The sequence below is a fragment of the Staurois parvus genome, unplaced genomic scaffold (genome assembly GCF_062004578.1).
Source record: "Staurois parvus isolate SC_StPar_1 unplaced genomic scaffold, SC_StPar_1.0 ptg000371l, whole genome shotgun sequence".
Taxonomy (NCBI): Eukaryota; Metazoa; Chordata; class Amphibia; order Anura; family Ranidae; genus Staurois; species Staurois parvus.
In genome coordinates, this window is record NW_028318167.1 from 7348732 (window position 1) to 7420820 (window position 72089).

The window sequence follows — 72089 nt, forward strand, 5'->3', positions numbered from 1 at the left end:
TTCGTTTGGGTGCAGCATTGCATGACCGCGCAATTATCAGTTGAATTAGTGCAGCACGAGTAGCAAAAAGAGGCCTGGTCATTAAGGGGTGTAAATCCTCTGGAGAGCAATTGGTTAATATACAACCAACCTTCATAATACCCATTTAACTGGTATATTTATGAAGCAGTGAATGTGACATTCAGCAAACATTCACTGCAGGTGAATCATTGTGTTTTTAAACTACAGTAATTGATTCAGTAAATGTTTGATGAATTTCAAATTCACTGCTTCATAAATTTGCTCCAATAAGTGTGCATGATGTGATATGTTCATCCTTCCAAACGTGTGTCCATTTTTTTATGAGGCAAAAAAAGTGCATTTTTATTTTTCAAAATCCCCTATACACTGTTTATTATAAGTGGAAATTTGTTTTCTGCTCTATAGCTGACTCGGTGATCAATGTATATAAATTTTTTAACCTATTGTTTCCTAATGCAAGTGCAACAAGTAGAACAGCTATAGCAACTTTAATATTCATATCCCAGAATGCACTGTTTTAGTTAAACTGTTTGTAGCTTTAGTGGGTAAGGCTTTGAAATAATCTGTTGTAACACAACATATTTGTGAGTTGAGTACACACCCTTTTCTGGTGATTGTGACAGTCTAACCACCGCTCTGTACCTGAATCCGAATGTCCCACAGACATTGAAGGAACTCTTTACAGAACACTTGAAACCAAGAACCTTGTAAGTTTTATTTGTATATTTCCTTTGTTTCAATATAGAAATTCATTTCTATAATTTTTAACAAGCACGTTTCAATCTTTTTTTCTCTCCCTCTCACTCAGCAGACAGAATGACAGATGTACTAAAATATAAGAGTCTGCTAATTATGGTTACTCTATTTTGCCTTCTCTTAAGCCTAATTTACAATCAAAGACTGAAAAAGGTAACATTATGAAACTATGTTTTCTAAAAAAAAGTTATTATTATGCATTATTTGCTGTGTACATTATTATAGCCCTGATTTCACTAGATCATTCCTCCCACCGCAATTCATAAGATGCCAAGTTGTGTATAAATGTATATTAGGCATGTCTGTTAATTTTATATTTAAGGCACATGTACACAGGTGGATAACAGTGTGTTACAGGCACCACTGTCATTTGTTTGCTGGTGATATAATTGCAGAAGGAAACCAGCAGGCAGCAGATTCAGAACTGGTAGATAGCAGGTTTCACTGGTCAGGGCACTGGTCAAACTCAGTAGCAGATGAGCAGCTGATAAGCAAATTGGAGACTGGTGTGAAGTCACAGGACAAGCGAAAGTGCAGAATTAACTCCTTGCCCTCCAGAGGATTTACCCCCCTTCCTGGCCAGGCCATTTTTTGCGATACGGCACTGCATTATTTTAACTGACAATTGTGTGGTTATGCAACGCTGCACCCAAATGAACTTTACGCCATTTTTTCCCCACAAATAGAGCTTTATTTCAGTGGTATTTTGATCGCCTGTGCATTTTTTATGTTTTGCACTATAAACAAAAAAAGACCTACAATTTAAAAAAAAACTCTATGATTTTGACTTTTTGCTATTAAACAAGTCCAGTAAAAAAAATCTAAAAAATCAAATTGCATCATAAATGTAAGCCAAAATGTATTCTGTGACATGTCTTTGCTAAAAAAAATTCCAATATGTGTAAATTAATTGGTTTGCGTGAAAGTTATAGCGTTTACAAATGGCGGTATATGTACTGTAATTTTGGGGGGTTTTTTTACAAGTAATGACAGCAATCAGCGACTTATAGCGGTACTGTGGTGGGCATTCTGACCCTGGGGGGAACTGACTTGGTGTCACTGACAGTCCCAGTGACACCAAGACAGTGATCAGTGCTAATAAAAATTACTGACACTGTACTAATGGCACTAGGGAGGAAGGGGTTAACATCTGGGGCGATCACAAGTGTGTGTGGTTTTACTGTGTGATGTGTGTGTGCTTTACACTGTAAGCACACTGCTGCTTTGTATGGCTTTGCTATGCAGAGCCATACAAAACAGCGTGCAGAAGCTGACAGGAGAGAGAATGGTGGCGTGGGTAAGGCACGTGCGCCCCCTACCCGAAACTGCAAAATCACGTCATTTTGCACATCCATGCCACTCCGTAGCAGTATTTCTGCTATAGGGTAGCGCAGAAGCGGTTAACATGCACAGACATTGGGGCTGATTTACTAAAGGCAAATAGGCTGTGCACTGAAAGTGCAGTTGCTCTAGATCTGGGGGAACATGCATGGAAAATAAAAAATTGCATTTTTACTTATACATGATTGGATGAAAGAAAGGGACAGACAAAGTCCCAGGTAACAAGATGCATCTGAAGACCACTAAGCCCTGACTTTAAGCCTCACACTTGTACACGCATTGAAAATAACGGACGAATGATCGTGTTTGGGTTTTTTTTTTGCAAGCTAGTTTCATCCTATTGTAATGTATACTTTTGTTTCCAAGAATGCGTGGTCTTGGTCATTCAATTTTTTTATGATCGAATACTGTACTGATTAAAAAAAATTGCTCATTCTGGTATGGTACAAGAACACTTTTTGTGCTTGTCCCTTCGGATAATTTCCCATGAACGGTTGTAATCGGCTCTCAAAAGCTGTGTACTAATAATCAGATTATCGGGCGATCACTTCGGAAGCATTATTTTTCATCCGATTTTCTCATTGTGTATACTAGGCTTTAGGTAATGCATTTCCACTTTTTTCAGCCAAACTGGGATAACACCTACAGTACTTTATATTTGTTACATGTTTCCATTCACATAGTATAACTTAAAAAAAATAAAATTGCTGCTTGATCTTTTCTGAAAACTCCAAAACTGAAGTTTTCTTATGCTATGCAATGTTGAAGAGGAGGCTGGGGAATTTAATGTGTACCATCATTAACCCTGTCTGTATTGTTCTGGAAGATCTAATTAGCAGTTGTAAACTAGATTTGAAAACTGTGTGCAGCTCCCTTTTCAGCCCCCCAGAACCGATCTCAATCCAGCAATGTGCACAGGAGCAGCGGCTCTCCTGGGTCTCTCTCTCCCCTCATTGATTGAGACACAGCAGCGGTAGCCTTTGGGACCGAGCCACATTCTGTGTGTCCTATAGACACACAGAGGAGGCTCGGGAGCGAGCACATGCAAGTGTTCCCAGACCAAAAAGGTTGCTCTGGGGGCACTCTGCAAGGGGGAGGGGCCAGAAGAGCCAGCGAGGGACCCAAGAGGAGGAGGATTGGGGCTGCTCTCTGCATAACCGTTGTGCCCCCATTCCTTGTCTGAGACAGATTCACTTTGAAATTCTTCACAGTTGCTTGCAGTAAGTCTCCCCTGCAAGTTATCCTCTCCACACAACAGGTCCAATTAATAGTAATGGTAATATAAAACATACATTTTAATCATGCATGCATTAATCAAACTGAAACTGCATTTTTACATATTGTCAGCTTCTGAAAAGAAATCTGAGCTGGCTGTTCATTAAACTCTATGCCATTTGAAAGGCTTATGGGGGGATTTACTCAGACTGGTACACTCAGAAGCTGATTGGCTATCATGCACAACTGCACCAGATTCAAGCTTCAACTGGTTCAATTAAAGTGTTACTAAACCCACAATAGTAAAATCAGTCTGTATATGCAATAAAGTATGCATGTTATACTCCCTGTGGAACCTAAGGGGTTAATCCTCTGCATTGTTTAACCGCTTGCTCGCCACCCTATAGCAGAAATAGTGCTACAGGGCAGCAGGGCTGTGCAAAATCACATATATATTTCCAGGTAGGGGGCGCACACGCCATTGGCGGCCTCAGCTGTCAATCAACGGGTCCCGGCCAGTGATTCCCCACCGGCACTTGGCAATCGCCGAGTATCACTGACAGGGGAGAGGTCTGTATGTAAACAATACAGAACTCTTCCCTGACAGCTCATGCACACTGCTTTGTATTGCTCTGCATATCCATATTCTCATAGCTTCAATGATCAAGTGACAAGCCATTCTAAAGTGATGGTGCGGGCAGCACAAATGTTCTACTAACATTAAAGGGATATTAAACCCAAAACCAAGTATGTTATATTTTGCAGCTTACCAATCCTTAGATGTGGTGGCTGCATCAGTTTTATTTTTTTAGGCCTTTTTTTCTCTGTTTTCACCTGCTGAGCTGGCCAGTAGCACACCTCCTGTATCAGAGAGCCCGCACTCTGGATGAAGGAGCAACACAGACACCTTTGGCCTGCAGCATTGTCTGTAGCAGGCTCCTTGTACAAGAGGATTCAGAAGGAATCACATGTTCAGCAGTCAGTCCTTTCTCTCTCTCTTCTGTTTGTAAAACCTGGGCATTCTGCTAAGTTCATGACTCATCCACTACACAGCAAAGAACGCTGGGAGGGGGAGGAAGCAGGAAGTAAAGAACACAGAGACACGAGGCTGGAGAAAAGACAGGGACATGTGGAGCCCGTCCAAGCAGAGGAGGAGGCACTACAGCACCCAGCGCGGATAGAGGGACCCTGCTGTGTGTTCAGAGTCTGGTGAGCTGTCCCCCTGGAGAGAGTAAGACACACCATTTACACTTTGCATGTAGACAGGGACATCCGCACCCCACTGCTGGGATCTCACCCATCCGGGGCCCTGTGCAAGCCACAGATCCCTCTGCCTGCTTTGCCCCTCACCACCAGTGTAATTGAGACTGTCTGCCCTGGGGACTGACACATACTGGGAGATTGCATCCTGCGACTGCCCCTGGTCTTGGGGTGCTTTGTGTTGCGTTTAGACACTGAGGTTGGACCCTCTCAGCCCAGAAACCTAGTGAAATTGGATGTAACCCACACCAGCTGAAACTCCAAAGAAGCCTTCAGCTGCTATTTACTTCATTGTAAGGACTAAACGTGCACAAACTAGAGCTCCACCGTTACAAGGACTAGAGTGGGGGAATCTGGCTTAGTAGCCTTATTAGAGGTACCTCTTTATTGCATTCTGTTGTGACTCTGAGGTGATTTTTGGCTAACGCCCCTCAGAAGCAGAATCATACACCGGTGTGGGTAATACATTTCATTGATAGAGTATAAGTAAGTTTATTTGTTTGATATCAGTTGTATTCTGCTTAAAGTGCGACTCTGCCATCTGGAGACTCTTGGCTGTGAAGCCCTCTAGTGGCAGACCAAATTTACTGCATTGCATAAAAGAAGAAAAGTAAGTTTTGAAGTTGAAAGAGGAACCCCACCCCTCTACACTGCATTTCATTCTCCATAAAATTGTTCTCGTTTCATTTAACCCTGTGTCAGCAAATTTCTTGGCGGGGTATTTGCTATTCATTACCAGTTGTGCCAGAGGGATTGGGTTTGCTTAGGGTTGGATCTATTGAGTGCAGGACCCATAATATATTCCAGCTTGTCCCAAGGGGCAGTGCTACATCAGTCTGGGAGAGGGACTGTTAGACTTACTTACAGATTTGAATACAACAAACTGAAGCCAAACTGCAACTAACACTTCACTTTGTAAGCAGTTACAGCAAACAGTGTATTCCCTTTTTAGGATGAAGATTTTAGATAAACAAAAGCCGATTATTGCTCAAGATGTAAGGCGAGCACGGAGAGTAGAATATCTGCTAGCACAATATAGGCAAGGTAACAAAATCCACAATATATGAGTACAAATGTAAGTGCAGCGCTAGAAATAAGTGTCAAATGTAATCATAAGGTGCTTACGTGAATATAGTGATCATACAATATCAGTGTGACATAATCTAATAAATGATCAAATCTTACAAAATCTTATAACAAATGTCACCTTTTATGGATGTGCACTCACAAGAACGAGGTCGTGCGGCCTAGTTACTTTATCCAAGCAGCCACAGGAGCAGAGACAAACGTGAAGAGTGCCCCCTTGTCCACGGATGTCCTCAAGGTGAATAACTCGACACCGAGTTCACTATATGAACCACTGAGCTTCTCCCCTTAGGAGGATCCTTTCGCTGGTTTTGCATAGGCCTTATTCTGGAGAAGTCCGGTCCCTGCTTATGGCTTTCTGAGAACCCCCATAAGGATCAGCACAAAATGCTATTATAGCAGTGGCGTTCTGGTGAGTGCACATCCATATAAGGTGGTGGATTTCCGTATTGGATCATGAGCACTTTTGAATATCCCACTTGGTATCGCTGTACCTTGTAGTTCCACAGATTTCTTCACTAGCTGAAGAGCACACACGCATCACCTGGCATTTCTGTGACTTGTAGTGCCACGGGCAATTCATATTTACCATATAATTGTTGCTGAGATTTGAAGTGACACAGATGTTTTTGTTAAGATTTTATAAGATTTGATAATTTATTAGATTATGTCACACTGATATTGTATGATCACTATATTCACGTACGCACCTTATGATTGCATTTGACATTTATTTCTAGTGCTACACATACATATCTACTCAAAAGCTGATTATTGTAAGCACACCTGCTAGTGTTATATGGTTTGTCTCATCTCTGTAAGGCCCCGTTCACACTGGCATAAAAAAAAAGGTGCTTGAGTTGCATTTCGTATGCTTCTCAAACACCTAGTAAAGCAGTCTGTAAATGATAATATGGACAGAGGACAGAGCTGTTCATATTATCAAAACATGAAGTGTTTGTGTCACATTGCTGCGCTTAAAAAATGAAGCTACATGTTAAGTTTGGAAGGAATTGAAGCATCTTAAATTCTTCCATTCAAGCCTACGGTAATGCACTATGAAGGCACCATAAATACTCATTTACTGCATGTTAGACCTTGTCCACAAAATGAAAAAAAATGGCGCATTTGTTCAGCGTCAGTGTTTTCAGCAAATGTGAAAAACACCTAAGCAGTACATTATGCTGGAGAGCTTGTTCTTTTGAAAAACAACAGACTTACTGACTGGATCACCAAATAAAAATAGAGGGAAGAAAGCCTAAAAAGGAAATATGAATGCAGCCATTACATCTAAGTAATACATTTTTACTTGTGTGTTTAATAGCACTTTAAATCATCTTTTGAATGATGTGTGAGCTGTGGCAGGCGCAGCACCCTTTGGTGCCTTGTGTGCTGTGGCATTAGAAAAATTATGCAATTGCTGTTTCTTTGTTTGATTAGACTGACTTTACTCTGTAATTCCTCCAATGCCGCTCTATGGATGCAGTAGGTTTAAAGAGCACACCGAATACTTTAGTTAACTTCTTTAATAACTTCAATCTTCTTCATATAACACTGCTTACAATGGCTTATTTCTTTAATATTACAATGGTTTAATTCATATTACATTGGGTTGATTCGATAGCTTGATAAATTCGTTAGATTCGGTAAATTCGTTTGATTATGATTACTCTACAGTGACTTGATTCGTAAATTCGTAAATTCGATAAGTTCGGTGGAACTATTTGGCCTTCTCTGCTTCCATAAAGCTTTTCTGATTGGAACTTTGTCTGTTTCCTCTTCTGTCTGGTGAGCATGTGTCTCTAGAAAATCCTAGCAGGGAGTTTTACACAGGCATAAATGTGAAACTGGCTGGGATTGGTTAAGGCTCTGTACAGTGTGAGGCTGTCTGTGATTGGCTCACCTTATACTAACTCTTAAAGGCATATTTTCCTTTTCTGCTTGTGCTAACACAATTAATATAAAAATGTCATATAACAATCAAAGACATATATCACAGCAATGATTCTGCTTTTGGCTTTAACATATGCACATATATACTGTACTGAGGTTATTGGCAGGTTTGGTATACACATATATGTGAACCATATTAACAACCTAGGACTGGTCTTAGCTGGCCAGCTACATGAGCGGCTATCAACTTTACTATGCATAGCTGCCAGGGCTCACACCTGTGTATTGTGACCTTTATGTACAGCCTTCTGCCACTAAACAATAAGGTTGGTGTAAACATGAGGGCACTTAGCATGGAGTTATGTTTTTGGCTGGTTTGTAGTCGTTAGGTGGAAGATAGTTGTAGAACAGCAAACAATTCTCAGACCACACTCTAACTAAAGCTACAAAATGCATGAATAACATCCCCAATAATACCTGATAAAGGTAAAGAAAAGGAAATGTGGTCATATGTAACTGAAATTAGTAGGACAACAGTGGATGTGTTGTATTTTAGTATATGCCCCCACCTTTCCACCTTGTAAAATATATAAAATAATACAAAAAAATGTATATCACCAAACTTCCTAACAATGTTCTGTCTTAATGAAAAGGCTGTCACAAGGGGGAAACTGTCAGGTTACTGTAGTATAACACTACCCCCTTAGAAGTTGCTAGATTATTTTTGGGATCCCTGTTGCTTTGGCCCCGGACTGAAAGACCAACCCCTGCTGACACCACTGTACATTCTTAACCAGATTAGATTACCTCCAGGAAATGAACTCACACACTGATTGGAGTAAATTGATAAGAGGTTTATACCAGATTTAAATGTAGCTTGGTTACACAGCATAAAGAAAATTAGCCTATGCGGGATCAGCTGTTACTTGTGTTAACTTTAAACAAGGAAAAGACAAAACTTATCATAGAGCCACAAATATTGTTAGCAGGCCTGCTTTTCAGAAACTAACCCAATCCTTTCAACCTGAGATGGCCTTATAGTCCCCAGTGAGCAATGAGAACTATCAAACAGGCAAGACTAGCTCACTCTGGGCCCTCAGGACCTGATGGCAGGGATGTAGCTTGAAATGAAAGAGCTCTTTACCCCTAAAGCAACCAATGCCCCCTTTAAGTGCAGTGAAGATACTTCTGCACGTGTGATGGGGCCCAGTTGGTGCACAATGAGGAGAGGTGTGATTCCCTGAAGAACAATGCAATAAGGCAAAGGAGAAACAACACTCCCCTTGAAAGTGGCAATGAACAGGTATAATGTTCCTTTAAGTGCACAGGTCACTAGTAAGTAGATGTGAAGAAGAAAGACTGTTAGGCTGGCTGAAGTAGTTGTTGATACAAGGTAGCTCCTCTCTGGACTGTAAGACAATTAGCACAATAGGAAGAGATCGCTTTAAAAATGGTAAATTGATAATTATTGTGACACGGCCTCAGTTCGGTCTGCGGGATAGTTGTCCTGCTATCAGTGGTGGTGTTAAAGATGTCAAGTGTAGTTAAGCAACAGCGGCTGAAGGGACTAGGCTGCAACTTATAGTGACTGTATACGATGCCTGCTATTGTGCGGGAGAAATAGCAACTATGCAGAAAGTGTTCCTTTCCCTAGACAAGACTTGCCACTCTCATCCAAGGAATGGCATCTGGTGGATCCTTGCAGTTTTTCTTTCTTTTCTTTTTCTCTTTGCCTCCCTTCTCTCTCTTTCTGTGGCCTGGTCTGGCTCTCCAGCGATCAACACACTCCTTTCTCTAGATCTCTCCCCTCTCACTTCCTGTCCAATCTCCTGGTCTTTTACATATATATGCCCCTGCCCACATGCCAGCTCCTCTGGGAAATGTAGTGTCTAATTGCACTGCTCCTCAGTAGAGTCCTGAGATTCAGCATAAACGTTCCATAGAACAGTTCTTCAGCATGAGACTGTCACTGTTCTACAGGACACTGCCATCTTGTGTTGGCTTCAACATCCTGCATCAAACATTTATAGCAGGGTGTTAAAGAAGTAACCCAATACGTCTTTTATTCAGCAGAAGGAAATAAACATTTTTGTGCTGTAACAAACTGAACCAAAAAAGGCAGCTGTAAAATTCCAAGGATAAGTCAATTTAGGTAAATTATAAATATAATTCAAGCGCTTACTATGGTGAATACAAAATATAAATAAATAAATATGTTTAATAAGTGAAATACAATGCTGTAGCAGCCATTAGTGCACACAACCCATGTCTCTGTGTACCAGAAAAGGCAGCTGAACCAATAAAGGCAGCTGTAACATTCCAAGGATAAGTCAATTTAGGTAACCTAGACACAATTTAAACTGAGCATGTGAAAAAAATGCATCCTGTTCACCACAGCCCTTTATATCCGGTAAACCCAGAATCACTCATGTGATGTACTGCCTGACATGGATGCATCTCCACCAAACTACAGCTTCCTCTATTCTTGAACCAAAATATAGCAAATTTACACCAAGCACCAATGTTGAAGTAAAACAGGACTGACTTTATTAACACACAGCACAGCATTTACACATAAAAACCTCCCCATAGACAGGTATGGCACACATTACAAGTCCAAAGACAAATGACTATACATAAACAAAGAAACAATCAAACACAAGAAAACAATGGATTCCTTCCCAGCACCTAGTATTATGGACTCATCTAAACCTAATTACAGAAAACAATAGTTGATGCTAGGAAACCTGTAACAGAAAATAGAGTTTCTTAACTCCACTAAAGCTGGAATTCACCCCCTGCACATAACACATTGCTCCAGGATAATAGTTCCACTATGCACGGTATGCTAAGGGGTCTCAAAAGACATCCCTCCAGCCTTTATTGCATGGAAAGGGTAGCTGGTATAATTCACGGCCAGCCAGGTACCCAGGGAAGTGATCTAACCCTCTTCGGGGGGAAAAGGTTCCTTGTACCCCCAATAGGGGATCTCCATAGTCCTGGGTCCATAATCGGTGGGAAGGAGGATGGCCCCAGGCCCCTCCAGCAGCCCAAGTCATTGTGGTTTCTGTGACAGTTCATAACTCTCTATTTATTGTGTTTCATATTTGACCACTTCTTGTTTTCCTGAATGCTATTATAATTTACAATTTTGCTAAAATTCTGTCATTTGCATACACAGTTTTGATTCTGTAATGTCTAATTATTGGATGCTTTCTTGCTTTTATAGTGTGCTACTACAGAGACCCATACACCTACAGTCAGTAAAATAGAAAAAGAATCAGAAATTCAGAAGCGGGTCAATGAGATATTCAACCATATAGATCAGATGATGCCTAAAGTGACTTTTGACCATATTGACAGCACAACAAGTGCCACAAATAGCAAAATGTTCATACAAAACCCCAAAGAAAAATATTGTGTTGGAGACACATTAATAGTACAACTTGATGCATATGATTATACAGGCAAAAAGAAAACCTATGGAGGAGATTATCTGAGAGCAATGATTCACAATCCTGATATACAATCGGGAGCTTCTGGAAGAATTGAAGACTTTAAAAATGGGACATACCATGTACATTTTACCTTATTTTGGGAAGGTAAAGTAGTGGTAACATTGTTTCTAATGCACCCAAGTGAAGCAGTCTCAGCCCTGTGGAAGTCACGAAATAGCTGGTATGGTAATGTTGGCTACTTGTGCAAATTCACTAGTCCAGGCAAAGAAGTAGAAACCAAGTGTGGTTTCAATCTCAGTAAAGAAGAAGAACTGTGTGAGTATGTAGATGAGAGAGATGAGGAATACTTCTACGCTGTCAAACCTCAGAATTTCAGTTGTGATTCATTGACAGAATTCAAAAACTGGTTTACCTTGGCTACTCAACTATCTCCACTGGAAAACAGTCTGCTTGTCAGGTACGTTCCTTCTTTCTGGTTTTGGGAGGCAATATGCAGTAAGATTTTGTTTCAAGTGATGTAACTTAAAGTGGTTATAAACCTTAACACATAAGAAATACGAACAAAAAATATCCTTCTATAGAGTGTATTTGTCTCAATTAGGAGATCTTAGCCAGGCCATAGGCGGTGCAAATTTATTTCCTGTAAAAGGTTGCAGGAAAGAAATGTGCTTGATTCTCCCATCAGCAGAGACAGTTTTGACAGGGGAATCCCTCAAGCCGAGCCATTGTGTTCTCCCAATGGAGGGGGGAGCCGTCCCTGCCAGAAGAAGACAGTGATTATTGCTAACGGCTCTAATAGCCACTAGCAATAATCGAATGCAATATCCAGCAGGCTGGTTGTACCCAAGCTGATCGATCAACTTGTGTACACCCAGCCTGCCCATACATGGTAGGAATCTCGACTGGTTCAGCAGGAGATTCCAACTTTCTATGGCTAGCTTAAGTGTAATTTGTGTCTGTGGCTTCATTACTTTCCTATCAGCATGAATCACTTCTAACAAGTTTTCCTGACACCAAGATAAAAAAGGTGACAGCGGAGGAAGCTTCAACACAGTGACAGCCTCAGCTCTGTTCCAGTGTGCTCTGTGAAGGGGGGTGTGTTTCTTCCCTACAATTACCTCTCAGAGCTCTCCTCACTGAGCTCTGAAGATTGTAGTTTCGGCACTCCGCCCCCTTTTTTCTGAACTCTCAGACAAGCTTTATAAATCCAACACTTTGAATGGATGTAGAGAAGAGAAGACTGCAGATAGACAGGTAAAACTTATGTAGGAAGATTTGTTTCATCTCTTTGTATCACTTGTCACTTATCTGGATATATGTAAGCGTTAACGACCACTTTAATGGGGCATCACTTGTGAATATCCCAAATTGTATTGTGAACCTGTGCCAAAACTTTGTACCGCTTGAAGGCCAAGCATTTTCTGGCACTTTTTGTTTACAAGTTTCAATCAGTATTTTTTGCTAGAAAATTACTTATAACCCCAAACATTATATTTTTTGTTTTAACAAAGACTCTGAAGAATAAAATGACAATCATTGCAATTTTTTATTTCACATGGTATTTGCGCAGCGGTTAAAAAGAAACAAAACACAATATATACCCCAATTTTTTTGTAAAATATGAAAGACGATGTTACGCTGAGTAAACAGATACCTAACCTGTCACGCTTTAAAATTCACATGCTCATGTAATGGCGACAAACTACCGTACTTAAAATCTCCATAGGCGACACTTTAAAAATGTTTACAGGTTACTTGTATAGAGTTACAGAGGAGGTCTAGCACTAGACCTTACATGTGTGGTGCGAACACAGTTTACATATGCGTGCACGACTTACATACATAGTTACATAGTTAGTCTGGCTGAAGAAACACCATCTAGTTCAACCATAAAAGGGAAAAAAAATTTTTTATATGCTATACCCACAGTTTATCCAGAGAGAGGCAAAAATCCCCAGCAAAGCATGATCCAATTTGCTCCTGCAGGGGAAAACATTTCTTCCTGATCCCTTGAGAGGCAATTGGATATTCCCTGGATCAACTTTACCTATAAATGTTAGTATCCAGTTATATTATGTGTGTCTAGAAAAGGATCCAGGCCTCTTTTAACCACTTGCCTACCGGGTCACTTTTACCCCCTTCCTGCCCAGGCCAATTTCGAGCTTTCAGCACTGTTGCACTTTGAATGACAATTGCATGGCCACAGTTTTTTTATTTTTTGCACTATAAACAATAAAAGAGCCAAAAATGTGAAAAGAAAAAAATGTTTTCTTGGTTTTTACTATAAAATTTATCAGACAGGTACATTCTCTCCTTCATTGATGTGCATTGAGGCTGCACTGATAGGCAGCACTAATCGGCACTGATAGGCAGCACTGATAAGGCGCCACTGGTGGGAATTGATGAGGAGGCAATGATGATGCTGCACTGATGCAGCACTGATGGGCACTATTAGGCAGCACTGATGGGCAATGACTGGCAGCGCTGACTGACAGCACTGACTGGAGACACTGATGGGTTGCACTGCTGGGCACTGATAGGTGGCACTGCTGGGTGGCACTGAAGTGCACCGATGGGTGACACTGCTGGGCACTGATGGGTGGCACTGCTGGGCACCACTGCTGGGTACTTTTGGGGCTGCACTGATAATCAGGGCACTGACAATCAGTTCAGATGCCCTCTGTGATGCTTGCCGTTTACCAGCAGTATTTTCCTCACTCTGTGACAGCGTGAGGAAAGTGCTGCCGATAACCGGCAACTGTATTTACTTTGTGATCAGCTGTGTCATTAGAGACAGCTGATCACATGGTAAAAGACCGCTGTGATTGGCCTTTTTTTATATCTTTTGTTCATTTTGAAACATACATTATTTCATGTAATACAACAATACATTGTCAATATCCAATTTCTTACAAAAAACTCTCTCTCCCTCCCCCCTTCCCTTCTTCCACCCATACCCCCACCCCCAGGTCACCCTAGCCTTCTATTAACCTCTATCATCCATCCATCATTTCCTACCCCCTCCTCTCAAGTGTATTCAATAATGCAAGGGGGAAACTTCAATCTTCCCCCTCATAAATCTGTGAATACTGCATAACTCTTAGTTGCTTCATAACTTATCCATCTCTCCCAAGCTTTTCTAAGTTTTTTAATTTTATCCTCTCCAATATGGTAAGGTTCATCCATCCTGTATATGTACTCAACTTTGTTAATCCAGTCTTTTATTTTAGGAATTTCTTTGCTCTGCCAAATAATCGGGATCAGACCTTTGGCTGCATTTATTAAATGGAATATTACCATGTCTTATATTGCTTCACTGTAAAATCCACATTATGAAATACACAGGCCCAAGGGTTATTTGGTATTCCGGTTCCCATTATCCCCTGAACTTGTATTATTCCTTGCCAAAACTCTTGGATTTTAGGGCATTCCCACCATATATGTGCCATAGTTCCTTCAAACCCACACCCCCTCCAACATAAAAGTGGATTCTGTGGTCGTTGTTTCTGTGCTACACTAGGTGTGCAATACTATCTTACTAGACATTTATAGTTAATTTCTACTATATTCATATTTACAGCACTGTGTGCCAACCTGAATATTTTCTTTTTATCTTGCTCCTCCAATTTTGTTCCAAGCTCTTTTTCCCACTTCTCCAGGTAGGGTGGAGATACAGATCCCGATGTAATTGTAAAGATCTTATAAATACAAGAAGATACATGTTTACGTATTGTTTCTTGACTAAAAAAACAATCTAATGGGTACATGCTCTCCACCGCCCTCAATGGCTGCGGGAGAGTTGTTACAAAATCCCTCAGTTGGTGGTACCACCACTCATCTAATCTAAAAAACAAATCATTCCTATTTTTTAATTCCAAAAAAGAAAGTAACTCCCCATTTTCAGTGATATCCTTCAAACGTGCATTTTTATTTTTTATCCATCTACCTGCAATACCTTCTTTCCCTGGAGGAAAGAAATCTGTTCCTTCAACGGTATTAATAGTGAGTTGTATTCCCATCCCATTTGTTTATGAATTCTATTCTCTTATAACACTCCGTGTTAAAGTGCTTGTATTTTCCGAAAAGATTCAATATTGTTGTGGAAGCCATATTATTTTATCTAACTGTGACCTGCTTAGTGTATTTTCCATTTTAACCAAACTTTTCCCTTGTGTATTATGAATCCACTCTGCTATTTGTGAAATTAGCACAGCACGGTAGTGTCTCCTAAAATCCGGCATACCTAAACCTCCATTAACTGTATCTCTACATAATACTTCATAACTAACCTTTGGTTTTTTATTTACCTATATATATTTACTTATCATCCCTCTTATGCTCTTAAAAAAGGACTCTGGCAAATATATTGGAAGCATGTGGAACCTATACAGGATCTTCGGAACTATAACCATTTTTATGATATTTATACTGCCCATCCATGAGAGTGACCCTACAGATACTTTCTTCAATTCTTCCTTTAATTCATTTATTAATGAAATATAATTTATTTGATAGAGATTTTTCAAGGAAGGGGTAAGCTTTACTCCTAAAAAGCTTTGTTTTTCTAACTTTGAAACTGTAATATTTAATATCTCTGATTTTGAGGGGTTAATTTTCAAGTTTGATAATTCACCATAATATTTCAAAATCTTCATTAGGTTGGGCACTCTACTCTAGGGTTTGTAACATAAAATAACATATCATCTGCATAAGCCACGACTTAATGCTCTACAATCCCTATCGCGATTCCTTTTACACTATACACTTTTGTACAGTCGCTAGAAGTGGTTCCAGGGAGATAACAAAAAGCAGTGGAAATAGAGGGCATCCTTACCTTGTCCCGTTATACATTCAAAAAAATTGTGATATTGAGCCATTGATCTTCACCATTGCTGAAGACTATACTCTTTTTTTTATCCACTGAATCATCCTGTGTCTTATTCCTAATACTTCCAATGTGTCTATCATAAACCCCCAATCAACCCTATCAAAGGATTTTTTGGCGTTGATCGACACTACCAACGCCGAACCCTTTTCTCTCTTACTTTTTTGCAAAAGAAGTAATGATCTTATTCCATTATCTCTTTCCTCCCTCCCTGGCACAAATCCCACTTGATCTATATGTATCCAATTCAACATCATCTACTTCATCCTATTTGCTGAAACCTTTGCATAGAGTTTTGTATCGATATTTAGGAGTGATATTGGTCTATAGCTAGTACATTGGGATGGGTCCTTCCCCTCTTTCAGTATAATTGTAATATATGCCTGCAACGACTCCTCCCTCATATCCATCCCCTCTCCCAATGTATTCATATAACGGCACAACTTGGGCATAAGCTGTTTTTGAAACTTCATACAGTATCTCAACGTATAACCGTCTGGTCCCGGCCTCTTTCCTGATGCTGTACTTCTCAATGCCACATTGATGTCTTCCTGTGAGATTGTTTTTTCTAGGGCTAACAACCTCTCCTCCTCTAGCCTGGGCAATCCCGTCTCTTTTACATATAGCTGCATTTTCTTTTTCTTTCTCCCTCTGATTCTTTCTGGTTACTAGACTTTATATCATATAGCTTACTATAATATTTTTGGAATGTTTTAGCAGCATCAGTGGTTGAATATACCATTTCACCATTTTCATCTTTAATTTTCTCTATATAATTCCTTTGTTTCCTTTCTCTACCCTTCTCATTAAATATTTTCCTGGTTTATTCCCCCACAGATATCTTTCTTTATCCACCCTATTAAAAACTCTTCTAGTTTCCTGTTCTATATTATCCTTCAATTCTTCTCTTTTCAAATTTATCTTCTGTTGTGTCTCCTCAACTATTTGAATTTTATGTAGTTGATCTAAGTCATATAATTCCTTAGTTAATAGTTTTATTTTCTTCTCCCTTTCTTTCTTTTTTTTGGCTCCTATCGAGATCAGAATACATGCCTTATGTGCTTCCCATATTGTTGCTACAGTTACCTCTTCCATCTTGTTGAGCATAAAGTATTGCTTTATCTCATTCCCTTTTCTTATCTCCGTCTCTGGATCATGTATATGACATTAATTCAATATTAGACTTTAGCAAGGATTCCAGATGTCTATGTTCTATCATTATATAATCCAACCTTGAATACATCCCATGTTACAATGCTGTTATCAGTCCTCCCCCTCGTCACTTTAGACTATAATTCTAGCCCCTTGGTAGAATGCAATTTGTAGTCCGGTCTAGTGCTCAATTCCTTCTTCCTCCCATACAAGGTATAACACACCGGAAAGAAAATGTTTCAGATAAAATTCATCCGTTTATTCCTTTCATTCCTTTTTTACTCTTTTCACTCCTTTTCTTCAGTACCCACTAGGTGACCCTTTACCTTTCCTTTTACTGTCCTCGGGAGCCCCTTAGAGCCTCCAGTACACTTTAACATCCACTCCAGCGCTGGCACTGTGCCAAAAACATCATAGGATGAGGAAACAGGCTTACTACTAGTCACGGGCGTTCGCGCCCCACCGTCCATGTCCCACAAGGGGGGAGGGCAGCTCTTACTCACCCATTCTGTTCTCCCATTACAAGCGCGGGTGTCACACTCACTGAGGGGTCTTTGATCCAAGGTAACATGGAGGGGGTCACCTTCCATGAGTAGCGGGGCTGAGGGCATCCTGTGCTCAGTGTTGCTGGCTTCCTGCCATAACTCCTGGCGTGCTGCTTCAATGACCAGCACTCTCTCGTGCCTCACACCAATCTCCTTCCTTCTCACCGCACACCGCAGCCTCATGGATGCTCCTGCCCCATCACGTGGTTCTCCCCAGGTCCCAGTGTCCTGCAGTCTTATCTACTTTGTCCTCCCCATGGAACTCCGGCTCACTCTCTGGGGCAACGGTCCTCCCCCATGCGCCTGCAACACACCGCGCCGAGGGCTAAGCTGGAGTGGGAATGGTAAGGAGGGTTTTTTTTACGTTATCATTCTCCATTGGCATCGGGAGCTCCTGTTCTTAGTGTGCTTCTGGTGCCATGTTCTGGCCCCTCCCCTTCTGTGATTGGCCTTTTACCTTGTCATGTGATCTACTGTGACCGGCAATTTTGAGAAAAAAAAAACAATATTTTTGACTTATTGCTATTAAACATGTCCAGTAAAAAAATTTAAAAAATCAAATTTTGTCATAAATTTAAGCCAATCTCCACACAAGAAAATAACTTTAAAGTATACTCTAGATGGTATAGGATTCCATCCCTGCTTCACCGCTTCGACTCCAACATTCCTGATTTGTTTTGGAGATGCCATAAAACTACGGGTACACTCCTGCACATCTGGTGGGAATGCCCATTGTTGCAACCCTTCTGGGAGAAGGTTCAATCTACAATCGCACAAGTCACCACGTATGCCCTAGACTTTTCCCTCGCACAATTTTTGCTTCACCATACCGCACCTCCATTTCGGACATACCGTAAGTCACTCGCTATGCACAAGGTGAATGCTGCAAAGCAATGTATCCCAGTACACTGGCGCTCAACACATGTTCCCACTGTACGAGAATTGTATACTAGGATCAACAAAACTGAAGAAATGGAGGAATTGATTTCTATAGCTAAGGAACATCCGGAGAGATTTAGGAAAACATGGGCATGCTGGAGTCATTTCAAATCCACTCCTACCTATCACTTAATAGTAAATGATCAATCTATATCCCCGGACTACATGACCTAATACAATGCTGTATAGGGGAATACCCAGATCACCGGGGACACTTTTACCACACGTAAGGATGGGCTGTAGAGCTATATCATGACATGCCTTACGGGGTTTCTGACCCACGTGTTACCCCGCTGTCCGATCTTACATGTACCATAATCTAAGCTTTATAATTACCTTTCTGGCTTGGCTAATACTTGGGGAGGTGCTCCATTTTAACTCTTTAGTACCTATACACGCTACTGCCGCTTAACCTCTTACTTCCCCTCCCCCCCCCCATCTAATTTTTTTTTTTTTTTATTCCCTTCCCCCATATTCCCCCACCATCTCATCCTACATCTCTTTTTCTTTCTGTTCTTCTTTCCGACCTCTCTTTTTTCACACCTGTCATACCACCTTATCATTCATTCTTCACCAACCAAATAGAGCACCTACCTTTACACAGATATGACTCATCTCAGCTATATCATACACTCAAGTTATGAATACGTAAGCCATGACGCCTACAACATCTAGTGCCTTCCATACCCTAATTTTCATACCACTCTATCATAAATAAATGCTGAGATTCAAGACGTGATAACATACACCTACATTCCTGTATCCACTTTCCTCTGTGTATCCATTGGTTGTAGTGTATGCTTGATGTACTGTTCCACTCCACATGGCCTTGTATTACAGTTTACAATAAGTCCCGTCTGCGAAATGGGAGACAACATGTCATGTCTATGTTCTGATTGTGATCTATAGCTGTATATGCTCTATATGCTATCTTGTCTATTCTCATATTATTAAAGTATTTTTGGAATAAAAAAAAATAAATTTAAGCCAAAATGTGTTTTGCTACATGGCTTTGCTAAAAACAAATCTCAATATGTCTAAATTATTGGTTTACGTGAAAGTTATAGTGTTTACAAATGGCGGTATATATACTGGAATTTTTTATTTTACTAGTAACGGCGGTGATCAGTGACTTATAGCGGGACTGCGGTAATGCGGCAGGCATTCTGACACTGGGGGGAACTGACTTGGTGTCACTGACATCCCCATTGATACCAATACAGTGATTAGTGCTAATAAAAATCTCTGACACTGTACTAATGGCACTGGGTAGGAAGGGGTTAACACCTGAGGCTATCAAAGTGTTAACTGTGTGCTGTTTCACATGATGTGCTGTGTGTGTGCTTCACTGTAAGCACACTGCTTTGTATGGCTCTGCATAGCAGGAGCTGACAGGGGAGAGAACTTTATTGTTTATATACAGTTCTCTCCCTGCATCGGTAATACTCTGCGATCACTGGGTGCCGGCGAGTAATCACAGGCATGGGTGGGGTGCTATAGGGCGGATAGCAAGCCGGTAAAACAATCTACTGAGCTAGCCAGAACCAACTCTTGAGGGAGTGTATTCCAGATTTTCACAGCTCTTTCCATATTTGAAGATTAAATCTCTTTTCCTCCAGATGTAAAGAGTGCCCCCTTGCCCTCTGTGATGACCTTAATACAAGAATGGATTTTGCTTGCTTTGAAAACTGCAGTTTGGCATTACATGCCATTATTAAGCTTTTGATCTACCAGAACATCCAGTTCCTTCTCCACTATTGATTCTCCCAGTTGTACCCCCCTAGTATGTATGATGCATGTATATTCTTAACCCCTAAGTGCATAACTTTACATTTATCAACATTAAGCCTCATTTGCCACAGTTGCAAAATTAATATGTGTTCACTTCTGCGCATGAGCATGGAGGGATGGAAGAGCTTTAATTTTTTTTCTTATCTCTTTTATTTTCTATTTTTACATTGTCCCTTTATTTTTTTAACCCTTTTATTCCTATTAGAAGGAATGTAAACATCCCTTGTAATAGAAATAAGGATGACAGGTCAAAAAGACCTTTGTTGTCACTTAAATTATATATTGCTCACACATGCTATGGGTATATGTGGAATTACACCCCAAAATATATTCCGATACTTCTCCCAAGTATGGGGATACCACATGTGTGAGACTTTTTGGGAGCCTAACTGCCTACAGGAACCCAAAATCCAATGACCCTCTTGAAAGCCTGAAGGTGCGTAATTTCCTCCTGATTTCACTTCCTTAATACCTATCACAGTTTCAGAGGCTCTGAAATTCCAGGATAGCACAAACCTCCCCCCAATGACCTCCTTTTTGGAAAGTAGACACCCCAAGGAGGGGCATGGCGAGTATTTTGCAGATCTCATTTTTTGTCACAAGGTTTTGAAAAGTAAAACTTTCTTCTTTTTCCAAAAACTTGTGGCAACGAATGAGATCTGCAAAATACTCACCATGCCTCTTAGCAAATACCTTGGAGTGTCTACTATCCAAAAAGGGGTAATTTAAGGGGGGGGGGGGTTATGGCATTTCAGGGCCTCCGAAGCTGTGATAGGTAGTTAGGAAATTGTAATGCAATGTTGGACACAATAACCAAAAGCAAGTCATATACACACACATTACACAGGTAGTCCCATGGTCACACACACAATACATATGTAAGTTTAACCAGCATTCACACCATTATTCTAAGCATGTGAGAGACCCACTACCAAATGAACACCTGCCCTGGCACATCACAGCATTCACTCGGCACTCCAAGAAATAACAGAATTCAACTGCAATTTTCTTGCACTGTCAAAACCTCCACTTTTATTATCACACAACACACAGGCGATATATCACACAGATATATCTAATAGTCATCACAATCTGCATAATAACACACACCAATTATGTGAGCATTACAGCATGAAATAGACACATCTTTTGACAGCATCACAGCATAGAATTAACACATTACCAAAACTATGGTAAGACAGGAAGGAACACACCCCATCGGAACCATAATGCACAAGAGGTCGCGGAGAAGCCTTAAAACCTGAACAATTGATGAGCCCATATAGCCTTGACAAGAGTCCCAGTGTCAGAGCGTCACCTTTCGTATAGGAAGGCTCCCCACTGACAGGGTTCAGGCTCCCCGTTATAAGCCCTATTTCTAGCAACTTTCCCAAATTGGGCGGGCGCCACGCCCACTCCGGAAGGAGTTAGCAGAAAGGTTCAGTGAGGATAACAGTCACTCCCAGCCACTATATTGAATAAACAACATTATCTAGCAATATCATACTTTTGCTTCAAATCAGCTTCTTATCTACCCTAAACTCAAATATTTCTTTATTGTAAAAACTCCCCAAGAAACCAAGGGTCCAAGGCCAACACATTTCATAGGCATTACAGAAGTGTAATGAGGAAATAAAGCCCTTTAACCACATGCCGCCCAGCCACTGTAGAAATACGGCCGCAGGGTGGCACTGCTGGGCAAAAGCACGTTTTAAAACATGTGTTTTGAAACACGAAGCGTGCCGCCGCCCTACCTGTCCCGCCGATCACAGCCGCGGATTTCAGTCGCCAGGTCACAGCCGGTTGTTACCGGCTATGTCCCGGCAATCAGCGGCAATCGCTGACAGAGAGCACAGCTGAAGTAGCTGTGCTTTCTGTCAGTTCCCTGACAGCTCCAGGACACGCTGATCGGGACAGAAGAGTTTCTATCTCCCAATCAGCGGTGTTCCCTGCAGTACACCCCCCCCGCCCCCTAGTAAAACACTCCCCTCACACAGTTAACCCTTTCCATGAATAATAAACTTAACCCCTTCCTCCCCAGTGCTATTAGTACAGTGTCAGTGTTTTTTTTTTTTGCACTGATCACTATATTGGTGTCACTGGGGATGTCAGTGACCTCAAGTCAGAACCCCCCAATGTCAGAATGTCCGCCGCAGTCCTGCCATAAGTCGCTGATCGCCGCCATAAGTCGCTGGAAGATTTGTAAAGGGTGAAGTTCTGCAGAGATTTGGTTTCACACCACAGTCGTTCAAGAGCACGACAATGTCTTTTGAGATTTCTGGTGTTGTCAGTTTGCCAGGGTTGTAACGGTCGGGTATCTGTTTCTTTATGTAGTTAGAGGAGCAAGTGCGTCCAGTGAGGATGAGAGTGAACTGTTGTAGACAGAGGTGGCCAGGTTAGGATAGGAAAGGGGAGAGATTTTGTAATAGAGGGGGTCAGTAGCAGGATAAAGTGGTGAAGGTTTCCACAAGTAATCATTTGCTGCTTGGAGGGATAAGTGGTTGAAGACAAGGATACTATGAAAGTGGAAAGGGGGTGTTGGTAAGGTTGCCAAGAGTGCAGAGATAGGAGAATACAAGGTTAAGGGTATTACCATAGGAGTGAGTGGAAGTGTGTGTCGATTGTGTTAGGTCAAAAGACAAGGTTAAGTTGAGAAGTTGAGCAGTAGCTGGGCTGTTAACATTAACAGGGATGCTAAAGTCAGCAAGAATAATAGTGGGTATTTCAAAGAAAAGAAAGTAGGGTAGCCAGGCAGAGAAGTCATCAAAAAAGTGTGATACTGGTCCAGGAGGACGATAAATTACTGCAATCTTCAGAGAAATTGGAGAAAACAGAAGAATACAGTGCGTCTCAAAAGAAGGAAGAGATAGAGAGGGAGGGATAAGAAGGACTTGGAAGGTGCTCAATGGGAATCAAAGGAATCCAACTCCACCTCCTGTCTACTTGGTTTGGGTGAGCGAGTCCAGTGGAAGCCACCATGGGAAAGGGCAGCAGGAGAAGCTGAGTCAGAATCATGAAGCCAAGTTTCAGTTATGGCAAGTATGTTGAAGCAATGGGAGATAAAAAGGTCATGCACAGATGTGAGCTTGTCACAGACTGACCTGGCATTCCAGAGGGCAAATGAGATGGGGGGAGGCTATTTTTTGGGAGCAGGGGGATTGAAATTAAACTAGAGTAGAAAGCATACGATGCATACTTGCAATCTGGAGCTTCTAAACATGTGACCTCTGTCACAGCGGTCACATGATCAGAATGTCCAGCTCCACCTCCTGGAATCTAAATTCTCTCAAAGAGCTGGGGGCAATAATAGGGTTTTATATTTTTAATCTTTCAATTTAAGCATTACTAAAATCACTCCTAAAATGACAGCGGTGTGGGTGTTGGTGAACTCCCATGATTGCACACTGTCAGCGTTTGGGGCCGTTCACCCACACGGCTGTGTCTGCAAAGCATCTGGATCCTAACAAACACGAATGGGCTGCCCACATGGACCGCCTAGAGAGTAAACAAGGAGCTAATTCAGGAGCTATGGATTTCAGCACTCATCTGAATGAGGCTTAAGAGGTCACAGCTGTGGATGATCTATGTTAGACAATTGTGAGAACAACCAGGAACATAACAGACATCAGGATTTAAATGTCTGTATATACTCTGGGCCAGCAACTCAATCCGATAGGTTGATACTCCTGGATGATGCCTGAACAAGATGAAATGTCCATCAGGAGAGAAAAGTAGACAAAAGCATTCTTAGGATGGGGATTGTGATCTCTGTGAGAGGTAATACATTCCAACCCTTCCACTTTCCAGTTGCAAGTGGTGACTAGATGCATCTGTTTTGCAAAGATTTTTTTTTTAGATTTGTTCTGAAAATGTCTTCATATATCGGGTATTTCCTTTTATACATTCCACACACATGCTTTCCAATTGCTTTTGTTAGTTTTTCTTTTTTATGATCTCAAAAAGCAACGTGAAGAAAAAAAAAAGATGATAGTTGTAAGTTGAAAAAATGGCTACATAAGAACCTTTTGAACAGCTCCCGATGTACACAGTACGATGTCTTTTGGCACACTGACTTATCAAGGTCGGTGCTCCCTGTGAATGTGCGTTCAGCCTTTTTCTGCCATCTGTTGGCGTGTTACAACACTAGTCTATAAACTTTTTGACACCGCTTGCAGAATTGGTTGGATTTCTGAAAAAAAAAACCTATGAAAACATGCATGGGCACCATGATAACAGTTTCATGAATTCATTTAGGGTGTGTGCACTTTGTTACAGATCAGATATACTGTGCCTTGTCTGCCAAATGCCACAAAAGCTTAAAAAAACAGCAATGTCCTAAGCATACACAGATGTCCTTTGTTCATGACCATAATTAGGTAAAAAGTTTGGGTTTACCCAGCAGCAGGACAGGTTTGTCCAGCACCCAGGGCACTCCCTTGCTGCTAATGAGTGCCATAGTATAACTGCACCACCCTGCGCTCATTCTCTACCCCTTGCTCTGGCTGACCATAATTGTCATGGAGTGCGGACTGCACATGCACGACCAATTGCTTGTTTTATGGTTGCCTACTGCTAGAACATGCGTGTGGTGAGAGGGGCTGCCGCTTCTGCCCCCCTGTCCCCCCCCGTTCCGGCTCTGGGTTCACCTCTTCCATGGATTTGGCAAAAAAGTTCACAAGGTTGTCACCAAAAATATGAAACAACTTGTCATGTAAGGCAGACTTTTTTCCCAGGTCAGCAGTCACAGGAGCCCACTTTCTAAAAATAAAGGGAGGCTCCCATGTTCCATATTGTCAGTGTGTGTTGAAGTAAGGGAGAGCTGACCATTCTGTGAAGGGAGAGATATTTTTTGGGGCATTAGTACATGCCCCCTTCCCCTCATGGAAGTACCTGTCTTCCTATACCTTTTCTTTGAATAGCTTGTTTATTAGCACTACATATATGCAGAATTGAATAATAAGATTTACTCCCTATAGTCTTATATAAGGTTCGCTGAAAAGTTTGGAAACTTCAAAATTTCAAGCAAGATTCATGGAACTGTTCATGAACCAAATTCAGGCAGATTCACTCATCCTTAACCAGAAGATATTCACTTTATTTGCTTTTCTTTCACTTTGATATATTTTAAAGAAGTACCACAGTTTATGATACCATGTACAGTATATTTCTGAATTAAAATGCATTATATTTTGCTTCTTCTTTTCAAGGTCAAAAGCCAGATTGGACATTCCACGGCAAATTCCAGAGTTGAATGTATTTCTGTGTCAAAGTAAGTGTAATTCTCCTAGCATTATTAAACTGGTATCTATAATGTATACAAATTGAGTGCCTTTCAAGGATGTTGTCTTTGGACTCAGTACGCACCAAAAGAATTCCATTTTACAGTTGTAGGGAGCACAGTCTCCAAATTAAATAGTATCTTATTTTTGTGGAGATGTCCACCAAAAAAAAAAAAGGAAAAAAAAACATTATATGGGAGAGAGTATTTTTATGTGAGTCTTTTGCTGAGAAGGTGTTGTGTTTGTCGGCTTATCATGGAAAAATTGCAATGTCAAATAAGAAGACTGTCCCATGGTAAAATATCCATTTAACATCACCTGTAAGAAAGGGTCAATATTGCTCCAATGCTGCTGACACCACCTTAGTTAAGGAGTAAGTCAGTGAACTGCTGATTCAATCCAGGAAAAACTGTAATTATGTTAAACTCAGAAAGTCCATGACTGGTACACTGTTCACTTTTCCCTGAGATTGACTAAAATAACCCCACTGACAACAAAGATACTTTTACCTGTGTTGCTACTTTATTATTTAATTATCGGCCACAGCTTGATATCTATGAATAATGAACAATCAACCAATAAAACATATCTAACACAACATTCCTTTTTAGCAGTGCTGGGTGGTGCATCTCCACTTATTTTCCTTAGCAGGAGCCAATTCAGCTCTCAGCCATCCAGGTTAGGCTTAAGGGCTTACTTGGGCCTCCTGCTACCAATTCTACCGCCTCTACCAGCCACCTGCAACCTCAGCCCGCAAAAGGGATAAACGCCAGCTGTGACAAAAATATCACGTGACAACAAATATACTGGACTGGAACCAATAATAACAAGGTGTCATTGAATTAAGCACTTTGTAGTTATTTATTCATCGTCCTGCAAGAAAAAAACTGCACGTCCCTTTTATTTTTTTTATGTATGTATTCTTTGTTTTTTTGTTTTTCCTTTTAAATTATTTATTAATATATTAATTTTCTTATTTCCTTATAAAAGTCATAAGCAAAGCCATAACAACAAAAACTTGGGGAGGGTGGGGACTTCTTTCTTCATGGAAGGGGACCAACTGAGTGACTGGTATGTCACGAGGCTCAACGTGATGCAGGAGTCCCCTCCTTTTTCTTTCTCCTTCCAATAATCTGCCACCACAATCCAAATCATGCCCCTTCCCCATCCTGTCCCTCTGCCATCACTTAACCCCTTTTTTACCCTACAGACTAGTCCGAAAGGGCCATCCCCAGTCATGATGCCTGCTGTGTTTATAAACAGGGCATTGCTGGAAATTAACTTAAACTGAGATCTATATGAATTTTCCATTTCCCTTGCTATCCTGATCAGGATCTCTTGTAATGTGCCCCCTTTTAGATATTTTTTCTCTGTAATTTATATTTTCCAAAAAAAAACCATGATCTCACCTTCTATCTTAAATTTTCAGCTGAACAAGCTGACCTTAGATTCACACCTAAGCGGTTTCTGCAGCATTTTGTGTTTTGCAGAAATGCGCTACAGTCCATTTAACATGACATGTTCACATCTCCGCGTTTTCACCTGGAGCGTTTTTTGGAAAGGGTCAGGGACTTTTTTGAATGCAAAAAGTTGCGTTTTTGGTTTATAGACTTCAATGGAAACACTGCAGAAAATCATGTAGTGCGTTTTTGCTGCAATTTTGTTGCGTTGTGTTTTAAATCTGCCTAGCAACAAGAAAATAAAAACCCTGCAAAATGCATCAAAAACGTGTAAAACACACATGTGCAAAACGCAATGCAGAAATGGATAAAACTGCATAGGTGTGAACCTAGCCTGAAGATAGAAGCTGATTGGTTGTCATGTACAGCTGCTCCAGGCTTAAGGTTTGATGTAAACTAGAGTACTAAAGTATTAAAGCATTGGCAAGATATGTCTGTTGGTGTATAAGTAATTTTAATTTTATGTTATTCCATAAACATGTATGTCCACCCAAAACTGACATTTTCAACTTTGGTAAGATGTTTGACTGATACATCCCCCTCACAATTTTTAATATCACTTGAGAGCTCTAGTAGTGAGGCTACTGTGCTTGGATTCCTACATCTGCATATCTGCTGTAGTCATTATGAGGGGATCACATGCATACTGTTGGAATTTTGATTTATTTCGTAGTATAGAGCTGGGCTGTCCAACTGGCCTGCAATAGAATGCCAGATGCTGGACCAACTGACTAACAATATGGGGCCTATTTTATTCCTATTACTCTGATATGGGCCTTGCCACTGACATCAACAACATGGAGTTTTCTTAAAGTACACTAACACCAACCAAGGAACCTATTTATCCTATTGACACCGACAATGGGCTTTTTTTTAACTTCCATTGATACCAACAATGAGACCTATTTTACTATCCCTGATACAGTGGCAGTATTCCACTTGAATAGGGGTTATATCTGTTATATGCATGTCTTTTCCTGGTTTTATTATGGTGCATATGGCCATTGCCACCTTACACTCTGGGCTTTTCCTTCCATTCAACTTGGATAGGGTATAGCATAGGCATTAAGATGCAGCCCTCTACTCAAACTATGGATGCAAGTGTGGCCCTTGGGACCTTTTAGGTTGCACACCACTGTTGTAGAATATAAAGAAACAGGATAAGCTGGAATGTGCAAATGTACACTTGAAAATTCCAAGTGGACAGAACAATATGAAAAATTATGGATGGAAATTCTTGACCTTGGTGTATTCAGGATATATAAGAAGTCAATTTATATACTGATGTTTTATATCATGTTACTGTTATTTGCATATTGAATATTTACTTCATAGTGCATTAATGTTTGTGTGTGCAGAGCATGCTGGGCTTTCTAATAAGGTTGGCCAGCACTAACTATGCATGTCTTTGCTGCTGCTGTAGATTTAGAATCTAGGAGACTCTGGACTTTAACTGCTTTCTGTCCGTTCCCTCGCCCGCAATGTACTGCAAACGAGTGGCAGCTACAGGACCAGCAACATACCTGTACATCGCTGGTGTTGTAGCAACACGAGGGGGGCGCTGTGCTGCAGAGCGGGTGTGCAAGCCTACCCCCCACATCTGCTGTGTCCACTGGACACAGTGCAATGAAGATCCAGGTGAACAGAATCCAGTGGCCATGTGATCGCTATGCGATCACATGATCACAATGGCAACAAAGCTGTTGACAGCTCTGCTTCTCTTCCTGGTGAGTTGTGATTGGCCCACAGCTCTCACATAATACGTGGAGCCAATCACAGCACCCTGTATTATGTGACCAGCTGGAGCCAATCACAGATCATTGTATTTTGAACTGTCATGAACTTAACCCATTCATGACAGTTCAAAGCACACATTGCTTTGCATGAGCAATAAAGATTATTGCTCTGCAATGCACAGTGTAGAAAAAAAAAAAAGACAGAGAGATGCATTCTTCCAGCACTCACCTGCACCTCTCCAGAATGAAAGCAGCCAGCCATCCCCAGTGCCACCCTTGTGTGTGAACAATAGTCAGGCTCTTCTTACACCCTCCAGTAGGTTTATTCCAGTATAATAAAAAAAACAGTATTGTCATCCAATATCAAACCAGCAGTGTCAATTGTCCAACTTGTGGCCGTGGTGCAATATCTGCTCACCTTTGGCTGCACGAGAACCCCGAACCAGGCATTGGAGATGTGTGCTGAGCTAATCCCTTGACAGGTAGAAGCAGGTTGACAGGAATGGGGACCATGGTACATCGAAACTGATGTGGGAGGAGGTCCTGAGAGGCAGCAGAAATCGGCCACCAGGAATCAAGCTGAACCGCAAGCGTTCCAGTTGCCATGACGTGTTTCACGCGCATGCACTTTGTCAACTCCTGTATAACTGTGGCAACTGGCTGTCTTTTATAAAGGGACCATTATAATGGGCAGGCAAGGGGGTGGTACTTGATCGTGATAGTCCACCATTGCCATTGTGACAGATCCAACCCTAAAACTTACTATCAGAGCTAGTTCACACCACATGCATTCCAGTGCTTTTTATCTCTGCATCCAAAATATATAAAACGTAGGTTACACGGTTTTCAATGGCATAGTTCACACCAGTACTTGTAGTTCCAGTGTGTTCCAGTTCCAAAAAAAAAGAAAAAGATAGAACATGCTGCATTTTTTGCCGTAAAATGCATCAATAGAGCACCGGAATGCACCTACACATCAAAAACACCTAAAAAACGCACCGGACCCCAGTACAGTGAAAAAATCCAGGGAAGAAAAAAAAGCATCTGGAACACATTCTGAAACTTATCAAAAACACACCATAATGCAGCAAAAACGTGTCAAAAACATGCAGGTAGAAACACATCCAGAATGGATCTCGAGCATGTTTTTGTGGTGGCTGAAATCCAGCTTACCTAACTCAAAACTTCCTCCCTTGTGCCCCCCAATGTTTTAAATGTATTATTTAAATCCTGTAGCAAGTGGCTCCCCCTCCCCCCAAATAAAATAATTTAAAAAAAGGAGCGTAAGCAGCCAGCCAGCCATCCCCAGAGTCACAGACAGAGAGATGTATTCTTCCAGCACTCACCTGCACCTCTCCTGAATGAAAGCAGCCAGCCATCCACAGTGCCGCCCTTGTGCGTGAACAATAGTCAGGCTCTTCCTACACCCTCCAGAAGCCCACAGATCACATGGTGAAGCTCAGGCAATGCCTCACCTGGTCCCCATCTTCTGTCAACTGCCACGTGAGTCTCTTCTTCTGGGGGGGTGGTGCTGCCCCCCTGAAAAATGTCACATGTTTGCCTTGTGGTAAATACGCCCCGGCCTGTAGTCTTTTGGCCAACAAAGGGAAGAGTTTACTTCTGGACTGAGTCCTTTTTTCAGTAGTGCCCTGCAACCAGGCACATGTTCACAGTCACTCTTTGCCATAATGTACAGTCCAGGGGTATTCTTTTTGGTGTTTTTATTTTAAAGTAACTTGGATGGAGATGGGGGAATTAAGTGGGATAATCCAAAACTATGTACAAAAAGGAGGGCACATTCTCTTCTGTAGAACTATGAGCCAAGTTTTTGCAGAAGTAAAAGAGTGGACTAAGTGTTGTAGCAGTAACCTGAGGAGATTAATCTTCCTCACTGGACAGTGCAAGCAAAATCCTTTCACTAAGAATTACATAGACTGAGCTCTTCAGGACTTTGAACACTTTGTCCCCTTTAAACACACAGCTGACTCTCTAACACCAGAGGGGTGGCAACAGCACACAGTCTCTAGGATCTCTCACAACTGTCTGTAGTCACAAATGTCTTCAGATGATTGGCTGCCTCATTCCAATGCCTTCCAGACACTTTCTCCCTGTGATACCAGACTAGGTCCACAGACAACAGGCCTCCTCAGTCAGCTCCAACAGCTTCCAGTAAAACCTGGTCCCCTAGCTCACCCAGCTGGGACTTTGATGATCAGCAAACACATGGCACGTGGCCTGGGGGGTATAACAGCCCCCCCAGGCCGTGATCTCATCAGGGGCAAAACAATTCTGTTCCAAGTCTCAAACTATTTATACACTTCCCTAGCAGCCTTCTGTGCAACCTTACCACAGAGGTTGGCGGAGACAGTAAACGTATTCATGCTGCTCATTTGCGTTACTCCACACCCATGTTCCACAATAATCCGGTGAGTTTTAGAAGACAGGAGGAGTAATCAAACAGTGGGCCAGAAGTAAACTTACCTGATTCTAGCACCTATCTAGGAAGGTGCTACAAACCTGGTAGACTGATGGCCAGCTGCAGAGGAGGATGCAGAGGCTATTGCAAGTTGCCCTTTAAGCACTTTTTTCCTTAACACAAGATGTTGGGGGGGGGGGGGGTAGCTTAAAAAAAGGATGTGGGTGGATTTCTGCTTCAAGTGCACAAAAGAGTAAATTTAAATGCCATGGCTGTTTCTATTAGAGTTATTGTTTCAATAAAATTGCTAATGAATTATTGCTTTTGAGTAGTGATTAATCTCAAAACAAATGGACCAAATTTCTGTCTATAATATAAGCTACACAAGTATAGTGTAATAGCAACTAATTATGTACCATATGGTATGGGAGTGGTTATGCTTGAGTGCACATCACTCTAATATGTTGAATGATTAATCAGTACTAAATATTACTTGTGCCACTCTCACCATTGGGGGCCATTGGTTCTCTTATATTAGTGGTCATTTGTTCAGTGATTAACTGCTACTAACATTAGTACTATATTAAAACACCCTTCTGTAGCTTTGGCCTACAACCTAATACCCTAAGATCAAAATCATGTCAACTAAAATGCATGGTACATTTGCCAAGATGAAAAAAAAAAATCTGTACACTCCAAATGCAGGTTGCAAATGCAGCAGAAATACAATGTGATCCAGTTGCAGTGAATTTCCAAGTACTCCAAAGACATGCTGGTAGATTAATTGGCTCTTGTCTAAATTGGGCCTAGTACGTATATGTATGAATGTAGGTTAGGGCCTTTAGATTGTACGCCCCTTGAGGGTTAGGGACTGATGTGAATGTACAATATATATATATGTAAAGTGCTGTGTAAGTTGACGGTGCAATATAAGTACCTTATATAAATAAAATAATCCATGCACTACTTTTAGTGTGGTGCAATTTCAGCCCCTTCAAAATGAAAACACAGAAAGCATGTGACGCATAGATATGAATAGGCACTAATGTGGTGGAACCGTTCCGCCTGGGCTTCCTCGTGCGGAGCGATGCGTCTCATCCAATGGCCCCCTTGTCCTGCAAGTCTTCCAGCGGTCTGTCAAGGCAGGTATTAGAGCTCAAAACTAATCCTTCCCTGCTATGCCAAACGACGAGTCAGAACTTCCTGAAGGGTGAAATGAATCAGTCTTTATTAAACACAGCTCAGTATATACAGCTTCACCCCCACCAGACAGCCTGGCACCTGGTTTTCCCCACCCACAACAAAACCCTACAACCCAACAATACAGTATGAACTCTATAGAAATGAAAAACTACAAGGTCACATTTCCCTAAACAAACAGTGTAGAATGTCTGTCTTCATACCAGCTGCTAACATATACAGCTTTACAAAGGAGAGAAAATTGAAACAGAAAGGGCAAAATGCTATCACAAAGGGACGGTTCGTCACACTTTTGGATCCTGAGTTTGCAGTATTGATGGTCCTTTGGCAAGAGGACCAAAACAACCCCTAAAGCGCTGTGTGAACGTTAGTTTTATTAGCAATGGTCTATGGTATCCAGTAAGCTGCTGACTTTTCCTTCACTTTTCACTGTCACCAGATGTTTTTTTGTGAAGATTCTTCAGCACTGCACTTTTGGAGGATGCTTTGGACTTATATCATTTATTTAATGTTTTTTGAGAATATATATTTGTTGTGATAGCACTATATGACACTATAGATTAGTTATGAGATATTAAGATTTTCTCACAAACACAATTTTCTTCACTATTTTAGTTTTTGGATTTAGAGCCACACTATTATTTATTATTTACTGTTTGTTATTTTAGGCTTAGTATTACAAGTCTTCTGAGTGTTGGTAGCTTTACTAGGAGGTGGGCAGCATATCTTAAAGCGCAGAGGTTTCTTTTACAACATTAAAATACCTTGGACTGTCTAGTTTCTAAAAAGGGGTCATTGGGGGAGGTGTTATATATACTGTCCTGGCATTTTAGGGCCTCAAGAAATAGGCCGTCAATACATCAGGACTGATCAAATTTCAAATACACTGTATATACCATAGCTTGTAGACTCTATAACTTTCACACAGACAAAATAATACACACTGATCTGAGTTATTTTTTTTACCAAAGAAATCCAGCAGTCTACATTTTTTACCTAAATTTATGAAGAAATATTGTTTGTTTGCAAAAATTAAAAAAAAATTGAAGTGTTCTAAAAATGTGTTTGTTTGTTTTTTAATTCAGTAGTTTTACCGCCTTGAGGGCCGCCGGATTTAACTGGGTCCCCCTTAAGCTCTGCACAGCCAGGCAATGTGCATTTTCCACATTTTCTCTCTGAGACAGTAAAACAGTCCTTGAGCTTGTTTTTATTAAGGGATTAACAACTTGGATGGGGTCTAGGGATATATGGTATGCCCAATGAACTGTAGAGTAACTTAGTGGTATACCTCCTCAGACTCCAATTGAACCCTTCCTCTTTCACCCAGCTGTCCTGAGGGTATCCCTGGGCAAGGGATTCCAAGATGTGCAGTTAAGCAGTCCCAGAATAGAACTAGTTGGTTCTTGCACCTGACCGCCCTCTCCCTTTTATCTGGCCCAGGGGATGTAGAAGTACTCACACTCTCCTGTCAGCTTGATGGGTTATAGCTGCTTTCAGACTTTACACTGGGGCCGGTTTCTTTCCAGCTGACCGGTTGTCCTTCCTAGGAGACTTTAGCACAGTGGAGATTCTTCTATCCAGTAACCAACCTGGAGGTAGGCTCCCTCCCTGGGGCCCCCTCCCAAGCTTCACTCCAGCACCTTCTCTCAGTCCATCTTCCACCCAACTCCTCTGCTGCACAGGCTCTGCTATATTTAGGGTTACTCTTAGCCACCGTATCTGGCCTCCTGCCCGGGGATTGGCCAAGCTCTCTCAAACATGCAATTCTGGGCCTACTCTCCTTCTCTGCTCTTCTTCCATAAAATTCCAGCAGTTTCTGGAAGGGTGGTAGGGCTCCAGAAGCCCTGACCCGTAGAGCCTCCTAGCCGGTCCTAAGTTGATCTCATTCCCAGGCTGACCCATCCCAGGCTTCAAGCCTTTAACTTGCAAAAAAAACCCAAATCCTTATCTAGGTAAACCTAGAGGGTGCTACAATAGCAAAAATAAAAAACCCAGTGGTGATCAAATACTGCCAAAAGAAAGCTCTATTTGTGTGAGCAATTGCCAGTTAAAGTAGCACAGTGCTGAATAGCAAAAAAATGCTGTGGTCATGAAGGGGGTAAAAACTTCTGTAGGTCAAATGGTTAACAGATACAATATAATTTAACAAAAATATTTTCCCTAATCATGTTTGTATGAAAAAAGGCCATCTGAAGTGTATCGTTTCTGCACTAAACATCTCTGAATGCATGTCCCAAAAATCATTTAAGACACTAAGGGATACCAATCATTAACTGCCCATGCTATCCAGAATACATTGACTGTACTAGAATCAAAAATCAGTACCATTTACATTATTCTCAATTCAATGTGATGCACTACAACAAGACTCCAAGGAGCATCTCACAAGGTCCAGGACAGGGATTGTAGTCTGACGCCTGTGCTAAAAACCATGTTTATCTATCTGTATCACCAATCCCATCCAAATTTCAAGGAAGGTTTGATCTTGACAGGTGGGGAAACTACTTCTTAGTAAGTGACCCATTCCACTCTTTCCTTCTCACTTCAGATGGCTATTAACAGAGAGGCAATCAGAGGCTAGTCATCCAGCGTTTTTAGGGCTATTTTCTTTTCTGAATAAATGTTCTTTTATTATGACCAGTAGTAAAATACAACATTATAGTCTCTAGCTGGAGCTTAGGAGCATAGGACATATACTGTATTTAACAATTCTAGAGAGTGCTAGAGAGAATTGGCAAATAAATATAACCATTTACATGTATAGAATAAGGCCTGGAGCTAGATGAGCAGCATGGGCAGAAGGCCTGACATGACTAGGTTGGCAGGATAGGCCGGAGCAACGTAGGGTTAATAGAGGAGGTTTTGTTTAAGAAGGGGAAAAGTGTTAGCTGATTGGTGGGGACTCGAGTGTGGCTTAAGAGGGGCCAGGTGGCTCGGGTGGACAAAGTTGGGCGGTGCCAAAGTGGTCGGAGTCAGTCAGAGCTGGAACAGCGTAGAACAAGTTTCTCCTGCCCTCCCTCCTGGATGACTTGTTTGGCAGTGCTGTGTTCGCTTTCTTTTGTCCTTTCCGACGTTTTTGGTGGTGGTTCTCGGGCAGTTTACTGTATGGGTGATTGCTTGGTTGTGTTCCTGTGTTTTTGGGGGTTCGCTTGTTTTATGGGTTTCTGTTTATCATAGCAGTTGGCAGGGGCCTCAGGGTCTTGGAAGGCAATGACGGTTTAAAAATTTTAGAGAATGGGTGGTTGGGCCCATCACAGGTATGGGTGTACCTACGCTAGTAAATTTATGGCAATAATGGTTCAGGAGTAAGTTGGTTGTATCAAGGGTATTTTTTAGGAAATTGTCCCCGTACTTGCGGCTGGGGGCCTTGAAGTCTATGGTGGTGGTAGATATAGCTGGTTGGTCGATATACAAGTTGCCTTCTAAGACACTAGACTTTAATGAGGTAAAAAAGTGATACCAGGATGATGCCTGTAGGCATCATCCTGGTATAACCACTCAAAGTCCAGCGACGTACCAGTATGTTGCTGGTCCATGTTGGTCATATACTGACTATACCTTCCCACTGACTATGGACACGGGACTATGAAGACACCCCTCGGACCTTTTGAGGTTACAAAGAACATTTCTACTGCTTTCCCCTGGCATTATGTTTAAGTCACTCTGTGCCATTATCGATATAGTGTGTGAATCATGCATGAAGTAGTTAATTTTGGGACCTATTCCTGTTTTGAATAATGGGATTAACCTGGCTGACTCTAGGTGATCATCTCTAACTTCACTTAAGCTGACCATATATTATACAATTTTCTTGTTCAATTTCCTTTAGATTTATCTTCAACTATGTAGTACAATGGCCTGCCTGATTGCCTAAAAATGTAAAGTGTTCAGGTATGACCTCCTATTATATGGTTTTGGTAAATCTAAAGAAAAAATGTACAAGAAAATTGTATATTGTATGGCCAGCCTTCAACACCTCCAGAGTCCAGACTGTTAGGTGCCAGAAATGAACCCATTGTTCTTTTGAGTTTGTGTTTGTTTATGCGATTTAATTTTCTCCTGATGTGTGTCATACCTGAAGGTCTTTTGTGTATAAATATTCTGTGGTTTCTTAATAAAGTCAGTCCTGTTTTACTCTAACATCTTGTCTGATGCTTGGAGTAAATTTGCGTTCTAAAGTCTTAACCAAATATGCTGGTCCTGTCTGGTAATTAGTTAGGTTTGGACTAAAATTGCTATATTTTGGTTCCAGAGTGGAAGAAGCTCTAGTATGGCAGAGACACCCAGTTGGGGTGTCAGGCAGTCCATCACACAAATTATTATAAATAATGTCTGAAAGAAAACAGCTTATCCAGAGTTCTCTCTGGGAATCCTGCTTCATGTGTTCACTCTGTAATACATATTATTCATAAAGCAAATTATTATACATACATGGTAAAACATATGTAAACCCCCCCCCCCCCTCAAAAAAAAATTGTTATAGTTTCCTTGTCAGTCATCTGATGCTTTTGCAAACTATTACATCTACTTGTTACATATAAATGCCTGATATATCCATGATTTTTTCAAGTCACTTTTTGTTCAGATAAAAAAAAAATTATCAAATGGTCTGTGATGCAATTCAAAAGTAATGGTGATATTATTAATGCAAATACTTATATTATATTTTTTTCCAGATTCAAGTTTAGAGACAAAAGAGAAATGCAAAACTGGAGAGAAATTAGAATACCCCAGTGGATATGTTATGAACAATATCTGGTACCCAAAGACTTGCAAGATGCAGACCTACCATGAAGTAGAACAACTAAATGCTTGCATGAAGGGAAAGTTCTTCTATATGTTTGGGGACTCAACCACACATCAGTGGATGCATTATTTTGAAACAAAGTTGAAAAGTAAGTATTGCTAGTATGAAACTTTATTTATTTAAATCTTGCTCTCATGCTATAAATCTAGCTCACATGAATAAATGTTGAGGGTGTACCTAGACACATTTCCAGTTGAATTTGTAAATAGAAGAGAATGTTCCTTCTGGCTTTTTTTATTTAATATATTTTTTACATTCATTCATACTGTTGAGAGAGCAGACAAAAAACAGCAATAACAAAAACAAAAAACAAACAATCTCCCCAGAAAAGGACATATTGATTAACATTAAAGTATAAAACAATGATCAAAAAAGATATGACAGTTGTATGAGTTGATGTCATGCAAAAGAATTGGCTTGGATGGGTAGGATTCAGAACATCAAGTTAAGCATCAAAGCGGGTCTCAGCACCAGCTTCAATATAGAGAAGGGAAAGTGGACAATGGATGCCCCATAGTAAGGCCCCATGTACACGGGACACTTCTGAACGATGGAAACTGACTGCTGGAAAACGTAGGTTAAAAACCGTCTGTTTAGCCACGTTTGCATACTGCGTTTATGTGCGTTTATGTTTAGAAGCGTTTTTTAAAGATAACCTCAGGAGACCTTCCAAAATGCCCAGAATGCACTGAAAAACAGTACAAAATTAACTATTTCAGACATTGTGAGAGAAAGAGAGAGCAGAAGCAGAGAGCAGTATTTGTTGAGATTAGCTGTCTTTTTTTCTTGTGGTGTTTGGATGTGTTCCAGATCATTTCTGTGCAGAAATTATTGCAGCAGTGTCTAACATATTTTTTTTTCATGCAAAACCTCAAAGTATGGTTTGCTAAGTCCATTTAAGTACCGGGAAAACGCCTTGCATGCATTTTTCATGATGAAAAAAGGCTCTGGACAGCGTCTGGAAATGGAAGAGTTAAAAACAAATTTAAACCGCCTATAAACGTGTTTAGCCGCGTTTACAAGCGGTTTGAAATGCTGATAAAATCTACCGCTGAATCCAAGTTTTCTGCATTCAAAAAAATGACTGTAAACTCAACTGCCTGTAAACGACGATGTGTACATGGACACATAGGAAAACATTAGGGTGAGTTCAAGGGCTGCTGAAAAAAAGCGGAACAGCTCCTAAACATGAGTTTATCAGCTGCAGTGTACATGAGCGCTAAGTCTATGGGTGATGTTACTGCCCAGGCTCTGCAGCTGTTGTCCCTGCTATCTCTTCTCCCCTCAAAGTGGCTGCTGGAGAGATCATTTGACTGGACTGGATCCTTATATTAGGTAAGTATACACGCTTTTTCATCACAGACTAGTTTACATAGAGCTTAATATGTGGGCGAAAGTAGGTTTAAAATTACATTAAAGGCTAAATTTTGTTTAAAAAAATTAACAAACGTGTCATGCTTACCTGCTCTGTGCAAAGGCCCCTCCCCACTGCTCAATGCCCCATAGCAAGCCACTTGCTATGGGAGCACTGTTATGTGTTTGCTCCTCAGCCTGCTCTGTGTGTCTATGAGACCCACAGAGCCCGACTCAGCCCTGCCCCCGCTCTCTCCAGACTGGCTGTGATTGGCAGCAGTGGGAGCCAATGGCTTCTGCTGCTATGTTTTCAGCCAATGCGGATAGAGAGACCCTGAAGAGCTGAAGCTCACTTGCACAGCACTGGATAGAGAGGGCATTCAGGTGAGTATGGGGGGGGGGCTGTGTAGGGAGCAACACACAGAGGGTTTTTTACCTTCTTGCATAGAATGCATGAAGGTATAAAACCTTCAGCTGTTACAACTGCTTAATTAGGTTTTGATTCACATGTTCCTAATAAACAGTAAATGCACCAGTGCATTCTAATTACGTACCTTGGAATTCAATTACCTTCAAGGCTACTAGACCTTTACACCCTAAACTACTTACCAATTCTTAACAATATTAAACAAGATCTATAGAAGTGGACTTCAGGCTTTTTTTCTTGGCTTGGGAGAGCAGCCATTATTAAAATGAATATTCTACCTAGAATACTATATGTTATGCAGACAATCCCAATTAGACTTCCCGCTGCCTTCATCTCCTCATACCGGCAAGCATGAACAGACTTTATTTGGGGGTCGAAACACCTGAGAATGAGCTATGATAGACTCATAATCATCAAACTTAAGGGAGGGGTAGGCCTCCCGAATATTACTCAATATCAATGGGCTTGCCACCTAGCCAGAATAGTTGACTGAAACGTACACTCTGTTAAAGCTTGGGTCAGGCTTGAACATGATCTTCTATCATTACCTCTCCACCAACTACCATGGATAGCTCAATGCCATACACCTCGGGATTATAAGGCACACCCTCTATTTGGCCATACTCTACAGATTTTTCATATGACCTGTCGAAAGTATGGCCTCTCTTCATCTTCGGGTCCTCCAACACCTATTCGGCATAACCCAGCTTTTCCACCTGGCATGTCAGAAACGTTCCTGTCTGATAAATGGCCACACCCACATATCCAAGTTGAACACATCTTTGTCTTTTTAACCCAAGCTTCACTAGCTTCTCGCATGATAGGCCAATCGTTGCCCTTCTGGCATTATGAGCAACTGAGGTACTGTCTAGGCCACCCCTCTCACCTCCCTGAGTGGTCTCGACAATGCACACCCTTCGAGGCATTATGCATGCATAAAGAATCACAGAGACATTTAATCTCAGATATCTACTCTATATTATTTGCTTATTATCATCCCAAATCCCTTGATGATAACAGATTGGCTTCGCCATATTGACAGAATTGCACAAATGGAAGAACTTGTCCATCAAGTCAGGGAGACCACCCACACATTATACTTCCACGTGGGTGTGCTGGCACCAGTATGTGGATTTGCCAGACTATGCACAATACCCATCATGCCCACGTTCCACTCAGACTAACAAATAAAAATAGTAGAGGGGGGAACCCCCTTACCTCCCCCTCTTTCCCATACCTTCTTCCCCTCCCCTTTTTATCTCCCTCTCTCCTCTCTCTTTCCCTCCCCTCTTTTTCTCTTAATGCTCACTGACTGTCCGACTCTAATGTCATCTTGACAACACCCTCACCCAAAACCAGTAGGCGTGTGAGAAGCATCCTCTATGCCCATGACAAGGACCTAGCATGTATTGAAATATCCCGTTTCCTCATCTAGACTGACACTCCAGGTTAGGAGTGTAAAAATGTTGTTACTGATTTTGGTTTATATTGTTTTACAATAATTCAGGATACTGTTAATTTTTACACAGCTAATTTAACTTAATTCACTGTATTAGCGGAAAAGAGGAGAGAATGGTCCACTAACAATTCCATCATACAGCCAAACTCCTCTGGACAGGGAACCGTTCAAGCCCTAAACCCCATTTCTTGGAGGGAACAGGATCCCATTTGCCAGAATGTACATTTTTTTATATCACTGTCTACTGATCTGTTTATATGTGTCTTCTTAAAAACTTGAATAAAATCCTTGAAGAAAAAAAAAAACAAAACAGCAAGGCTAGGTTCACACCTATGCAGTTTGCATTTGATCGGTTTCAGCAGTGCTTTTTGTGGTGCATTTTTGACATGTTTTGTGTGTTTTTTTCCAACTTGTTGCTGGGCAGATTAAAAGGCAAAACTACATGCATTTCTGCTGCATCTCCATTGAAGGATATTGAACCAAAAATGCAACGATTTGCGTTCAAAAAAAGTCCCTGACCCTTTCAAAAAAAGCACCAGGTGAAAACAAAGCGATTTGAACATGTCCCATAGGAAATCATGTTACATGGACTGCTGTGCATTTCTTAAAAATGCAACAGAAAATGCATAGGTGTGAACCTAGACTAAATGCACTTTAAAACAAGGCCTCGCTGACCTCTGTAGCTGAAGGCACTGGGGAGTAATTAGTGATGAGCTTAACATACTGTACCTGGGGTTCATTTCAGGGTGGGTTTGCCAAACAGTATGATGCCGAATCCAAACCCTATTGAAGATGAATCTTAGAAATCAGTAATGTCCATTTTCTAAAAAAAAAAAATTTAAAGATCCTGTTTGGCAGGAGCAATGACTTTAATAATGGTTAAAGTGTTACTAAACCCAGGACCCTGCATTCACTATATCTGGTCTCCCACTGTACCAAGAAATTGGAAATGCATTTATTTTAGTAAATATAAACTGCCAAATACCTTTTCTCATCAGCAGTTAGAGCAGTCTTGTGACTTCTATCAGTGTCCAGCTGAGCACTGGTTAAAGCTTGTAGGAGGAGTTTTCAGCCTGCTCTGACTGTCATATGAGGCTGCATATCTCCCAACCCTCTTTCTGGACAGTGCTGATTTGTTCTGTGTTGATCACATGCTCTCTCCCAAAGGGGAAAAAAACTCTTTAGCAATACACACTAAACTGAGCATGTGCAGAGTGACTCCCAGAGCTCTCTACTATCAGCAAATGGATTGGGGACAGTAGAAGGGAGAATCAGAGAAGACAGGATCAAAAAGCCTTTTTACACAATGTGAAGGATTAACCCTCAGGTTCCACAGTGAGTATAGCAAGCTTGCTTTACTTAGCGGCATACTTACCATGAGGCAAACAAGGCATTTACCTAGGGTGGCAATTTTCAGGGGGGCAGCATCACCTCCCAGAAGAAGGGACACAAGTAGCCGGGATGGGGACCTGGTGAGGACCTGAGGAGGATGCGCAGTGCTGGAGGGTGCGGGGATGGCCAGATGTTTCTTTTATTCCAGAAGGTAAGGCTACCGGAATCGTGTGGTGGACTGTAGTGTGGTGTATTCTTTCCTCTACAAGTCCACCTCCTCCTTCCCGGTCCACACACTCACCAGCACCCCGGATAAAGCCGCCCCAGCTGCCATTCTCAGTGTGTAACTGCAGAATGACTTCTTGTTCCACCGCTCTGAAGGATCCTACCCGCCTGCAAGAGAATGGGCAAAACCTGAGCAACCAAACCATACAAGTCTACAGATCTTCTCCTCACCCCCCTCATAAAACTGACAGGAGACCCAACACTTATATAAATGGGTTTGAGAAGGACATAGGACTCAGCAGAGAAACTATGTATTAAGCTTTCCCTGGATTTTGCAAGTTTGGATTGGGGCTGTAAACTTGAAGGCTCCAAAGAATATTGGATGGGATGGAGTCTTCAGTCTTGTGTTCAGGTTTTTCAGAAGTTCTGCAGGGTGTGTGTGTCCAGATGCACATACTCGTTATACGGCAGATCTGAGCATAGCTCACAAGTGGTGTAGATGGAATAGGAGTTGCTATTGCTACAAGCCTGAAGACAGAGCCCTGTTAGGAGAGCTGGAAGCACCTGGTGGAGACTACAACACTTGTGAGGGGAATTCTGGGCCCAAGGACTGGGAAAGTCTGGTCAGCTATGAGAGTTTGGGAGACTAAGAGAGGGTCTGGGAGGCTGAAGAAGCTGCAGAGGCCAGTGAATCTGAGGGGCTGGAGAGAATCTGTGAGTCTCTGGAGGAAGCAAGCTGAGGTATAAGGAAAACTTTGTCAAGAGGCCATGTAGGGCCTGAACAGAAAGGAACTGTCACCTAGGCTGAGTGAGCCTGAATAGTCAGTGGTTTGGGAGACCAAACCAAAAGGTACTGCTAACCAGAGAGCCAGGTTGCTCGGCATTTTCATTGTGTATTATTTTGAGTGAAGTGGAAACCCTCTGCATGGGAAACCTTATGATGAAAGGACTTTTCAGTTACTATTTAATAAAAGTGGACTACCAGGCCCTTACGTTTAGTTCCTGTCTGGAGTGAACTCACTAAAAACGCATCTACCGTTGTGCTAAGCACACAATATAGAGAGAGAGAACCACACACTACTGGACTGATAGTACACTGTATACATGTCAGCACCTGTGATAGTGAGCTCTTAATCCACAGCTTGGGGTTCCCCAGGGCGCAGAGTCTAAGCCCCAGCCTGCTTGTTCACCAGAGCCCCTGATGGTGGGGATGGACTTGGAGCAGGCTGGAACCAGGTCGCAGCCCCCAGGTACACCCAGTTGAGGTAGAAGAGACCACTAGCAGGAGCAGGGTACAATGGGAGCAGACTCAGGAGATCCAGTAGGCAAGCCAAGGTCAGGACAGGCAGAAGACAAGCAATGTCAGGAACAAAGCCAGGGTTGGTACACGGAAGACAATATAGGAGGAATGTCAGGGACAAGCCAGGGTTGGTACAGCTATATACTTGAACAGATTCTCAGCAGCACACAGGGGAGCTCAGGCAAAGTGAGCCAGACTGAGCATATCTTAAATAGACAAGCCAGCTAGGAGGCGGGCCAGGAAATGATGAAAGGGAAGCACATAAATCCCAGGGAATAGCAGACGACGCCCATAGGTGAGCACAGAGAAACACACATGTGAAAGAATAGCAAGGAGATAAGACAAAACAAACAAGAGGCTGCAGGCTTACTTGTGACAATATGTATAGAACCATGCACACCACAACTACATCCCCTACGTGGTGTTGGTGGGGGATGGGAGGGTTGTATTGCAGTGATGGGGGGGGAGGGGGTTGGTTGAGTTGTGCCTGATTTTTACACTCTTGGCTTTACTACATATACAGACTGATTTTACTGTTATGGGTTTAATAACACTTTAACCACTTGCCCTCCTGCAGATTTACCCCCCTTCATGACCAGGCCATTTGTTTGCGTTACGGAGCTGTGTTACTCTGACAATTGTATGGTCATGCAACTCTGCACCCAAATGAAATTTACATCCTTTTTTTTCCCCCCACAAATTGAGCGTTCTTTCTGTGGTATTTGATCGGTTTTTATTTTTTGCGCTATAAGCAAAAAAAGGCTGACCATTTTGAGAAAAACTTTTTTGGACTTTTTGCTATTAAACATGGCCAGTAAAAATATTTCACATAAAACGTCGTTAAATTTGGGCCAAAATGTATTCTGCTCCATGTCTTTGCTAAAAAATAAAATCCCAATGCATGTAAATTAATTGGTTTATGTGAAAGTTATAGCGTTTACAAATGGTGGTATAGATAATGAGATTTCTTTTTTCTACTAGTAATGGCGGAGATCAGCGACTTTTAGTGGGACAGCTTTTAAGGCAATCACCCAGGCATGTTATTTTAACCACTTGCCCTCCAGATGACTTACCCCCTTAATGACCAGGCCTTTTCTTGCTAATCGGCGCTGCACTATTTCAACTGGTAATTGCGCAGTCATGCAATGATGTACCCAAACAAAATTTATGTCCTTTTTTTCACACAAATAGAGCTTTCTTTTGGTGGTATTTGATCACCTGTGTGCTTTTTATTTTTGGCGCTATAAACAAAAAAAGACCAAAATTTTTGGAAAAAAAAAAGTAAAAAAAAATTTTTTTTTTTTTACTTTTTGCTATAAAAATATATAGTAAACTCAGTCATAAATTTAGGACATGTATTCTGATACATGTCTTTGGTAAAATAAATGCCAATAAGTGTATGTTGATTGCTTTGTGTGAAAGTTATAGCGTCTACAAACTATGGTATAGATAATGGAATTTACACAGCTTTTACTTTCTGACTGTCCATCATATTTCTTGAGGTGATAAAATACCAGGACAGTACAAACACCCCCATATGACCCCTTTTTGGAAAGTAGACACCCTAAGCTATCTACTGAGAGGCATATTGAGTCCATAGAAGATTTTTTTTTTTTCCACACGTTTTTGTAAAATGACGAACCATTTTTTTTTTTACACAAAGTTGTTACTTAATGATATATTGCTCGCACAAGCCATGGAGATGTGGAATTACATCCCAAAATACATTCTGCTACTTCTACTGAGTATGGGGATACCACATGTGTGAGACTTTTTGGGAGCCTAGCCACATACAGGAGCCTGAAATCCAATGACCACTTTGAAAGCCTGAAGGTGTGTAACTTCCTCATTTCACTTTCTCACTACCTATCACAGTTTCGGAGGCCCTGAAATGCCAGGATAGCACCAAACCCCCCAAAATGACCCCTTTTTGGAAAGACACCCCAAGGAATTTAAAAAGAGACATGTTGATTATTTTGCAGATCTCATTTTTTCTCACAAGGTTTCAAAATATAAAAAAAGAAAATAAATATGTTTTCTTTCTTCATTTTAAAAAAACTTGTAACAAATGAGATCTGAAAAATACTCACAAGGCTGCTTATCAAATTCCTTGGGGTGTCTACTTTCCAAAAAGGGGTCATTTGGGGGGATCTGGTGCTATCCTGGTATTTCAGGGCCTCCGAAACTGTAATATGTAGTCAGAAAAAGTTATAAGGAAATAAAGCCCTTTAAAAGCCTGGAGGTGCTTATTGGATTTTGGGGTCCTGTACTTGGCTAGACTGTCAGTCTCTTACATCTGGTACCCCCATACTCAGGAGAAGTGGCAGAATGTATTTTAGGGAGTAATTCCACATATACCCATGGAATGTGTGAGCAAGAAATTATTTAAGTGACAATTTTGTGTAAATAAATAAAAAATTGTCATTTTCCAAAAACTAAAGTCTTCTATTGACGCAACATGCCTCTCAGCAAATAGCTTCAGGTGTCTACTTTACAAAAAAGGGTCATTTTGGGGGGTGGGAGTATTTTATGATCAGCATTAGATTATGATCAGCATTAGAAGTTTATGCCACACATCACTCACTCTTCTAACCACCTGAAGACCAAGCCTTTTCTGACACTTTGTTCAAATGAAAAAAAATCAGTATTTTTGCTAGGAAATTATTTTGAACCCTCAAACATTTTATATTTTTTAAGCAGACACCCTACAGAATAAAATGGTGGGTGCTGAAATGTTTTATGTCACATAGTACTGGTGCAGCGATTTTTTAAAACACAATTATTTTAAAAAATAGTTTTTTTTTATTTTAATGCACAAAAGCACAATATATTGGTAAATTATGCGGTAACTCATAAAAGATGATGCTATGTTGAGTAAATAGATACCAAACATGACATACTTTAAAACTGCACATACCATGTGCAATGGTGACAATCTGCATACATTGTTAATATCCATAGGCAACGCTTTAAAAGCCTTTACAAGCTACCATTTTTAGATTTACAGAGGAGATCTAGTGCTAGAATTACTGCCTTTGATCTGACGTTCGTGGCGATACTTCACATGCATGGTGCAACCACTGTTTACATACTGGCACGGGGTCAACTCTTGCGCACGCAGGTGCACGCGTGAGGGGACAAGGGTATTTTTTGTATTATTTTAATTATTTGTACACTGTTCCTTTCATTTTTTTTATCACTTTTAATGTTATCACAGGGAATTCAAATATACCCTATAACTTCAATGGTCATTGTCATATATTCATTTTTGAGAAATCTGGGGTCTATCAGACTCTAGATATCTTCTCTGCCCTTACATTATCTAATCAAACCAAGATCTGTGTAATCAGATGCTTTTCCCAATTTACAAATGGTGCTGTTTATATCCTGCGAAACTGAAGTGATGAAATGCTCGTAGCTTCTGACTTCTTTCCACCGATGGCACAGGACCGCCCAAGAAGGCCGTGGAAGACAGCGGGGGAGGGGGTGCATCTTCTCCCACTGCTTGTAAAAGCAAACCTGTAGCTAATTATCCACTAGGATTGCTTTTACATGAAAGCTCATCGCTGGCTGAAAAAAACGATACCTGCAGGCATCATCCTGGTATAACCACTCAAAGTCCAGTAATGTACCAGTCGCTGGTCCTTGTTGGGTGTATATGCTATGTTTGTGTATATGGCTATGGGTGTATATGGCCTGATTCTGTGAACACTGCGGTTTTGTGTGCAATGTATCAAGTGACAGTGATCTACTGACACTGCACTTGCTGGGGGAGAAGGGGGGGTAAATGTACGGGCTAAACGCAGGTGCCGGGGCTGATCCCGCTAACGCTGCATTTTCGGGGATGCTATACTAATGTGAACGTTGGTATATTGCTGATCTGATCAAAGATATTGATCCATTCAGACACTATACTAGCAATGGAGGTTTAGTGTTTAAGTGAGCGTGTTCCTGGAAATCAAGGGGTTAAATGTGATTACTGGTGTACTAGTGGGCAATCAGATGCTATCTGAAGTCGCAGGTGACACTAATACAGTGATCAGCAAAAAAATCTGTACACTGTACTAATGACACTGGTGACAGAGCAATGAAGGGGTTAAATGGGGGGGTGATCAAGGGGTTAAATATGATTACTGGTGTACTAGCGGGCAAACTGGCGCTATCTTGGAGGGGCGGTAATGCTAATGGAAGTCACCAGCGACCCTAATACAGTGATCAGTAACAAAATCTGTACACTGTAAATAATGACACTGGTGACAGGGCAGTGAATGGGTTTACTGGGGGGGCGATCAGGGGGTTAAATGTTACCTAGGGTGTTCTAACTGTAAGTACGTGCTGTATTACTCACTTTTTGTATGTCTTCTCTCTCTGGGACGGGATGTGCCCAGGCAGAGAAGATTGACATCTCCTGTCCTGTGTAACTGTCAACACGGGACAGGATAGGACAGGGACCGATCATCTAACTTTGGCCGGATATCACTGGCCGAAGTCGAATGATTGATCCTTCGGGGATCAAATCGTGACACCCGTGGGTTGGAGGAGGTGCTCGTGTGGCCCCCCCGGCTCGTGAAATCGATGGGAGCGTGAATCACGTTTATATACGTGATCCTGCGCACAGGGGCCGCCTTGTTCCTTCTCATGTTCCTTCCGGACAGGGTGGTACTCATTCCGATATTCAACTTTGTGCCTCAAGTGGCCTCCAGAGTCCATATCACACAAGAATTTGTACTTCCTAAGTCCCTCTTGAGCACCCTAAAAAGATGGCCCACATCCGATGGGCTAAGCTTTAAAATGTTACATCAAGGTGATATCTGGCATCAGGAAGTCGAAGCACTTTATTTTCATTCCAGGTGAAGAGTGTAATGATTTCACAGCTTCCAACAAGATTGTCTCTTGATTAGTGAAGCTCATCTCCTACAAGTTGAAAGTTGAAGGGGGATCACGGCACTCTCCACTAGAAGGGTCTCAACCTTGTGAGCGGCAGCAGGCCAAGTTTGACAGAAACATCCTGGATTCTGCTTTTAGCCAGAACTAAGGAGTGTGTAGCATTATCCCTCCCCTGTGTGGCTAGTTAGTTTCCCAGCTGTGCTGACATGGAGCAGTCAGGAAAACAGAAAATAGAATGAGAGATACTTACTGCAATTTTCCTTTTACGACGAGCTCCATGTCAGCACAATTCCCACCCTGCTTGGTTGGACTAGTTATAGAACACCGAGGCTGCAGGTGGATAAGGGGAGGGGTGGGCATAGCTTTGCTGACATGGAGCTTGTCAGGAAAGGAAAATTACAGTAAGGATCCGTCATTCAATTTTTCATTTTTGGTATCACATTTTCATCTGAAGATGTGCTTTAAGGTCAAAAGGAGTAAGATATGTAAGGATGAAATTTAAAGGAAAAGATTTTTTTATTATGATTACAGTTCACCATTTTAAAACTATGAATGTATGGATCACTGTTCAAAATGTCAAATCAGGCAAAATGGCAGATTTAAAGTCTTTTGTCCATCTTTGCTTCTATGTCATCTCCTTGTCTATCATCTTTTTTTTTTTTCTAGATATACATTTTCTCAATGTCTATGAAACACAATGGGCACAAAAGCATTTAGGTGTTGATACTGAGAGAAATATCCATGTTTTTTGGAAACATCACTCAAGGCCATTTATGTTTCTACTATTCGCAAGCCTCAGAGAGGAGCGCAGCATCCCACGTGAAATTGACTTAATCGGAGGAAACCAGTACACTGTGATTGCTTTCAACATTGGGGTGCATTTCAGACTATTTCCTGTGCATCACTTCATCAGGAGGCTGTACAATATCCGGCGTGCTATTGATCGCCTGCTTCTGAGAAGTCCAGAAACGAAAGTTATCATCAAGACGGAGAATACAAGTGATATGGAAAAAGAATATGAAGGAATGAGTGATTTCCATGGATATGTTCACTATTTCATTATGGAAATCATGTTTAAAGATATCAATGTTGGTTTTATACATGGTTGGGACATGACTACTGCATTTAATCACAATCAGATTCACCCACCAGAAACATATGTGAGAAATGAGATCAACATGCTGATGACATACATCTGTGGCTGACTTGATAAAAAGGTTAGTCATCGGTGTTTTATTTTCCCAATTTTGCATCATCAGGTGAAGCAGAAATATAATATCTGCTGTGCCATTTGCAAAATCTGAACGTAATGCTGCAAATCACTGGCACCCTTTGCTACCCAGCATGTGTTTTTGCCTCATCCCGGTGCTATTATTTTGACCACATTGCCTGGACAAACCCATACTTTTAACTGTTTTTCTTTAGCAGACGTACTAGGCTAATTTACTAAAGGTGAATGGACTGTTCACTTTGCATAGGAAGTTGCATTTTGCAAGATTTTCCCAGAGCTTAGTGAATGAGGTGAAATTCGGATGATTTCTATAATCCAAGCATGGGCAAGAAAAAATGTATGTTTGTTTAATTTTCCTTGAACATGATTGAGTATTCTTTTCAAAGTGAAGCTTCACCACATTAAATTTTCCTTGCAAAGGTAACAGCCTATTTTCCTCTAATAAATCAATCCCTGTAAGCATTTCAACTAGCTAAAATGTGAGTGAATACTGATAAACTTAATGCAGGCCATAGACGGGTCGTTTATCGGCCGAATTTTCATACGCATGAAAAATTGGGCGATATGCACGCTGTTAAAACAACATAGTGCAGCGCTTAACAAGGTGAAAAAGTCAATAAAGTAATAATCGAGCATCCACAGTGATTCACTGGAGAAATACGAATTCCCACGACATCCACTCTGTCAGATAACAGAAATGCGCACTCACCAGAAACGCATGGAATATGCGCATGTGTGATCATGCATCACAGGCAGTGGGTACATCAGAGGTTAGGCAGCAGGCATCTCCCTCACGGTGGGTCATCACAGACTTTTTAATCTGGTCCAGGGGTCCCCTTAAGGTCAGCCAGGTGTTCCATACAAAAAACCTCCTCTCAGGATGGCAAAGTGCTTTCTCTGTGGGGATGACAGCTCCAAGAGGGAGCCCCAGAAAACAGATGCCAGAGATAGTGTAGTATTTCCAGAAAAGTAATCTTTATTCATATAAACAGGTCAGTGTGCATACTAAACATCTGGTGAAAATAAAGATATGCAGCAGTACTGACCCCAGTAATGATGACCGCCGGGCTTCCTCGTGGCTCCGGCGGTGGAATGACGTCACGCCTGTTAGTGCACGCTGTTAGTGGGGCCAGCCCATCGGCTGTTTTTCGTGGATTCACATTTATTTTTATTGGTCATGCTGGAAAATCCACAACTGTTTTTTGTGGCCATTGGTGGCAGCATCAGCAGCGGGCCCGAGCGATTTTTCGTTTATCAGCCGAAAATTCGGCCGTTAAACGGCCCTTCTATGGCCTGCCTTACCCCATGTTTTGTGTCTGAGGACAATTCAGGACAAAAGTAGATTTGTGCGGATCAATACTCTCATCTTTAGCCAAGATGAATACTTAAATGTATTTACTACTTGAGTACCATCCTGTAACATCCTTCATTATCAGGTCAATTTTAAGTTTCCACTGTTGTGATAGCTTACAGAGAATCATGTATATCAGGAACCATGAAAAATTTACCTCCATTCTATGTGAAAACCACTCTCCCTGGTTAAATTATATTAAAAACCTCAATATTGATTGCTTTGATCTCTAATTGATAAACTATAAATATAAGTTTTGAACCCAAAACTTCAAAAACAACTAAGCCCGGTAATATTTTTATTTTTCATTCCTTTCTTATTTTTACACTTTACTACTACGCACAATCTCTAAACTTAATTATTCTTTAGGAACCATAACTTTTATAAATCATTTAATCTACATATGCTATTATCATTGTATGATCTACTCTTTTCATTTATGTTGTTTAAATCCATGCCTTGTACTTATCCTAATATAATGTATTTTATTCTCGATATATATACACAAGTATGTTGTTATATGTATGATATACATGTTAATATATCCATATTTGCATTCTCTACATAAGTTCAATGAAAATATTGTAATCAGTGTTGTTATACTTTGACTGACAATTACACCACCATGCAACGCCTTACCCAAATTAAGTTTTTATATAATTTTTTTTTCAGTCAGAGCTTTCTTTTGGTATTTAATAACTACTGTTTTTTAAAAAAAAATTATATAATGGAAAAATAAAGTGTTAAACTATTCTAATCTGCTGCTGCTATGATCTGTGTTTTGCTGTGTGTTTTCTTCGTTGAAAGAGGGAAGGGATTGAAGATGTAAATACCATACTGTTTACAGTGCATCTGTGATTGGTCTCTCTATGCCCAATAACCGTGAATCCCGGATACCGAGCCACTTACAGATACAGATCAATTCTGTACACAGGGTACATGAACTGAGCTGACTGAGAATGGCATTGTTCACAGGCATGAACGGACACTCAGGCTACCTGACAGCACTTTATCCAATGCCATTTAAAAATGGTTCTGGGTAAATACCTATGCACCACTTTGCTGTTGACAAATGTATGGCAGTAGGTACCGTAAGTGGTAATTAAGGCTAGGATCAGTTTCCAATGTGCAATAACTAAAGGCAACTGATCAAATTGTACCCCTCTTTGGATTGACTACATTAAAGGATAAATTCACCTTTTGGATAAAAATAATAAATGCACATTTTTTTGCAGGTAACAAAATGTACATTTCATATTTTTGTCCAAAGGATCCTGGAAAGCATTGTACCAGCGATGTGTAGATCGCTGATGCCATGCAGATCTCCTTCAGACCTGTCAGTATATCTGCTTGCTGTACGAGATGTATGGTCAAGTAGGTATTCTGAGAGGAAGTTTCAATAAACTACTACAGCACTCCACAGTGCTGTGGTAGTTCATTGAAAACTACAAGTGCCCCACCACTAAGGAGCCCCACACGGCTGCGCGGTTTTCAAATCTGACGGATAGTATTGGGAAACTTCTCCCTGTATTATCTGTCAGAGGGAGGAGAGGGGGCGAGTGTGGCTGCAGCTATGGGAACATGTTACATGTTTTAGGAGGGAACATGTAACCTGTTCTCAAAGGTGAGCTTATACTTTTAAAGTGGTATTAAACCTAAAAACATGCACTTATTAATTTTTGCAGCTGACTAATTCTTAGATTTGATGGCTGTATTAGCTTTTTCTTTTAGGCATACTTGCTTTTATTTTCACATGATGATCCAGCCAGTAAGTCTGTTTTTCAAAGAACAAGATGTCCTGCTGATTTAGCAGTAGAGGGTTGAGACAAACTATTACCACAGACAGGGGTGTTTACAATGATCAGCTTTTATTTATTTGTAGCACTACCCCTTAGGTGTCGCTAGAGGATTGGGTTCTCCTATAATCCTGCACAGCCAGGCATCACACATCTTCACAAAAGCTTGCATCCAGAGTCAGAAATAAGTCCTTGAGCTTTGGTTTTGTTTTTTTAGGGGATTTGAACTGGGATAGGGTTAGGGTGTGCAGAATGCCCAAGGGAAACTGATAAACTGAGGACAACTTTCTGGAACTATTTACAAGCCTCCCCCGCAGCACAGCCTTTGTTGAAGAGCTAGCCAGCGTCTCCTTAGTGTACCACCCCAGACCCTAGATGAACTTCTATTCTCTCAGCAATCTGGAGATATCCCTGAACAGGGGATCCAATTCCTGTCACTTTAAGAGATGAACAGTCACTGGTAGATAGCTAATCTGGTTTCCCACCAGAGTGCTTCTTCCCCTATCTGCCCAGGGGGTGTAGTTGTACTCATTCAGACCCTCTCCTGTACCGCTTGTGGGTTGCTGGCTGCTACCAGGCCTATCAGCTGGGCTGCTCCTTCCCTGCCATACAGGTGGTCCTCTCTGAGGGCTGGAGAGCTGTGAGCTTTTCTCTTGTCCAGCCCATTTCACTGGGCTGCCTCCTTCCTTCCCTCAGCCTCACATCTTTCTTTCTATCTTCCACCCCAACTCTTCTGCTACTGAGCAGGCTCCAACACTTTTAAGTGTGTCCAGCCCCTTGCCAACCACTTGTTGGGGATTGGCTAGGATCTCTAAAAAGTGCAGCCAGCCACTCCTTAGATCCACCCACTGCCATTAGGGCTTTTCTCCAAAATCCCCAGAGCAATCAGGACTCTAGCTCCCTCTAGCTAAACTAGGAGGGTGCTACATGTTTAGGTAAAACCATTTTCCCAAAAGAAAATAAACTGTTGCTGTAACTGCTAATAAAGTGTTTGCTGGATTTTGGCTTCAATGTGTTAGGGTATCTAAATCTCCTAGTCCATCTAACACAACTCTCTGCCCAGATTAACAATGCTGTGGTCCAAAGTTGTCATCCAGAGTGTAGGCACGCTAATACAGGAAGTGTGTTACTGGCCAGATCATAGGTGAAAACAAAGGGAAAAGGGCCTTAAAAAAAGAAATGAATGCAGCCACCACATCACACTAGTGATTGGTAAGCTACAATACATTACATTTTTGGTTTTGGATTAAATACCACTTTAGACTGTGTGACATGGGGTAGTTAGCTGTCATGGTAGATGTGTTGTTTTAGAGAGTCCACGGCAGACAAGAACTATTTTTAGGGGTTTGGTAACCCACTTTTATTTAAAAGAAAGCAAAAGTTTACAAATGATTTCCCACACAGGGGATCTTCTCCAACTTGAACAGAAATTCTTACACTGCAAAAGCCACCTAGCTCATAAGCTCACTCAGTTTCACTTGCAGTATCTCTCCTGGATACTTGGCTCTCCAGCCTTTAGACACAGCACCTTGCTGTAAGGCCCACCTCTGGCCTATGGATGGGGGTTCTCCTGACACCCTGATAGGAGCCGACCCGACTCCTGGAACTGAGACCATGGTTTGTTGGCTTCCAAGTTGGTCCTCTGCCCCTTCAAATGAGACCTTCCGTCTTCCCCACTGGGAATCCTGAGCTATTCTCAGACCTGAGTATATAACAACACCTCACAGCTGTGTACTCCAGATTGCAGGTGTCTAGCAAAATCCAGATACAGGATTGATTGTTCTGATCCAGAGCTGCAGAAACCAGAGAAATCCTGCACACACTTATGCTAGTAGTAAGCTTGCCTCTTACAAAATCTAGTGTAAAATTTCCTAATCACACAGTGGCATGGCCTTGCACTGCCACATATCCCCCCTTTGTTTGAAACTAGAGGGCGGAACACCTAAACTGTGGTTGGGACACCTCTGTGCCAGCTGTTAGTTGCATAGGGCTAACTTTTTTCCAGGTATGCTTCCATAAACAGTTCATTATGGCACCTCTGTGCCAGCTATCATGAACAGGAACAAAACCTCATGCGCTCTAGGACTCAAAACAAGGGTGGAAAGGTGAAAGAATTCCTTGAAACAGTTCCACAAGTGCATGGAAGGTTCTGCAGCAAAAAAGGCTGAGGAAGCCCGACCAAAACTGTGAAGTGAAGCAAAAAGAGCACACCAACCTTGCGCATTACCTCAAACTATGAATTTATTAAAAAAATATATATATACTCATAAACAAGGAAGTATAACAAGCATAAACAGATCCCCAAGGAAATTGAAGTGTAAAGCCAGTGTGTGAGTCACATCATGAGGGTAGACTCTCAAAGTGAGGCTGACGCGTTTCGAAGGTTGACCCTTCTTCATCAGAGCTAACAGCACAATGAGTGCCCTCCACCATATATACTTAGGGAATGAATGTAGGCCCTCACATCTGGGCAGGGCTGTCCCCAGACAGGAGGAGGGGCAAAGGTGTCATCAAAACATGCCGGCAGCACTAATACACGTCATTTGATGCAAGAAACAAATATGCGATCATGAAACACAAAAAATGTATTAAATTACAAAAATCAGTTCCAAATAATACATTAAAAAACTCATGACATATGCAGAGGTATATCTCCTGATCCAGAATGCATAATTGGTTGTAATGACCATGTCTAAAAGCAGATACCTAGATTGTCCATGTATGGGCTGTCAAACCGATAGTTGATTCAGCAAATCTTTGTCTTTAAATGACCATGTATAGTGAAGTCAAGGCGTTAGCATAGTTATATAGTTATAGTTATATCAGGCCATCATCAGAAGGAGATCAAGTGTAGCGATAATGATAAAGTTATATCGGGCCATCAGCAGAGTGAGATAAAGTGCAGCAATGATAGTAAAGTATAATGGGTCATCAGCAGAGGGAGATCAAGTGCAGCAGTGGAAATAACCGCTTGGGGCTGCTGCTAGTGAATTGTGATGGAAGGCAATGGAACGCACCCCCACGGAGCATGACTATAACGGTGCATGCGCAGTGTAGGTGATGACTCGCCGGCGTCGTCCGTGGAACACAAGTCCAATAGACCACTGTGCATGCGTGAGTAGGCGGCTTCCATCTCCGACAGATGTAACAACCCGCGGTGGAGCGCACCTCCATACTGGACCGAAAAGGAGGCTGGGTGCTGCATTCCAGCCGCAGCCATCGATCAAAAGCAAAGAGCCCCCCAACAGATGGGGTTACATGCCGGTCCTCTAACTCACTATGATCAGGAGATAATTAACTTGAGATCAGAGAATGTGTAATTAGCAGAGGATTCACAGACAATAATGGTGAATCGGGGGCAGTGGTGTCCATAGGAAAAATTGCAATAATAGGATGATAAAAAATTGTTGGTAACGAAAAACCACAACAATGTATGTATAATCATAAGGATGCATATAAAAGGAGACTGATGTGTATATGTATGTAACATAACCATAAAAATAATAATAATGATAAACACTGATGAATAAAAATTATATACAATGAATAAAACTTAGGACTGCACTAAAATGGAGATATTAAGAATGAATAAAAATGACTAAAAACTGGAATCAAACAATCACACTACAGAACTGAAAGGGGGGTGCTGCAATATTATTGGAGGAAATATGTGAAAAATTACAGCAATAAAGGTATAAATGAATTAATTAACTAATTGAATGCTAAATATTGAATCAAAATGCTAGACACAATAACACTAAGAACAATGGTCCTATTGGTAATAATAATAATAGTAGTAGAAAAGCGCTTCAATTCACCCCCTACTCTCAAGTGTGTATGGATCGTGAGTGACCATATGTATTGATTATACACTGTTTCGGTGATATAATGATCTAATTGAAATTGAATTTAATTGAATTTCCTTTAGTTTTAATGTCAGCATCTAACCCAAGTGATATAAGAGATAGAGATATCTCTCAGGTTTATAAACCCCCTTATTTTCCAAGAAAACAGGGTGGAGGACGCCTTCTTAATAATTATAACGAGCTTTATTCACCCAAATGGAAGAATTAAGGGCCCACAGGCAGGCCGCCATATCATGTTCCAAATCAATATCAGATTCCCACCTAACAGATTTCAATCTTTTGAGGATTATGGAGAAGAATCTCATGACACCTCTTATTACTTAGCACCCTCTTATGGAAGGAGGGGAGATAGAAGAGGAAGGGTATATATGAGGGGACGATCTACTCCGTTTTTTCCAATGGGACGAGGAAGGGTGTATTATATAGAAAGAGAACAAGAGGGTGTAGAGCAGGGAGGAAGGTCCAGCGCAAAAAAAAATGGAGAATGGAGTAAAAGTTGCAGGAATTTATCATTTAAGTAGTACAATATTGACACATAAAGAAAATAATATTTTAAATTTGGGTTTAAAATGTGCCCCTAAAAATTCTATTAATAAATTCAACGTTTACATAGATGTACATAAATATGTACAACAAATAAATCTTAAAAAATATTTTCTTAATAATCCAAGAATTAACGTTAATAAACAAACCCAAGAGGGTATGTGTTTAGATAGTGGTCTTCACAATAAATCCACATTTAATCCTCCTAATGTAGCTAATCAATGTATAGATGTATTTAAAAAATTGATTATTAGGGATTTGGAATCAATTAATCCGATTAAATGTATCAATGCCCCATACATCATGGAGGGGATAAAGAAAATTTAGACAAGAGGAAGGACATTATAATTAGACCTGCGGATATGGGAGGTGGTGTCGTTATATTAAAGTGGTGTACATGCAACAGTTAAAAACTATGTTGAATGATGATAAAGTATATCTAAATCTATTGAAAAATCCTACACATAGGTATAGGGATGAATTTAGATTATTAGTAAAGTGGGGTTATCAAAATCAAGTTTTAAATAAGAAGGAAAGAAAATAATTGGTACCTACTTGCTGCAGATTGCCTGTGATATACACTCTTTTAAAGATACATAAGAACATAACTTGTCCTCCAGCCAGACCTTTAGTCAACGGTATAGGGACTGTGTCAGCGAGATTAGGGGAATATTTGGATATATTTCTGCAAAACAGTGTTGTACAAACCAAGGCTTACTTAAAGGATACTAAAGATTTATTGAAATTACTCCAGGGTATTCAATGTGATATAAACCAACAGATTTATATGGTTACGGCTGATGTATCATCAATGTATACTATTATCACTATGATGCCATGTTGGCCCTGAATTGGGCTCTTAGTCAAAGGGAAGATCTTCCTCATATCCAAAAAGGTTTTTTGGGGAATGCCTTGGACTTTTGCCTAAAACACAACTATTTCTGGTTTGATAACAGTTACTATGAACTGCTGAGTAGCGTGGCTATGGGAGCCAAATTTGCACCCACTTTGGCGAATATATTTATGGCAGAATGGGAGGATAGGTTTGTTTTTTAGAATCGCAGGCCTGAATTGATCTTCTATAAAAGATTTATTGATGACTTGTTGTTTATCTGGAGAGGATCGGATGTTGAGTTGCATCAATTCATGTCGTATTTAAATAATAATAAGAATCATATAAAATTAGAATATCAATTCAGTTCTGAATCTATACATTTTTTGGATGTTACCATCATGAGAAGGATTGATGGGTTTGCCACAAAGGTTTATTTTAAACCTACTGATAGAAAAAGTTATCTTTCTGTTAGAAGTGGACACCATCCTACTTGGTTAAAGAATATACCTAGGGGTCAGTATATGAGAATCAGGAGGAATTGTTCAGATGAATGTGACTACACTTCACAGGTTAAAATAATTTCCAAAAGGGTCCAGCAAAAGTGATATTCCCAGGACTTTTTAAGTCAAGTTGAGAGGGACATTTTAGAAATACCTAGATAACAATGTTTAATGGATAAACAAAAGGTTGAAACTAATCAACATCAATGGAGTTTCTTGTCTGACTTTCATTGTCAGTACAAGGATGTAGAACACATTTTTAGAAAGCACTGGCATATTTTGTTGATGGATAAAGCATTGGGAAAGTTTTTACCAATTACACCTAAATTTATTTATAGGAGAGCCCCAAATTTGGGGGAAAAAGTTTTTGGGAAAATAATAGATGCCCTCAAAATTACATATGTGTTCCCTCATAATAAGGGGTTTAAAACATGCGGAAAATATAGAGCTTGCCGTACTGTTAGAAACACTAAAACATTTACCACTACTTTCACTGTTGTGAATGTGGAGCACGAATTCACCATATCGGAATTGATCAATTATGACACTACCCATGTACAGTTGTGGCCAAAATTATTCAACCCCCACTGAAATTGAGTGTTTTGGCCAGTTTGACATTGCTTTTGATCATTCAGTCATCTTGCTTACATTTACATTAAAGAGGCACTTGTAGGTCAGACAAATATAACATAACAGTTATAATGAAATAACCACAAATGTCTTTTCTGTGCTCACAGCATTATCAGTTTTATTCAACCCCCAAGTGACATTCAATCTTAGTACTTAGTACAGCATCCTTTTACAGTTATAACAGCTTTTAAACGTGAAGCATAGCTTGACACAAGTGTCTTGCAGCGATCTACGGGTATCTTCGCCCATTCTTCATGGGCAAAGGCCTCCAGTTCAGTCACATTCTTAGGCTTGCGCACTGCAACTGCTTTCTTTAAGTCCCACCAGAGGTTCTCAATCGGATTTAAGTCTGGTGACTGCGATGGCCACTCCAAAATGTTCCAGCCTTTCCTCTGCAACCATGCTCTAGTGGACTTGGAGGTATGCTTGGGATCATTGTCCTGTTGAAAGGTCCAACGTCTCCCAAGCCTCAGGTGTGTGACGGACTGCATCACGTTTCCATCCAATATCTCCTGGTACTGAAGAGAATTCATGGTACCTTGCACACGCTGAAGCTTCCCTGTACCTGCAGAAGCAAAACAGCCCCAAAGCATGATTGACCCTCCACCATGCTTCACAGTAGGCAAGGTGTTCTTTTCATCATAGGCCTTGTTCTTCCTCCTCCAAACATAGCGTTGATCCATGGGCCCAAACAGTTCTAATTTTGTTTCATCAGTCCACAGAACACTATCCCACAACTTTTGTGGTTTGTCCACATGGCTTTTGGCATACTGCAGTCGACTCTTCTTATTCTTTGGAGACAGCAAGGGGGTACGCCTGGGAGTTCTGGCACGGAGGCCTTCATTACGCAGTGTGCGTCTTATTGTCTGGGCTGAAACTTCTGTACCCACATCTGACAAATCTTTTCTCAGTTCCTCAGCAGTCACACGGGGACTTCTCTCCACTCTACGCTTCAGGTAGCGCACAGCAGTCGAAGTCAGCATCTTCTTTCTGCCACGACCAGGTAGCGTTTCAACAGTGCCCTTTGCCTTGAATTTGCGAATGATGCTTCCTAAGGTGTCTCTTGGTATGTTTAACATCTTTGCAATCTTCTTATAGCCATTGCCCTTCCTGTGAAGAGAAATCACCTCTTCTCTTGTCTTCCTGGACCATTCTCTTGCCTTCACCATGTTTGTAACCACACCAGTAAATGTCTAGAAGGAGCTGAGTATCACAGTCATTTTAAAGCTGCCTAATTGGTGCTTATTATGCTTGATTGCTGCTCGGTGACATCCACAGGTGTTTTCAATACCTGATGGAAAGCACCTGTATGAACCTCTGTTCTTCAGAGTGGTAGTCTTTAAGGGGTTGAATAATTGTGGCAATGAAGAAACCACATAAGAACCATTTACTACTGTATTACATAAACAATTGATGTCATTTTAGTTGCATTTGGGTAGTTACAACGTCCTTGTAGGATTTGATTCTGAATACAATTCCAAATGTACACTATAGTCCCTAAACCCCTTTACAGCATTGGGGGTTGAATAATTTTGGCCACAACTGTAGTATATTTGTTACAATGTCCATGTAATTTGATTTATGTTGGGAGAACAAAAAGACCACTAAAAGCACGCATAGCAGAACATATAAAAAACATCAAAATAGGTTTCAAGTATCATAGTGTATCAGAACACTTTTGTAAACATCATCATAAGGATCCTTCCTTATTAAAATTTTGGGGAATTGATTGGATACCCCCCAAATGGAAGGGATCAAATAGAGTTAGGGATCTATCTAAATGTGAAACTAAATAGATCTTTCTTCTTAAATCATTAACCCCATATGGATTAAACGTTGAATTAGATTTAAACTGCTTCATTAGTGATCTTTGAAGCTCTATTAGTAGGTGAAACCCAAAAAAATAAATTATTGTACTCCATTATTGTTAATAGATGAGTTACAGTTAGTTTATAAATAAAAAAAAATTATTTTTATTTTATATAATTTTACATATATTTTATTATTTTTTAGGATTTTATAATTTTATATGTACTAATTAAAGTTTAAGTTTATAATATATGGTTGTGTAATACGTTTGTAAAAGCCCAAAGATGTATGATATTCATATCTGTCAATAGATTGTTGATATATATTTATGTACTGTTATGTATATTGAATAGTCTGCCCTTTAATATGGGAGTAATAAGGGATCATTTCTGCCAGGTTATGGGTATAATAATGAGGTATTGATTAACTACTAATAATATATGTTTGACGATATATGGATATACCAGCTAAATATGTTTGTGGATATTTAATAATATATACCATCTTATCCATGTTTGACATTGAGTTGTAGAGACATATAATATGTGTTTTAAACTCTTGCGCTCTTAAATATGGCAGTCGTGATGATTAACATCTGCCAGGTTATGGGCTGTATTTTCGTTTGTCAAAATCAACCAATTAGTAACACTGCATATGTATCCTGCACGCTGTAAAAGCGTGAAACCACATCACTTAGCCACTCCCTATGAATAAACCCGGAAGTGACGAAAAGCATCAGGGATTGGCTGAGCGAAAACCGGCAGTGACGATCTTTGGAACCGGAAATGACGTGGGTTGTCTGAGAGCGAGGACCGGAAGTGGTGAGAGCGCTGTGCGGTCTACCCTCTCTGACATTACCTTCACTAATGTAGAGATCTATATCTTTGGGCTTATCTTGCATTTTGTTCTTGTAAGTGAGTTTCTTTGAGCAGAGATGAAATGGTTTTAAAGGATACTGCACCATTTTCTATTTCCTTTCTTTCATATGATATGGAGAGTCATTACCAGGGATTGTAAATCTGGAATGTTGGAGCCATTCTGGAAAGGTCACTGTTGAGAGTCAGTTACAAAAGCTATTGATTTGGAGTGTTGGAACCATTCTGAGAAAAATCGATGTATATGAGCGATTATCCTGGTCTGGAGACATATATATTTATACCAGAGCGCATTTTGCCAACCATGAGAGTGGGAGTCAAATAAAGTTGGTGAGTGTACACCTAAAGGGGGAGCACAGCACAGTTTGGATATTTATTTACAATCACGTGGTGATTTATTTTGATAATCCAATCTACTCGGTGATTACAAAAAGGACTTTATTTATGGACTTTTCGTTTATATGATTTACAGAGCGCTGCATTTATATTTTGTTATTCCAAAATATTATTTATTTGTTACAATTTTTGTTTACAACAGAAATCAGCGGCTACACATAGTTTTATAATATATATTGTTTGTTATTCACTGTTTTTTTTTGTTTTGAGCGCAGTTTATATTTAGAAAGTGGCATTTTTTATATATATGTTTTATATATATATATATATATATACTGTATATATACGGTGTGTCATATATATTTCCTGTACTATGCCTGCAGTCCATTGGTTCAGAATTTTTTTTCTTGTTTTCCTCCTCTAAAATCGAGGTGCATCTTATGGAGCAAAAATACGGTGTGTGTGTGTGTGTATATATATATATATATATATATATATATATATATATATATATATATATATATACACATATACACTATATTGGGACACCCCTCCAAATCATTGAATTCAAATGTCCCAATCACCACCATGACCACAGGTGTATAAAATCAAGCACCTAGGCAGGTAGAATGCTTCTACAAACCTTTGTGTAAGAATGGGTCACTCACAAGAACTCAGTGAATTTAAGTGTGGTACTGTGATAAGTTGCCACCTGTGCAATAAATCTATCTCTGATGTTTCCTTGCTACCAAATATTCCACAGTCAACTGTTAGCGGTATTGTAACAAAGTGGAAGCAACAGGGAACAACAGCAACCCAGCCAAGAAGTGGTAGGCCATATAAAATGACAGAGCAGGGTCAGCACATGCTGACAGTGCGCAGAAGTCACCAAGGCCCTGATTCACTAAGATGTGAGTCTATCAGCAGAGTCTGACCATTCAGGCAGACTCCGGTCAATCAATCAGTCGTCTGACCAGCGTCTTGCAAGCTCATTAACGAGCGTCTACTTTGCCATTAGTGAATGTGGTATCCCGTCTGGCACATTTTTAGGTGCAATACCGGATATATTCGCTAGATGGCGCACAAGCACAGCCTTTATTAACATTGGCGTTTTTTCTGATAGCAAAAGAGAATTTTTAGAATGTAATAAATAGTACAGCTGTATTAGAATTTTCTATTTATTTTTTTTGCTGTTTCTCCAAAATGATCAGGAAAGTAATGCATTTACTAATGAATGTCATACATTCTATTTTCAAATGTTAAACATTTTCACACTTATATCTCAAATAATTTATATACTTCTAATTTCCCAATATAGTTATATATCTTCATTCTCTTTAATCACGTAACTATTCTATGTTAAAGACAAGTGCAGCGCTATAAATGCATGTGATCAATAATGAACGCATGTAAAAACCAAAAAGTGCAAAGAATTGCAATAATGATGTAAACTGGTAAATCGTGCTAAAATAAGTTCATATAATCATTCCTGAATAATGGAATGTCCTTCGTGTGAGAGTACCAACTCAGAGAGTGCCTATGAATGGCACGTGTGGTCTCTCCGTGACGGACAGTAGTGCATGAACTCGTGAAAGGTAAACCACCCTTGGGACTGGTCTACACTCACCAGAACAAAAGTATTAATGTGCATGGGTTATACACATCGCACATCTGGGGGTGCAGCGGTATGCTGGCAGCTATGGGTTAGTCATCCAGCTCCATCCATCGGGGTGGGTGCCCAAATGGTCCTGGGGAGGAATTAGCTCAGCCACAGGAGCCAGAAAGGTGCTTAATAGTGTAGTACACTGTCACAGGGGTGGATGACCTTTCACGAGTTCATGCACTACTGTTCGTGGTTATATTTATCTTGTGTAATACCATTTTACTAGTCTATATCATTTGACCAGCACTCGCTTTATCATTTTTAAACAATGTAACTATTCTACATTATAGCTCAAACTGTGTCTCCCACAGTGGTTTAGTGGTTAGAGCTCAGAACTTACAGCACTTGGGTCATGGGTTCTAATCCCAGTCTTGGCAACATCCCAAAAAAATGGAGATCAATTTTCTGGGTTGTGGCAGGAATATTGATCAATCAATTATGATTTTGCCTAATGACTAGAAAGTGGATGAATGTTACTTGCGTACTGTTCTTCTGCCAATTAGGAAATGTGCAAGTTTCATGCCGTGTATATTTCATTGTAACTTTTTTCTCTTTTAAATCTGTCTCCTTATACAACTTGACCCCCTCCCCCACCCCACCCCATCATCACCTGTCCCCCTCCCCCACCCCACCCCATCATCACCTGTCCCATATGCAAATCTATGGATCACCGCCCCACTCTTTAACTATCTATTTACTGATCAAGTGAATGTGTCTCATTTTCTATCAGCTACAGCTCAGATCTCACATTATTATACAATTGCTGATTGTATCTCACCACTAGTCTGATTGAATTCACAATTCCTGGTCAGTCCTGTTCCCTGACCTCTAATAACCTTTAGGGCCAGTTCACACTACATGTGTTTCAGTTGCTTTTTCGGCATCACAAACGCACAGAAAGAAGGTTATATGGTTGTCAATGTCATAGTTCACATCAGCGCTTGCATTTTCAATGCATTGCAGGTGCTGTAAACAAAGTTGACCACGCTGCATTGTTTCTGCATAGAACTGTATTGGAACACATTGAAACATCCTTGAATGTACTAAAGCGCACATGTCCCTAACTACATTGAATACAAAGAAAATAGAAAAAAATAAGTGGAAGGGATACAAAAATGCAATGTCAACGTGTCCAAAACGCATCCAAAATGTACTGGAACACACTAAACATGCATGCCAAAAGGGCATGAAAAAACCCATCAGGAACACATCTAGACTGTTTCTATAGTGTGAACTGGCCCTTAGGACTTGTTCACACCATTGGTGGTGCAGAAACACATGCAAGAACACACATTTTCCAGCACAGCAAAGAAATGCAATGCCCTCTGTAGATGTGTGCAGGTACCATGATCAAACGTTATTGCACCTACACACGTCTATTAAAAACAGCCCCATTCACAGCCACAAAAACGCATGGCACCACACTACTGTGCGGCTAGGTGCAACACACTTGGAAAATAACATGCCTGCAGTATTGTGGCATGTTTCCACATGTTAAGCAGCCCATTGAATTCAATGGGCTTTGGAAAAAAATAAATATAACAAACACAAAATGCCACATTCACACAGGTCCTCTGACCTGTACAGCATGAATGAGTGGGTTGTTTATGTGGCTAGAGCCACCTGTTACACTATGGGGACACAGCAGCTGTATGAACACAGGTTTTAATCTGACAAGTGTGAAGGCGTGGGGAAGTGGCCCTGAATGCTCACTGTGTGTTCAGGGCTGTACAATTGCAACCATATGCTTGTCAAATTAGGATCTGCAGTATTCACATAGTGTAACATAGGTTGCATGCTAATGGCGACAGCCACAAAAACCAAACACTGATTCACACTCTACAGGCCACAGCACCCATGTGAATGAGCCCTCAATTACACAACGTTTGATTTATTAACTCAGTACAGTTTTATCATTTGGATTGAACAGGAATTTGTTTGTGATTGTGTCCATAAAGAAAATGTTGTGTATTTTTACCATATATATAATTTGGATATTTTCTCTGGTGGTGGGGGCCTGTCAGGTATGCTGTATGGGGCCCCGTGATATCTAACAGTGGCCCTGGGTGTATGCTTGTGTCTGTGCCACCTGTATAGTTAGGAAGAACAATAAGTTCTTCTATGGAGTATCTTGAACCTCTGCTATGTACCTCAATGCATCTAGGGATCGGCCACGTTTTCCTATGAAAAATAACAAAATTCGTTGTAATGTTTCCCCTGAAGCAAGCGTGAACTGACCCCTTCATATTATAAAGCAGCCTGTATTGTCATTTTCCACAATTATGCATAGGCCAGATCTGTGTGCCCAGATAGGACCTCCTAGTGGCTATTCTATGGACAAGGTACACTTTTCTGTATGCCTGATCTTTATTGAGCTGCAATAGTCAATACGCTGCAATGGGCAGAAATATTTGGAAACAAACCACATGAGCTCAAGTATCCAAACATTAATGTTCCTTCATAGCAAGCCTCCATGATGTACTGTATGGGCCTGGCCCACTACAAATGAATGCATTGTTCTGGTAGGTCCTCCTATTACAGACTTTAGCTACATGTGGAGGACATTGCACTGACTTTTCCTCAGATTGCATGTTATCTGGCCATCTGAAGTCTCGGGAATACAATCAAGAGGATCTGACACTTTTTTAAGGTAACAAAAAATAGTCTTTAATTGACTCAACATAAAAATAAGCCAACATGGCTAAAACATATCTTGAAAATATGGGGACTCTGATATCCGGCGACAGTCCGTTCACGAACGAGAAGCAATTCTGCACCCCTAAAACCAACATAGAGGAAAGGGATGGTCAAATTGCTGTGCTGCTTCCAAACCACCTCTGGCATGCCAGGGTCTTTATGAAGGTCCTCGATGCCAGTTCTTACCTGGGGCCACAAAATATCCACTGGCCACAAGTGAAGGTGAGTGGAGGACATGAAGGTGGATTTCTACCAGCTTCAACCGCAAGCAGTACCACTCCTGAAAAATGAGAGCAAATAATCATTGACACGTCATCATGACAGTCAATTCTCAGTGCAGGCTATCTAGAGTGTCTTTCCTTTTTAACCATTTCAAGAGTTCAAGGAAACATTCTTGGAGCATCTACTGTGTTTGGAAAGGCCCAAGGTCCCCCCCTCCCCCAGGCACACTAATGCTTACTTGAAATGGAGCCCCATCCTGATTTCATGATGTGCTTGAAAAGCTTGCCTCTCTGGTATACGTAGCTCATGAAGGAGTGTTCTTGGGCTCACACCAAAACAAGGTGCTTGTTCGGGGAGCAATGGACAGGAGAGAGGGGCCAAGGAATGCTGGCATGGGAGCAGCTAAATGAATGATCTTGGCTGTTCTGTGGTAAGCGGCTGCTTTTTAAAAGTCAGCAGCTACCGTTTTTGTAGCTGATGACTGTTATTTTTTGATAGGTGGAGTGTAAATCCGCTTTAAATGTACTGTACAGCATTTCTGACAAACGCGGCTTAAGATATGGTGTGGCCCTAGGGTCAATGTGTGGTTAGAATACTTCCAAAATGCACATACAAAAACACTACATCCAAATGCATGTTCCATTTCTATAGCATGTTAAACAGAAGAAAAATGCACTTACATAATGTTAACATGCGCAAGTAAAAGTAGACAAAATCCACATCCTTTTATTCTGGCTTCACATACATGCATTGTGGTCTAACACCGCACTCCTGGGCAAATCACATGCAATTTGTGTGCGTTGCAATTAGAGACAAACATTTTGCACACCTCAAATTGCACCGCATCCGGGCCAAAAATGTGCAGGACCCTTTTTCAAGGTATGCACATGGGTGTGAATAGGCATGCCATCCAATTTGGCAAATCGCAATACGCTTTGTGTACCAATATTGGTGTGTTGGTAACTTCACCTAGAAAGCCGCAGCAGGTGGCATGAAGGGGTTGCGGTTGTGATGCCGTGCAGCGCTTGCACAGAAAACACTGCAAATTTCACATCGCATCTGTGTGACACCAGAATGTGCCAATATGTGGCTTGACAAAGCACAGTGGTCAGTGCAGATTATTTTCAATCCATGTTTTTTTACACTTTTCATTCACTGGTTTAACTCAGGTGATCGTTAATCACAATTATCTCCGGAGATCACATGCAGCCCCTCAACCATCTACACATATCTCTGGAAATCTATACAGATCTCCTTGAAAAAATGTCTCCTCTCTTCTTCGGAAAACAATTGTCCTCCACCTCATAAACAGGGGGACAGAGAAGACTTCTCCTTGATAACTAAAATCAGATGAATTATCTGTGCTTAATAAACATACATCAATACTGCAAATGCATTGTACTGTCCAAGGCATTGCACACTAACGCATTGCACACTAGAAATGTCAAATGCGTTAGTGTGTATAGTGCATGAGTGTAAAATGCTTTAGTGCACACTGCAGTGTACAACGCATTGCACACTGTAATACACTGTACAATGTAATACCGTGTACACCCACACATTGTAGACTGTAATGCACTGTACACTATCATGCAGGATGGAGCAACACATTGCACACTGTGATACCGTGTACACCCACACATTGTAGACTGTAATGCACTGTACACTGTCATGCAGGATAGAGCTACGCATTGCACACTGTGATACACTGTACAATGTAATACCGTGTACACCAACACATTGTAGACTAATGCACTGTACACTGTCATGCAGGATGGAGCAACACATTGCACACTGTGATACCGTGTACACCCACACATTGTAGACTGTAATGCACTGTACACTATCATGCAGGATAGAGCTACGCATTGCACACTGTGATACCGTGTACACCCACACATTGTAGACTGTAATGCACTGTACACTGTCATGCAGGATAGAGCTACGCATTGCACACTGTGATACACTGTACAATGTAATACCGTGTACACCAACACATTGTAGACTAATGCACTGTACACTGTCATGCAGGATGGAGCAACACATTGCACACTGTGATACCGTGTACACCCACACATTGTAGACTGTAATGCACTGTACACTATCATGCAGGATAGAGCTACGCATTGCACACTGTGATACCGTGTACACCAACACATTGTAGACTGTAATGCACTGTACACTATCATGCAGGATAGAGCTACGCATTGCACACTGTGATACCGTGTACACCCACACATTGTAGACTGTAATGCACTGTACACTGTCATGCAGGATGGAGCTACGCATTGCACACTGTGATACCGTGTACACCAACACATTGTAGACTGTAATGCACTGTACACTGTCATGCAGGATAGAGCTACGCATTGCACACTGTGATACCGTGTACACCCACACATTGTAGACTGTAATGCACTGTACACTATCATGCAGGCTGGAGCTACGCATTGCACACTGTGATACCGTGTACACCCACACATTGTAGACTGTAATGCACTGTACACTGTCATGCAGGATAGAGCTACGCATTGCACACTGTGATACTGTGTACACCCACACATTGTAGACTAATGCACTGTACACTGTCATGCAGGATGGAGCAACGCATTGCACACTGTGATACCGTGTACACCCACACATTGTAGACTGTAATGCACTGTACACTGTCATGCAGGCTGGAGCTACGCATTGCACACTGTGATGCGCTGTCCACTGTCATGCAGAATCCAGCAACGCATTGCACACTGTAATACCATGTACACCAACACATTGTAGAATGTAATGCATTGTACGCAGTATACATGTCCAGATATTCAAAGATTAGCCATGAAGGCCTAGCTGGTTACCTATTTGGTGACCGCAGATGGCCGAATAACGCTACACTACATCCAGGCAGCTCTGGGAGGGCGTCATATGACATCCTGGCAGAACGCGCACTCCGTGATTGCTGTGTCCTGAGGACACAGCTGATCACGTGATGTGGTAAAAGGCCAATCACAGCGGCTTTTTACCATGTGATCAGCCATGTCCAATGACACGCTGATCACCGGGAAATGCATTTGCCGGGTCTTGGCTGCACTTTCATCACGCTGTCAGAATGTGTGGAAAGTACTGCCGAGAACCAGCAGTTATCAGAGCAGGGGTCAGCACCGATGATCAGTGCCCACCAGTGCCACCCAACAGTTCCGCCCACCTGTAGCCAGCAGTGCCACCCACCAGTGCTGCCTCATCAACACACATCAGTGTTGCTAAATTACCAGTTTACCAAATGTTATAATATAAACAGACTGTTATTCATTATGAGCTATTTTGTTGTTAATGGAGCAAAAAGTAAAAACACACAGCAGCAAGTCAATACCACCCAAAGAAAGCTCTATTTGTCTGAAAAAACTGATCTAAATTTAAGATGGGTACAATGTGGCATGACCGCACAATTGTCATTCAAAGGGTAACAGTGCAGAAAGATGAAAATTGGCCAGGACAGGAAGGGGGTAGGAGTACCCAGTAGGCAAGTGGTTAATATCATTGACCCATCAATACCCAGGAGCTAATGTACAGATAAGTAGCATGTGCACCAAGTGAGATTCTGCTAGGCCCCACCCACAAAATTGCAATTACCTGTCCCTCACATGTTATAAACATATTTGCAATGACCACACTTACTTTACATATAAGGATCATCTCCTCAGTTGAGAACTGTGCTCTCGCCATGTCCAAATGCCAATAAAGTTATCAAAATTTTCAACCAACACAAAACCTCCAACCACTTCTCATCCACCTACACTCCCCACAACCAGTTCCGGGTGCGCGCGCACGTGATGACGGACTTCCGGGAGAATAGCCGTTCATGCGCCATGGGGACACCTGTTTGGCGCTTGTGTGCGATCGCGCATTTTTGTGAGCTATCATGCATTTTTATGCACGGCTATGATAGCTTTCGCGAATATGTGTTTCTTATTGATTTGTTTTTTTAACCTTAGCTAATATATATTTGTTGCCAAAGGCCAAAAATCAACAAAGTGTGCACTATTTTATTACTGTAAATCGAATTGTAGAAAACCTGTAGCTGGTTGCACAGTGAATGTGACGTATTCATTAGTACATAACAATATTGTGGTGCAAGCAGGTTTTTTTTTTTTTTTTTGGTTTTGAAAAAGCCAGTTTGCACACACTTGCATATTCACGCTCTTACAAGCTACATTTGAGCAGATTATATAAGTATACAAAGTAACTATTAAGGTTGTTCATATATTGAACATAAAATAAACACAAAAACATCGGTCAAACATTTATTGATCAAATATATCTTCATTTATTTGGTCAGCAGGAACAAGTAGGTACAGTCAATATCTTGGTGAGTCACAAAAATAGGATTGACGTGGCAAAAATAAAACACTCCTGCTCATAAGAGCTTACAATCTAAAGATACTTCTAATGAACTGTGTGTGCACAGGTTATAGCAGGAAACAAAGGGGAATATGAATCAAGTAACATTTTCATGCATATAAGATTTACTTACACAATCACTTAGTATAAAGATCCATTCACCAAAAAAGTCTACAGATCAAAATATCAAGAAAACAAAGCATGTGAAAAAAAAATCCCTCCCACCTCTACAAATCCCCTACACATACATTTGTCAGCAGGTTTGTCAGAAAAATGCATTGGAGTCTAAAGCAAGCAAGCAAAATTAAAACGAGCAGATTTTAAACAAAACGATTGACATGTGTGAGGCTTTCAATGCAAAGAGAAAAACACAATCATTGTGCAATAACACACAAACACACTTTACAAGGCCAAAAATATGCAAACATTTCCAGCCCACTTCCAAACACAGCCCGAGTGGTGTCTGGGGCAATTCAGCACAAAATCTCTTCTTCCCCCAAACCACTACAAGCAAGGCCTTAGTCACAAACCACCCGGCCTAGTAACAGGCCAAATCACTCCCTACTGCACATCTTTATATAAGCTAGGTTGTATTTGGAGCGCGTCAAACAAGGCCCCACACCCAATTAAGCCTACACCCACCACTGACCTTAATTTGGTCAGTGAAAGTGTTTTCACCTGATGAATCCGCTTCCTACCTGCATTAACCCTTGGTATTCAGGCCCCACAAATCAGAAAGATATATACAGTGAAATGTACGTGTGCAGCATACAACAGAACATTGAGCAGGGATGTGAAAGGGAACCCCAATTGGAACCTTTATTGCTACTATGGTCACAATTCCCTCCAGATTCTCGCATGAGTTAAGACAGTCACATGACCACATCTTGTATGCAATACTGAAAATGACAAATCGATTTGACTAGTATGGTGAATTTCCCATCAATTGGCAAAACACTCCAGAAATCAAACATCACCAAACATTACACTCTGGGCAAAGCTGATTTACAAATCCTGCGACTTACAGTAAAATCGACCATTTCAATGCAATTTTCAAGACATCTGACACAGATCTCTATGCAAATTGCCACTAAAGTAGTACATGTACTACTATATAATACAT

At 41.0% G+C, this 72089-nt stretch overlaps 1 protein-coding gene across 2 annotated transcripts; it reads left to right on the forward strand.

Moving 5' to 3' along the window:
• The first annotated feature begins 614 nt into the window (after window positions 1–614).
• Window positions 615–51562, forward strand: LOC149456202 (NXPE family member 1-like). Of its 2 annotated transcripts, none has more exons than XM_089685344.1 (6): window positions 615–728; window positions 830–930; window positions 10802–11487; window positions 25550–25611; window positions 37110–37328; window positions 48890–51562. In XM_089685344.1, the coding sequence occupies exons 2-6, from the start codon at window positions 838–840 to the stop codon at window positions 49426–49428; spliced, it is 1599 nt and encodes a 532-aa protein (XP_089541470.1). In that variant the 5' UTR covers window positions 615–728; window positions 830–837; the 3' UTR covers window positions 49429–51562. The 2 variants fall into 2 exon arrangements, with proteins under 2 accessions (XP_089541470.1, XP_089541471.1); XM_089685345.1 differs by having other exon boundaries at window positions 639–728; window positions 833–930.
• Window positions 51563–72089: the final 20527 nt, after the last annotated feature.

Coding starts and splice junctions, on each gene's coding strand:
- LOC149456202 (XM_089685344.1), top strand. CDS start 838: ATGACAGATGTACTAAAATATAAGAGTCTGCTAATTATGGTTACTCTA. Junction 931..10,801: donor ACAATCAAAGACTGAAAAAG/GTAACATTATGA, acceptor TTGCTTTTATAG/TGTGCTACTACAGAGACCCA. Junction 37,329..48,889: donor TTTTGAAACAAAGTTGAAAA/GTAAGTATTGCT, acceptor TTTTTTTTCTAG/ATATACATTTTCTCAATGTC.